The 72089-nt window shown below is 46.0% G+C and overlaps 1 protein-coding gene across 1 annotated transcript; it reads right to left on the bottom strand.

Annotated features, from left to right (window-relative positions):
* Positions 1–13710: 13710 nt before the first annotated feature.
* LOC101778924 (filament-like plant protein 4) lies at positions 13711–21910 on the bottom strand. The gene is made up of 6 exons (XM_004983274.4): positions 20405–21910; positions 18811–18913; positions 17621–17816; positions 15044–17378; positions 14868–14922; positions 13711–14603 (listed from the first exon to the last, which is right to left on the bottom strand). The coding sequence occupies exons 2-6, from the start codon at positions 18898–18900 to the stop codon at positions 14163–14165; spliced, it is 3117 nt and encodes a 1038-aa protein (XP_004983331.1). The 5' UTR covers positions 18901–18913; positions 20405–21910; the 3' UTR covers positions 13711–14162.
* Positions 21911–72089: the final 50179 nt, after the last annotated feature.

Consider the following 72089-nt stretch of genomic DNA (forward strand, 5'->3'; position numbering starts at 1 on the left):
TCCAAAAATGCATGGCCATGCTACGTACGGTTAAGAGTTAACCTACAAAGGGATTCCGAATCACAGGATCGAGAAAGAGCGGTCGGCTTGAAGCTAGACCAAATATCATGAGGCAAAGGGAATAGCATGTATATAATGTTGTGATGGTTCGTTTAATATGATCTTCGTGTGCATATAGGAGTTGGCACGTCTTGCTAGAGGCCGCTACCGACTATTGGACCGAGTAGGAGTACTCGGGCCATATCTATACGTATCCGAACCCATAGGGTCACACACTTAAGGGGCTGGAAGCCCAATTCGGATGTGATCCGAGTTGGATTAGGTTTAGAAGTACTAATGGGCCTTGGACCCAGAGGCCCGTTAGGAACCTCTATAAATAGAGGGGTGGGGTGCCCTAGGGTTGTCACCTTTTTGGCGAAACACATCTCCCGCGCCTCCCACGCCCTCGCCTGTTGCAACTCACGGATCTAGCAGTCCGGCTTGCGACGCTTCCTCCCTGCACGTGTGGATACCTTGGAGGTGTTGCGCCTGCAGCACTTGGACGAGCCGCCGACGAGCCACGATGAGCTGCTGACGAGCCCCGACGAGCCGCAGACAAGCCACGACGAGCCGACGACGAGCCGCAGCACGAGGGCAATCTTGCTGCACGTGGATGAGCTGCTGAGGAGCTGCTGGACGTTGACATGATCGACTACGTACGACTACGTTGATCGACTTTGCTGCATCGACATGAATCTACATCTTCCGCACCAGTGCATCGAGTGGTAATCTCGTGATCCTTATACGGCAGTTTTCCTGGTTTACGCGGTAGAAAATTTTCATTTGTGCTAGTGTAGCCTACCTCGTATCCTAACAGCAGGGGCGTAGCCTGAAACTCACATTGCAGATCGCCAGACGTGGGGTTCCATGTGGGGGTGCATCCCTGGGTTCAAGTAGTCATATTTCCAATCGTTGGGTACATCTAATCGAAAGGTACGATGTGCAACCCGGACAGTTGTACATTGCTGGTGGTCGGATATCTCCTGCAGGATGTAAAACAGTCCGGATCGCCGCAATTCTCGGATATGAATGCACTTGATCATTGCTTGAGCATCGTAGTGTAACAAAGAGAAGGGAACCGTTTGCTTTGAATAAATATGTTGTATGACTTAGTTCCATCTGGTTGCTAAAATATTTTTCAACATCTAGACTGGTCAGGTAACAAACTCAATCTGAAATAAAAGATAAAACTAAGGTTTCACTTATAGTAAGCTCTTTCTGCAAAATGTGAGTCAGCCAATACACCATAAAGCTATCATACAGTATACAGGAAGTATTTATATTGGTTAGACGGGTCAGACTTGCTGAGTACTTCATACTCAAGGGATCCTTTGTTGTTGCTTTCAGAAACCCAGCAGGGACCCACCGAGGAGGAAGCTCCGAAGAACTAGGGTATCTTATGAGTCTCATGATACCCTAGAATAAACTTAGATGTTTAATTACTTACCCCGGACTGTTTTATATTTTAAACTCTTAGCAATGGTTTAACTTGCACTATTAAGTTTCTTCAATCTATGGTTTGTAATAAATCATACCTCTGTTATGTATGTAAAAATGTAATGTTTGTTGATGCTATCCCATCGCGGAAGTAATCCTGATGTATGGCTATGGAACACACCGTGGAGGTTTTCAAGGAGTTCTGGGAATAGAACCCTTGACGGACTACCGGACTTACACTGTTTTATGTGCGTTTTGGATAATTGTGGTTCTGACAGCAATAAGACGCACTTAAGCCAGTTTAAGTTGGGCGGTTCCGCCACGGTATTGCAGAGGACGAGTGTACTCAAAAGAGCATAGCGTGTCCCACAGAATAGAGGGAAAGCCCTCCCATTGCAGGCACTCGGAGTGCATAGTGCTATTCATATCAATCGTGACATAAACGGGATCAGCCATCTGGAAAACATGGGAACAATAAGTGAGAATGGAAGCAATACATAGAAATCAAAAACAGATTTCTAGTAAGTTACAGAAAAGCTCCTAATTGAGCAAGTATTCATCCAAAAATTCCTAAATTTTACTAGATGGTTCTTTAGGTAACGTGTGACAAGTTTGGTATGCAAAGGTTGTGCTGAAACAGATTCTATGAAGGTGGTATACTCAGGTTTTTACCAGGGGGTGTATCCTGGAATTTTCAGAAACAGTGCCATGCAAAACTGAACATAACTCCCAAACCAGTGATCCAATTCAGCTGAAATTTTACCACAAAGTTCTATATTCAGTCTTTAACAACTTTGGTTTAAAGGTGCCTAAAAGAAAAAGTCCTTAAGCTGGTCAGAAAAAAATTAAAACTCCAACAGGTGTGAAAACCGTTTTCTCAGCAAAACATAACTCACAACCTACTTGGTCAATTTTTACCAAAATCTACCAGCCTATTGGTTAGGAAATTTTAGACAACTTTCTTATAACAAGTTTCTGGAGCAAGCCTAAGGAAACAACTCAAAATATTTTATCAAATTCGAACAACGGAGAAAGGCAGCTAGAAAATCCTTATCGCGCACAAGATTTTTAGATGAATACATGCGCAAGTCTGGTTTTCATCTTTTAAGTTGCGATTTTTATTCATGATGCATGCATGTCCTATTCGACCTCACAACCGAAAATAATTGCTAAAAAGCTTTGGACTTACGTGGTTAGTGCCGGTGGCAAGGCAACATTTACGGCTCTCACTATAATAACTAGCTGAATTTTTCTACTCACTATTACTTACTGAATCGCGGTTAGTGTACCTGCAGAAAATTTCCAACCTGAACTTTTCGTGCCAGCACGTCACGAAAGCATCCACATTCATTACTGTCCACTATAAGAACAACACCTGTACGATTATCGTTGCACGGGCAACGTTCATATGCTTGGAAGTGTATTCACATTTATCCAACCATTATGTGCCGCCCTCATATTTGCATATGAGGCCGGGGGCATGTTACGGAATCGCCATACCCCTACGTCCAACCATTATGTGCTGCCATAATACTTTTGTATGATGCCGAGGGTATGTTAAGGAGTCACCATACCCCTGCATATGTCCTGGGAGTTAGTATAAGTAACCAATAGTTAATTAGTCACCTAAAAACAACCCCAAAATTCTCCTAGGGTTCTCGTACTAAGTTCATCCTTAACGAATTTCTAAATTTTTCAAACTAATTTCTTGCAAGTTTTATTTAGAAAAAGGTGTTTATGGTCTGTTGTTATCCGTGATATGCTTTTTAGCTCGGATGCCAGCTTTTACCAGCGATAGCATCAGAAGCCAGCTCTGATACTAGCTATGCGGAACCGTCCCGAATTAACCTAGCTAAAGTGTATTTAACTTCACCTAACATGCGAACTTATACTTTAATCAAGCTAACTCAGCAATCCATCGGGTTATACCTGATAAACCACTTAATTCCGGATCAAACAAAGCATGCTCACACGAAGGTGAGGGTCCCAGATATTACAACAGTCCAACCAGATTAAACATGATTCAATAATTTATTACATCATAAGATTAAAATTCAAACAAGTTTGCAGCGTTTTCAAATAGCGGAAAAGTAAAATCAAGAGGAAGCTAAACATTGATACAGGATATCATATCGAAGCCAAACATAATATCAATAACCCCTATCCTCGCCGTTCGAGGAGGGATTCCACTCGACTGTCCAACCCGGAGGGAGCTAGGTAGGCCAAGTAAAGCTAGCAGCCATTTCATTAAAATCAACACAACCTGAAAAGTAAGCCCCAAGCAAGGCTGAGCAACTAATACTCAGCAAGACTGACTCGACAGGTGATTACTACTTCACCAACTTCTAGACATGCAGGCTTTTTGGTTGTGGGTTTGTTTTAGCCAAAAGCGACTATTAGTTGATCCTTATTTTCAAGTTTTAGTATCAGGTTCTATATTCATTTACCATTCTAAGTAAGCACCTAGTCTAGTCAAGCAAGGTGATCAAACAATTAAGTTCAAGCATCAAGATTATCATCATTTTGTTCCATTTCTTACTCAGTGCAGCATAGCGATCAAGTAGTCCCAAACTGTAAGAGGTAGATGATTCGAATCGAATTTATTAACCATACATGGCAAACCTAACCTCACGACATCCGTGGACCACACTGGGTTCACTTCATCTGTCAGCCGTCCCCATCAATCCCAAAGAACGTGTCAGGGCTAAACTTCCCTTGGGCTACAAGGATCCACAGTCCCAGATGACACCGTACTATGACCGCACTTGCACCCACATGATGCACCAGGGGAACTACATTCCAAAGATAATAGGAGTATAAGCCATAACTAGTTCAATCAGGTACTAGGCTTCCCCATCCCATACTAGGTATGAGATTAGTACTTTCAAACACTTGATCATGAACACCGACACGGTTCGACCTTAGCATTTTTCATTTAGACAAACGGGACAAACCACCAAGTACCGAACAATAAGCCCGGCCCCGTCCGTCGTACTTATGGTTGTAACATAAGTAAACCAAACAACTCCTATAGCTCGCGAGTGACAGGCAATCACTCAACTTTTACCGTGTCCTATTAAGCATGGCATCTATTCGGCCTATCATGCTAGTGTTTAGATCAAAGGTACTAAGATTATGCAGCTAAGTTTTCAAGCAACGCCTACCAACTTAAATGCATGAACATAATCAACATAATTCATTGCAGAAGTTTAGAAAACCAGGATATGTTCTGGGGCTTGCCTTCGATCTCAGAGGGAGTTAGTAAGTCTTCTAGAGCTTGGTCTTGCGCGGGTTCAACCTCCATGTGATTCAGGTCCACCGGGGGTTCATCTTTTTGCATGGGGTGAAGCTCGTAAGTCCCGTCGGCGAGATTCACTTCTACATGTGATGCATTTGCAGATAAATCAATGCTTCATATTTAGCGTTACATAGGTGCAACAGAGTCTTTGGTGAATTGTTTAGGATTTTTGGTGAAGGACATCTATTTTCCATATTTATCTATTATTTAATCTTGCGTAAACAGAAAAGCATGTTTCAATAGATTTCATCCGGTGCTCAATAATTTTCATAGCTAGTATGTTTCACAGGTAAATTAACCCAAGTGGTTTCACATTTTTGTCAGCCCTATTCCATTACTTATGCAAAAAGGAAGATTCCTAGCTAGATTTCAAGGACAAAACTAAAACAGTGGCATAAACTTCTATACTAGGGTCCTAGGTAATTTTCCTAGCACCATCTCACTGAAACAAAACCTATCAGAAGTGGTTTTGCTATTTTACCATTTTTCTATGATTTACTATGCATTTAATGGCATGAACAAGATTTAAATCCTACAGAACAATACACAATAGTGACATGAGCAAAAGTATTTTTCTGTGAAACTTCACTACTAACTGATCCTAGCAAAAGTAGTTTGACATTTGTTTGATTTTTCTATATTTAGTTATGCATTTCCAAAGTTCAGCTCATTTAAATCAGAAAAGCTCTAGCATATTTACACGCGGCCCCTACAAGTTTTCAAATACTCACAGATAAGTCCTCAAAATATTACACTAAGGCCCCTAGACAAAACTCAATCCTCACAGCCATGCCCTCGCAGCGGCCGGCGGTGAGCTCGGTGAAATCCCGGCGAACTACGGCGTAAACGAGAGGAACAAGTGCTCAGGCGCATGCGTGTGCTCACCTCGAGCAAGGTTGGTGAAGGCCAGGGTGGCAGTGGAGGCTTGCCGGCGGTGAACGGCTTGAGGATGAAAAGAGGGCGGCGGCGGTAGGGAACTTGCTGTTCTAGCGAGCTTCGCGGCGGGATGTCCTCGGTGACAGCTCAGGAGGCAACAGCAAGGTGCGGGAGGCTCATTGGTGGCTTGGGAAGGCCGCGACACTGAGTGGAGTGGGGGGCTCCACAGCGAGCTAGCACGGCGGCGTGTGTGCAGAGCTTGGGTGCTCGGGAGCGAGGAGCTTTGGTGAGGCATTGGTGCCTTTTATAGGGTCGGGGAGTTGCGAGGGAGTGAGGCAGAGCCAGCGAGCGTGAGAGACGTGGCAGGAGGGGAGCGGGGGAGGAAAGCTGAGCAGCGCCATTGGCCGGTGGCCATGGTTGGCGGGTGGAGGCATGCGGAGCTTCGGGGGATCTCTCGGCGATTGGGTAGGCCAGATAGGGAGCCGCAAGCGCGGTTTTGCCTCGCCTGGGCATTGGGCAAGCTTCGGGCGTCGTTGGGTCGCGTGTTGCCAGGGATAGGGCGGAGGGGCGCGCCAGTGCACAACGGTGTCGTGGCGTGCGGAGGCATCCGTGGGCACGCGCGGTAGTAAAGGCGATAGGGTGGCGGGGATGGCGTGCAGAGGGGGATTTGAGCTCAGGCGGTCACTGGGCAGCGAGGGCGTCGATGGGTGGTGTCGTGGCTGCGGGTTGGCTGATGGCGGCTCGCTAGTGAGGCGGCACCACAGGGCGGACAGCGATGGGCCAGGCGCGATGCATGATTCTGGGGTATATGGCCGCACGAAGAGCCGGGGTTTGAGCGGATTTTATTGAAAAATTTTCAAATAAAGTTGCAAATCTCCAAATAGCAAACTTGTAGTTCGAACTACCCTCGGAAAAATCTAGAAAGAAACTAGGTACAAATTCAGGCCAAAATGAAAGTTATTTAAGCTCAAAGTTCTTGGGAATGCCAGCTTTGCAGCCTTAGCTGAAATTCGATTTGAGGCTGATTTGAAGATTTTGGCCGACTTTGGATCCATTTTTGAAAAGGTTCTGCTGAGTTTTAGGCCTAGGTCAAATAAGTGGAGTTGTAGTAGACTTTTAGTACTCAAACTTTTGTAAAGGGTCTAGCACAAGTTCAGTTTAAAATTTGTGAGCAATCTTTATGCCAAGTTGCATACCTTCACTGGTTCAGACTTAGAGCTGTCTTTGCTGTTTTTGAATTTGTCACAGACTTTAGCCTAGTGTTCGAGAAATTTCTAGGGTGATTTAGTCCCGGTTCATGTTGCCAAACTTGTTCTTCAAGGTTTACTCTAAAAATTTTGTAAAAGCTCCAACTCAAGAATAGATCTAGAATTGGAAATAACATAAGTTTAAATACTCTACTCAGCTATGTTTCAGGACTTTGTGTTTTTGAGTTTGAGTTGATTTGCCTCTGAATTTAAATCTAGTTTTTGACCCTCTTCCTCTCCAAATCATTCAAAGTTCTAATAAGAAAAGTTGTTTGAAATGTAAAGTTATACAACTCTTAGATTGATAAAAACTCAAGTTGCTATATAAAATTTCAAGTTTTAAATTGACCCCAAATTTAAGCTTCTAAAGGGCAATTTAGACCTTTCATGTGCTAATTGAGTGCCTAATCTCCCTATTCAAGCTTAATCGAAGCCAAATTAGCTAGGGTTGTCACATCGGCCTTGACACACTCAGCCTTGTTGGAGATTACCCTTCCACCTTGATCAAGGGCGTCGGGGGCGGTAGCATAGTGAGCCCACATGTAGGCTGACTTGAGAGTTCTGCCGAACTGCTCCATGCCAGGGAACTTTTCCTTGATCAAAAGACCAAGGACACCGTTCACATGGCATGTGTGATCACCCCCACCGACCTTCCTTCAACCCCTACCCAAGTGATTAAGATAAATTATTAGTTTCTATTGTAATTTTGAACATATCAAACGAAAAATTAGTGATAACATCTAAAGTTACTTACCGATCTCCATCGGGTCGAATCAGCGGGCGTCTTTCAGGAGGTATTGGTCACCTCGGGAGGGTTGAGGGACCTCGCAACCACACACGTGACGAGGTATAGGAAGAGGTACCCCCTGCCTCCTCCTCCACCCCTGCCTCCTCCTCCACCTGTACCTCCTCCTCCTCAGAGGATGAGTGAGTGAAAGGTACCTCCTCAGACCCAGACATCGATGAAGGTATAGGCGACTCTGGCCTCGTCCTGCCTCCACCCTTCCCTCGACCCCTGCCTCCACCCCTGGGTCTACCCCGAGGTCTCTTCCCGGACCCTTCAGCTGCATCAGACCCTGTACGCGTTAAAGTGACACTAACCTCCTCATACCACCCACCATAGTTCAATCACCTACTATTAAAAAGAGTAAACCAATTAGCACATATACTACATCGAAATAGATGCAAAATAAACAAAACATACATAGAAAATAACATGGTATGACAAACAATAAATCAATTAGTATGGATCATACATGTATTAGAAAAAATCATTATCATCGGGATTAGCTGGATCATAAGTCTCATCATCACTATCACACATGTCGATATAATCATCCCCGTGCTTCGAAGGAGGAATGTCGTCATCACTGTCATTGCTTAAATGTAATTGCTGAAGTAATTCTAAATCCTTCACATTCTGAACCTCGTCTCCGGCATCCTCGTCAGCACCACTTTCATTATCTACTTTCATACCCTGAGCTTTGGTTAAGTCTATCTCAAAATTCCCTTCGAGCCCATTTTCTTGAAAGAACTCTTCATCCTATGTGTTGGGGTCTATGTTGTAATCTTCATTGTTTGGGACAGATAGTTTCCCGTGTGACGATACCTTGTACACTAGATCCCAAACCTTAAGACAGTCGATAGTTTGGCACGGGTATGAGAGACAATAAACTTGCATGGCCTGTTGAGCCACAATATAGACATCATCTCGTAAGATGGATGATTGTCGAATTTCAACTAGCCTAAGATTAGGGGTCTGTCTCACTAGTTCAGGATCAAACCAATGGCATTTGAATATAACGGGATTAAGAGGTTTGCAACCATGAAACATGAGTTCGTCTATTTCTTCAATTCTTTTGTAATACTCAACCCCATCTAAGCCTGGCGTAAAAACTCTAGCATTTGCGGTTCTTCGATTGGGCCAACTCTGCTCGTGGCTTGTTGTGTGAAAGCAATATCCATTCACGTCATAACCAGTAAATGACCTAACCGTATAGGCACAACCATCGGCAACCTGTCTCAACTCGGCACTCATAGACGCATCGGTTTGTCCCTACCAGTTCAAGCAGGGTAGTTCGTTATATTAGTCGCACGTACGAGCAACTTGTAATGTCAAACTAAGTATGAGCCAAATTGGACAGTACCTTCTGTTTGAACCAAGAAATAAAATCGGGCATTCCATTTCTCACACCATCTCTAAGAAGGGTCGAAGCTTCCTGTAGGGTAGGTTCCCTTGATTCACGCCAAAATTGTTCATGAAATTCCCTGTACCAACGAGAAACAAGGGAGTTGGACACAAAATTGTGACTACTTGAGAAATAGTTTGTTGAGAACTTACAGCATGTACGGCTCCACTTCGGATAGGTTGGTCAACACATATAGCATAATAGTGCGCCAGTCTTCATGTTTCAAGGTCTTGTTAGTCGCACCACTTGCACTTCCTAGTTGCCCTCTGAAAATGCTAAGGTTCGATTCATCTTCTGTGTCACCAGCATTGTAACGAGGGGGTGGACTATGCATGCTAGGAAGGTTGTCGGCATAGTATTTTGTTGTGAAGTTTGACACCTCCTCCAGAATGTATGCCTCTGCTATGGATGCCTCTGCTATGGATGCTTCAATTTTGCATTTATTTTTACATTTAGTTCGAAGAACCTTTTGAAATCTCTAAATTGAATAGCACCAACAGCCCTGCACAGGCCCCCCCTTCCCATTCGTGCCTCATACGGGAGGTGCAAAATCAAATGCTGCATCGGATTGAAGAAGCTGGGTGGAAAGATCTTCTCCAACTTACAGAGCAACACAGGCGCCACTATTTCCATGTCTGCAACTACGGTATGAGATAACTCCTTAGCACAAACCTGGTGGAAGAAATTTCTCAACTCCGCCAGCACTATCCAGACATGCTCAGGGACATAGCCTCGAACCATCACCGGTAGTAGCCGCTCAAGCCATATGTGGTAGTCATGATTCTTGAGCCCGTTGATTCGCAAAGTAGCTAAGTTCACTCCCCTCTTCAGATTCGTTGATTCGCAAAGTAGCTAAGTTCACTCCCCTCTTCAGATTCGCTCCATACCCATCAGGGAACATTAACATTTGGAACCATTCTAGTACTTCCCTCCTTTGGGTCCTCGTCAGAACGAAATCAGCCTTAGGCTTTCTCTATGACTTCCAGCCTCCATGAGGCGCCATGTCTAGCTTTGGTCTATTACATAACCTCGCTTGATCCACTCTAGCCTTAACATTATCCTTTGTCTTATCAGGAATGTCCATGATTGTACCAAAAATTGCCTCGGTGATATTTTTTTAGTGTGCATTACATCAATCTTATGTCGAAGAAGAAGGTCATCAAAATAGGGGAGGTTCCACAAGCACGACTTGTTAGTCCAGGAATGTTGCTCACCATATCCCAGAAAACCATCTCCTTGGTCATTGACCTCGAGAGCGTCTAACTGAGCACGAACCGCGGCACCAATCATCATCTGGGGTGCAAGGCCTTCAACTACTACATCTTTCGTAAAATTCTTCATGTCTTGTCTGAATGTATGGTCAAGACAGAGGAATTGTCAATGTTTGTCAAATGAAGAATACTTGCCACCCTTCGTGAACCAAATGAACATCAGACACGCCTTGCATACTGGGCATGGGAACTTCTCATGAACACACGAGCCGCAGAATATCCCATACACCGGAAAGTCATGCAAGGAGTACTGGTACCAAACATGCATTTTGAAGTTTGTCTTTGTAGCTCGGTCATATGTCCATACCCCTTCCTCCTAAGCACGGAGCAAATCATCAATCAAAGACTCCATGTACATACTCATATTATTCCTCGGGTGTTTAGGAATTATCAACGACAAGAATATGTTCTATCCATGAAAGAGGACGCTAGGGGGTCGATTGAGGGGGATAACGAATATGGGCCAATAACTGTATGAGGCAACAACCATTCCATAAGAATTGAACCCATCTGTTGCCAGCGTAATACGTACATTATGAGCCTCTAGAGCTTTCTCACGATGAATCATATCAAACCTTATCCATGCTTCACCATCGGATGTACCAGCTTCTTAGGATTGTATCGACATTCGTATTTGTGTCATGTCATCTGTTTCGCGGATTCCACATTCATATAAAGCCATTGGATCCTCGATATGAATGGAAGGTAACGTAGGGTCTTCATGGGGATTGCCAGCTGCCTCTTCTGACCATCACCAGAGTCTACCTCTAGGAACCTAGAGGATTTACACTTCACACGGTACTTTGATTCAGCATGTTCTTTCCTAAATAAGATGCATCCCTTCGGACAAGCATGTATATGCTCATATGGCATCTTAAGTGCATGAAGGACTTTCTTTTCCTCGTACATGCTCTTTGGCAAAATGTGACCATCCGGTAGCAGGCTACCAAAAACTGTCAGCGTAACATCCTCGGGATCAGAGTATAGCATGGAAACTAACCCCATATACACATCCTCAGGCTGTCCAAAAAATGTGGACAATTCGAAACAGATATGGTTATAGATATGCAAAGATTTGCATATTTCCAACCGTATCTCTTTCGAACGGGAGACGCCTAGCTAGGGTACGTGATATACAAACATCCTATATTTCACATCATACGGAAAGAGGGGTGTAGGATGCCTCACCTTGCTGTAGGGAAAAGTGATGAGTCGAGGATGGTGGGGAAGGATGTTTGCAATAGCCTCTCCTGCAATAAAGGAACATAATAGTGTCAATTATAAATTTTGGCAGCACCTTCCCTGCACGGTAAGTGTCGGGGATACATCCCCAGTATCCGCAAGGAAGGAAGAAGTCAGACTCCTACTAGGATTCCCCTATAATCCGACTAGGACTAATCCCGTGTACTCCTACTAGGACTCCTCCTTGTAATCCGACTAGTACTCTGTCCCCTGGAGTATATAAAGGAGGGCAGTGGTACCTAGCTCGGCAGGTCACACCTCAACACCCAAGCCCAGGACACAAGAACAACTCCAGTTCATCAATCCCCAAGATCAATACAAACCAACACACAGGACGTAGGGTATTACGTGATCTAGCGGCCCGAACCTGTCTAAATCGTGTTCCTTGCGTCACCATTGATTTCTTGATTCTCGACGACCCTTACCGCATAAAAGACCACCTAGGGTACCCCCTAGGGGGGTTGCCGGTCTAAAACACCGACAGTGAGGTAACCACAACTTGCAACAAACCAACGGCACAATGGCCGACAACAATATACACAGCTTATACACAACATACACGGCACGGAGCGGCAGACGGCAATGGGAGGGCGTGGTGAACGGCAGCGCGGGCCGACGGCGGTAGGAGGACAATGGCGGGATGGCGGGGCGGCGCCGGGTGCAGGTGAGGAGCGCAGGGCATCAAATGCGGGTGCGGGTGAGTGGCGGCGGTTGAAGAAAACGCTAAGGACTGTATACCTAATACTACGGTTTGCCGAGTGTTGGATCGTAGACACTCGGCAAAGCTGGGTTTGCTAAGTGTCAGATCACGGCACTCAAAAAACCCATCTTTGCCGAGTGCCCCAAACCCTAGACACCCGGCAAATATACTAGTTATTATTTCATTTCCTTCTTTTCCGTAACGTGTTTTTCTTTTTTCCGATATACTTTGAAAATACCTTGTCAAATTGACTCAACAATATATATATATATATGATTTTTCTACGAATATTACTCCATTATCTTATGCAGTTACAACGCAAATTTAATTTATATCAATTAAAATTCTATAATTGCACTTAATAAATTAAAATTATCAAATGGAGCCAAAAATTTACCAAAATTTTAAAGTCAAACCTCAATTCGACCATCACTTTAACTCCAAATCTTACCGATTCTTTCTCAACCCTACGATTCTTTTTCTGAGATGCTTCGATTTGTAAATATTGTATATCGTACGTAACAAATTATGCGAAACCTTCTCAATTTTTTACCACAGCCTCCGTGTATGATATCATCACATGACAAATCTCATAATTTACAAACTTCATTTGTTTTTTTTAGAATTTAAAAAACAATTAGCCACATGTTTGTGGTCTTGTTTTCCGAACAAGATGTTCGAAATTTCTTTTCATTTCACAAGTGAAGCCTAGCACTGGACTCAATAACATGAATATCATTTTTCTACTCATTTTATTCTATTATTGGAAACACTTAAAATTCAAATTTGACTTATACTAAAAAATTCTAGAAATGCAATAAATTAATTAAATATAGCAAACAGATCTAGAAATATACCAAATTTTAACATAAAATACCACATGTTGTATGTTGAGAGTAGAAAAAGTTTCAAGATTAGAAGAGAAAAAAATGAAATTATTTGCCGAGTGCCACAGATTTACACTCGGCAAACATAATAATGGATGGACACGTGGCACGTTCTTTGCCGAGTGTTTTTTCTTTTTACTTTTGCCGAGTACCTTCCTTTGCCGAGTGTTTTGTCCCTCTTTTGCTGAGTGTTTTTGTGTCAGCACTTGGCAAATTGATTCTTTGCCGAGTGCCCGATACAATGCTCTCAGCAAACATTTTAGCACTCGTCAAACACCCAGTTTCCGGTAGTGACTTTAATTTTAGTAATTATATTTATGGTTAAAATATTCACATCGACAGAACAAAAACAAGCAAAGTTAGTTGATACCCTCAAAAGTACAAGGCTGAACAGATGGGTCCAAAGAACCTGACTCTTAAATGGCAAATTCATTGCGGTTCATTTCAGAAAACAGTAATCAAAAGAAAATGAACCAAGTCACAACAGCAGTAATAAAATGTTGGACACTACAGAGAAAACACAGTATACTTCAAAAACTTAGCAATTAGCACACAGGGTCTTTAAGCCAAAAGGCTGGATAACAACTGTTCAAGCAGCTTACATATGTAGGTTAACTGTACATCAATGATCTAACACATGTATGGCACAACACAAAGCTTAATTCATCCTCAAGTAGGGATATCTAACTCACAAGATGCGACATCTTCAATCTTCACAAATGTAAGCAAATTTACAGTGAGGTTCTACTGAGGTATATGTAAATCCAACCCCAAAAGCTATAGGCAAAGCTACCGGCTAAAACTATGGCACACTGAAATCTGGATATAAGTCAACCTCAAGCAAATACTAATCCGTAGGTCAAGGCACCATTTGCATGGTACAAAAACGGGTATACAGCTGTTGTTGCCAAAAACTAGACTTGCAGCACTCACCTGACAGGAAAATAAACCAAAAAATCTGTGTAGGTTGTGGAAGCTAGCGGTCACTCTTGCCTTTTGAGAATAACCGACTGAATACTCGACCATGTTTCTCTGGTAACTGGTTAGAAAATGAGGAAGATGACGATCTAGATCTGTGCTTGGGACGCTTAGAACTGCCTGGCGAGGTAAGATAAGGGCTGCCAGCAGCATTAGAGGGGCTTTTGTGTCGATTATATCCACTCAGGGGGGACACGTTTCCTGTTCCTGGAGCACTTGAGAATGTATAATCTGCATCAAATTGACCTGAAGGCTTCTTAGAATGTACACTTCGAGCTGGTCCTGCATCTTCTGGAAATTGCCCCACCGGTTGTGTGTTCAGTGCAGAACTCAATGATTCCAATGGAGGAGGGCGCAGAGTTTGCAGCTGCCGACCAAGGAGCAATATTGTCTCCTGGCACTCTGCAAGTTTCTCTGCTGCAGCAGCTATTTCTTTCTCCTGTTATCAATTAAAATAGAGTTATTCAACATCTAGCATTTGAAGAAAAACATGCAGCAATTTTATATTCACAAACACCAACTCAGACAAATAAAGATTACAGGGGTGCAGTATTTGTACACCATGTCTTTGGCCTTTGGTCTAACAAAATATAGGGAATGGATCAATCAGAGCTGGGCCATAGATAATACCACCTTGGAAGCATATGCAATCATTACATGAACAGGAAAATGGAAGTTCAAGATCTGGGACTTATCAGTGTACCTTCTTCAGTTCAATATCTGAATTCTCTGCTACAAATAAGGAACTCTTCTCATACCTTGATAGCATAAAAGGAAAAATATCAGTGGAGAAACTAACTTGTATAATAAATGATAAATAGATTTCAGAAACCAAGACTGCTATGACTTGAAAGAAAGTCTAGAGCACAGAAATTTGACCTTTCCATCTTCTCCTTGAGGTCTCTATACTTGGCTATGTCCTCCTGATGGCTTCGTCTTTCTTCAGCAAGGTCAGCTGATAAAGTATCTATCTTTGTCTGTAAAACTCTTATTTCTTCTTCTAGTTTCACCTTCTGGGTTTCGAGTGTTTTGTATGATTCAGCCATACACTTTAACTGTGTTTCAGCCAAGCTATTTGAATTCTCACACGCTGCCAACTTCAATGTAAGGTCTTCAAGGTTTTTCTCCATCACACTAAACTTGAGATTTGTAGTTTCGATCATTTCATTGCACTTCATTAATTCAATATCTAAATTTCTCTTTTGCAATTTCAGTTTTTCACATTCCTCTGGTGTGCATATCCGCACTGTAGTTTTAACATCAAATGCACCCCCAGAGCTGGGACCCCCAAAATCAGGGTCAGAAGATGAATGTGGGATAAGGGAAGAAGCACCAGACATGCTATCTTGCGATGGTTCATGATGAGCTTTGTTTTCCAATAGTGTCGATTTATCAACACAATCTAGATTATTAGTTTCTGCCTCATTAGCACTCTCCCTCAACAATGTGAGTTTAAACTCCCCACTTTCTAGCAATATTTCAGATAATGCAATCACAATCTCATTTAAGCCATTGCCATCAGACAGAACTTCATCAACTAATCTGGAGAACTGTTCTATTTTCTGAGATACAACATTATAGTAAGAACTTCCTTGTAACTCAGATGTTTGTCTTATGAATAACTTGACAAACTCATGAATATTCAAAATGGCATTTGTCAGCCTATGATCCATAAGGCCCAAGGGTTTGGCTTCCTTTGTTGAAGATCCATTACCAGTAACTTCAAACGTGTCTTCCTGCTGAAGTTTGGTTACGTTCACAGATTCTACCTCGTGTTCAATATCACGTAGGATGTTCCTGATACCATCCAGCACCTTCACAACATTATTCTGTGGTGATTGAGAGCTCAACAAAGCGGAAATTCTCAATTGCAGTTTGGAAAGTGAAGGGCTGGCGATCAGATGATCACTACTAAACGGAGAACCTGGTAACTGCAAAGCTGGCGATGAATTTTTTTCACTCTCTTTTTCAGTGACAGGGGAGAGAGTCGCCCCAATTTTACCAACCTTTTCTTTGACAATGCCCTCACATTCCTGAGCTTCAGAAGACAGACATGCCAATCTCTCCATCTCCAGGAAGTCATCCATGAGGCCCATCTGATTGGAGTTTTCAGTCAAATTGTGCTTGTTTCCTTTATCTTTCTTGATGTGTAAGAGCTCAGACACCAAAGTATTGGCCCAAGATTCCTCACAACTTCTTGTATCATCAACACCATCTTCAGACATGGAAGTCAAGCTCGGTGGGTTGCTTCCTTTCTGACTTGATGCAGAGGTATCAATGTATGAATTTGTTGGGCTCTTATATAGGTTAGCACTAGACATGTGCAGTTCCAAGCTACGGAGCTTACCTGAAGTCTTAGCACATATGTTTTTTGATGCCTGTAGCTCGTGGTTGCATTTTGACAATGCCTCTTTTAACATCTTGGTTTCTTCATCCATTGACAACAAACGTGCCATCAAAAGTTCATTCTCTTTCTGCATGTTTTCCAAGTTTTCACGAGCATAATCAGGAGATGGAGACATAGGATACTGGAGTGTAGAACTCCTTGAAGGCGAACGCCGCAATCTGTTGTCTCCTGTATCTCTACCCCAGCTATCAACTTCCATCTTCATTTGAGCTAATGCAGCAGGCCCAGGCAACTTTTTGCGGACAAGGCCACGTAATCTTTGGCATTCTGCTTCTAGTTTTGATATTTTCTTGACGTCCTCCATATGTTGTTTAGTTGCAACATCAGCTGAACGCACACTCATGTTCTTCTCTTCATTGCGAATGTCAAGCTCTTTAGAGACAACATGTAGTTCATACTTTAATGAATTTATCTCCTTTTCACCTGACTGGATAGTGCTCTTCAATACTTCGATCTGGGCTTCTGCTTGAGCCTTCTCCTCGTTAACTTTCAAAAGCAAGTTTGCCCGTTCTTCAAGAGATCTTGATAGTGCATCATTCTCAGCACCTGCTCTAATCAGATCCTGTTCATAATCGACTAACTTTGCTTCTAGTTCGGCAATTATGTTCTCCCAGTGTTTGGTCTTTGCAAACACTACATCATGCAGCTTCTGCTGACCTTCTTCCTTCACAGTCCGCACTTGCTTCATGCATTCTTTTAGAGCACCATCCAGATGGGCAGCTCGTTCCTCAGCTGCTAGCTTGGATAGAGTTACAGTTTCCAATTGAAGTTTCAGTGCCGAGGCCTCTGCTTCAGCTTGCTCCCAACCTGACATTAAATAAACGTATTAGTACAATGGATTATGGGATAACTAACTTAACTCCAAAATAACAATTGCAAGGTGATGTAGGATTACTATAGCATATGTTCCATCCATACAGAATGCTACCATGTGCACTCCCATCAATTTGAGTTCAATGGAAATTGCAAACTCATCAACATTTCATCATTGATTATAATTTCCTTTCATCAAAACAACGAAAGTAAAGAATGATTGCAGTCAGGTTCACCTGATACAGCTTCTTCAGCCACTTTAGCATGCTGCTTTACCAGGGCATCTTTGGTGTTCATCTCACTTTGTGCAGCAGATACTTTTTCATTCAGGACCTTTATCTTCGCATTCAGTATTTCGATTTGTTGTATTGATTCAAGAAGATGTGAATATCTTTCTGGTGAGATCTGCACATATTTTGGAACTTTCTCATCCTGCAAAAAGAAAGAAAGTAGTTCAAGCAGGGAACCCTCAATAAAGAAAGGTACATCATGCTGGTTTGACGAGACATAACTGATAATCATGAACAGTCGATGAACAAATCAGTAATCTGCCTTAGCATTACTGACTAAATGTAATAGTTCTACCAAGACCAACAACAGTCTTGATAAAAAAAGGATCTATTATCGACATCCAACAAAATAACATGCTATCTGCTGCACAACATGAGTTAAGGACCTTAAGATCCATTGGCTTAAACTTTATTTCAAAAGTTGGTCCAAGAAAATTTATAGGCGCATTGAAGGCTATAGTGGCTGGTGAGCATCTCATGGTCAAAATTACTACATGCTCACAGTGATGCTTTGGTACTATATCAAAGACGTAAATATTGTTCTAGAAATAGCCTGCAAATACACACAAAGGCGACCGTGTTGTAAACAAACCAAAGGTACAATTCTTTTGAGTTCATTACTAGGAGGTTTTAATGTACAATGTCTCAGTACTTCTGCTAATAAAGTTGGAGAACTGAAAGCATTAAGTAGGCATGTATGTAGACCACATATGATTGAGTCTTCTGCCATGAGAGATTCATACCATGTTAAGGTACTAAAAACGAAGAACAGAATATAAGAGTACAGGTTTCATCCTTCACAACTACTACACGACCAGAGTTATCTAGCCACATCTTCCAGTACAGCTACCATGTTACTGGCTAAAATGACGAGGGCAGGTGGGCGAAGGGGGAAAAAAGGAAAAATGAATGGCTAATAGTTAAGGCCTTTCTATAGCCATCAGATGTCCAGATTGCAAGAGATGAAGTAAAGTGATGACGCTTCTCAATCATTTTTCAGATCTAGAAAATACTTCAAACAAATAAACCAAATAAAGAACATAGTACAAATGGGGCATAAAATTAATACATGGGCAAATTGCATGCTGACAATATTGGCTCACCAAAATTATAACTAAGCAAAGAGTGACAGAAACCTGTTCTGCTTGATTGGAACTCTGTAATGCATCGGTGTTCGATGATTTTTCAGAAGATTTCTTCTTCCAAGGCCAGCTCCGTCGATCCATACTGATTGTTTATCTAATCAAAAGAAAGAAAATCCAAATTTATCATGTATTCTAGGAATGCCATTGTGAATGTCTGAAAAACCAAAAGTAAATAAAATTAAGCTATCTAGCAATCAAGTCTGAAGAAAACAGATCTTAAATGAAAATCCAAAACATCAGCAAATGAACCTGTACAAGCAAACACAATTTCAGGCAATAAGCCTCTACAGCAGGCACTGCTGGCAGGAAGCTAGTTCTTATATACAAGTTGGGGTGTTTGTTGGATAAGTATTGCACACACTTCAGTAATGCTCATCCAAGGACAGAGAATAATCTACTCAACAACTTCTGCCTCGTTTACAGGAGTGAACCTCAAGCCACAGCAGAGAGGAACTCTGAACTTGTGCAGGAAGCAGTGCACACATCAAAGAACTTTCATTTTAGATAGTAGGACAACAATCCCAACATTCAAGAACAAGCAACACAGAAAAAGGTAATAGTTTTGACGCATTATACATACAAGCCTGCAACATCAGTAGCACATAACAACAATTAGGTGTCCTGGTAGCACAGTACTCCACAAAACACATACTTAAATAAAGCAAGAAATAATGTAGTTGAATTACAAGTACACCCAATTGCCGTAGTTAACACCTTTTTCGGACTAAAAGGGTTGTGTCATGTGTGTGTGTGGATATTTTGATGTGAGTAGTCCAACCATCATATGAAATTTGCGTGCTAAGTTTGGGAATCCTTTCATGATTAAAGATTAGCAAATTTTCCTTCCAACAGGAGAACTAAATAAAACAGGTTGTTACTCAACAGGGGCTCCTTAATAAATTCTTAATAGAACATCAAGTGCATCATGCGTTGACCAGATGACAACCATAGAAGATGACACGGAAACGTGTTTATCAATTCACCCAACGAGACGTACCTTGTTCTGAACATATTGTGATTGTGCCACGACAAGAACAGGCTGTAGACCGCAAGGAACTAAACACCCTAATCCTACCACACTGCCGGACTCGCCGCACAACAAAGACCGTAGAAAGTGAACATGTGGAATGTGACTGCCTCACGTTCTATTCCGTTCAATCTTTGACCTTCATGTTCCCGCATTAACAACTGTACTAGCACCTACCAGTTGGTGATTGCTCTGGAGGGCAGGTGCAGGAGCAATGCGTAAAATTGGAGCAAAACCCCGCGACCTACCCGGATAACCCCGCGCTTACGGCCATCAGCAAGATTAACGGCGTGATGGATCTGTGCATTCAATCCGTGTCACCAGAAAAGCTCAAGAAACGAAGAGAAAGTAAAATTCTCACGGCAACACAGAACCACCAAATCCACAATCATGGAGCTAACAGAGCACCCAAAATCCGCGCAATGTGCAGTTAGAATTCCCTTCCCAAGAACACGAACACGCAACGCGGCGGACGCAGCGCAAGAAACCATTCAATCCATCACCAAGGAACCACAGCAACAACTGAGAAGAGCGGAGAAAGCAGCGTAGACGGCTCACCTAGCGCGGCCGGCAAGGGGAAAGTCTCCGGCGGGTAGGCGGGCGGCGCCTCCGACCGGTGCCGATCCGATCGGCGGGGAGGCCCTCCGCTCTGCTCTGCTGTGGTGGCCTCGCCTCCGGCTTTGCGTCGCGCGCACTCTTCCTCGGCTGCTCCCAATCTGGCACGGAATGGACTGGACTGGATTGGATTCCCCCCTCACTCCCCCATCACTGCCTTTACTCCTCCGGCCCCCGCCTTGCCCTTTTTGTCTGCCCGGTGACTGCCCAGCTGTCCTCCGCAACCTTTTTTTCTCTCCTCCACCCCCCTGCAATGCTACCAGTCTGCCCGCTAATCAGCCATCAGCACCGCAATTGGCAACGCACACCTTGACCCTCTCGTCCCTGTGCCTCGGGGTCGAGCCAGGGAGGGAGCCGTGTAGGTGTCGGTCGGTCAAGGGAAAGGGGCTGGGAGTTTGAGCCTTGAGGTGGATGGCAGACGGTTGAGAGAGGAGAGAGAGTGGAAAAGGATTAGACTGCACTCTGCTCTGCTGGAAGAGAGTGTGGTGAATTGGTGATGACTGATGACGATGGGTGGAACAGCTGGGTGCCTGCCTGCCTGGGTCAATGAGTTCTGCCACTTTGTTAACTGACTATGCTGTCATGCTGATTAATAATTGACTTATGAACTAATAACTCGTATATGGTCTTTTCCGCAAAACTGGTAAGGAGGATATGCTTCTCTCTCTATGTTTTTTTTACTTCAACTCATAAAAAATTGCAAATCATTTTTTACTTGACATGATCCACAATGTAACAAATTAAAAAGAACGGCGCGCTCCGCCGCGCCCGTATAAGCAGCACCCGGTGGCGGAGAAGGCAGGCGCGGCGCGGCCACCTCGGCCTCGGCCCTGACGTCGGAGGAGGTAGGCACGGCGCGGCCAGGTCGGCCCCGACCCTGGCCCCGGCGGCGGAGGCGGCCGGCGTGGCTCCCTTGACCGGCGCGACCTCGACGGAGCAAGACGGTGGCACCAAGCGGCGCGGGTGGCCGGCTGGCTCCACCACGGCGGCAAGGCCGACCGGCCCCGACCCCAGCGGCGTGGGTGGGCCCGACCCCGGCGGAGGCCTACCGGCGCGGTACCGGCGGCGCGGGCCGCCACGGCTCCCTTGACCGGCACGACCCTGGTGGAGCAAGCCGGCGGTCCCAGCGGCGCGGGTGGCCGGCCGGCTCCACCCCGACGGCCAGGCCGACCGGCCCTAACCCCGGCGGCGGATCCGGTGGCGCGGCGGCCCCAACCCCGGCGGCGGCCTAGGGACGCGGTCCCAGTCGGCGGAGGGAGGGAGGCAGGGAGGAGAACCCGGCGTGGTCCGCCAACAGAAGGAGGTGGAGGGCGGCGCGTCCCGTAGGAGGAGGGAGCAGGGGCGGGCCCAGGATTTGGAGCATTGGTATTCAAAATGATAAAGGGGTAAAAAGAATTTGAACAGTCCTAATCCTAGTTTATGGCATACCTCGGTCCAATAAAGAACTAAAATCAGTTGTGAATCTTTCTTCCTTCCTGTTCATGTATTATATTAAAATAAAATTACTTAAGTTTCAGAATACTATTTCATGTAATGATCACCGCATCACAGTCACTGCCAGACACAAATTCATAGACATTTCTAAATGAGTAAATTGCATCCACGGGACAACAACTTGTCAGGTGGGTGCAAATTGGTCCAACAACTTATAGAATGCTCAATCTAATACAATAGCTTGACAGGTGAGTATAGATTGGTCCAACAACTTGTAAAATGCTCTATCTAATACAATATCTTGATAGATGGGTGCAAATTGGCCCAACAACTTGTAAAAATGTTCAATTTAGTGCAATAACTTGATAAATTGGTGCATCCGCAGTCCAAATGTTATAATAAGCAACATATTTTATAATGCTAAGTCAGGTATATAGTCGCATCGGAATTGAGCACTATTTGAACATGGATACTAACGTCGCAATGGCAATGTATTTGGCTAAAATTAAAACTTTCAGTGTTCAGGAAATTAATGCTATATCTTTGTGTTAATTATTTTTATACAATGCTATAATTTTAATTAGGAATATTTAATTCCATATTCAATAGTTATAAGTTCACCTCATTTTTTAAATATTTGACTATATGCATGGTTCAACTACATAAAAACTAATATATTAATACATACTAACAATACTGTTTCGGAGTTTGGTATAGATATTTTTAAAGCTGCATGTAGTTGTTTAGAAAGGGAAAATGAGCTAAAAGAACAGAGATGAACATGCTTGTTATGCAAACATTGAATACATGAACAGAATCGCAGAAAAAAACATAAGGTCACAGGATTCCTATTTTAGACTTTAGTAATACCAATGGCGTAATTCTAAAATATTATTCAATTCTAAGTCATGAAAAAAAATAAGTTATCTACATAGTCGAAAAAAAGTCACGCTAACAACTTTTATTGGCAAAAGTTAAGAATGATTGACTGGAAGAACATTCACATATCAAGTTATAAGGTTAGGATTGTAAATGCACTAATCTGCGAAGTTTTTGCCCTAAATTAAATATTTTATAAGTTGTTGGACCAACATGTACCTACCTATCAAGTTATTCTACCAAATTGAACATTTTACAAGTTGTTAGACCGATCTGCACCCACCTGATCAGTTGTTGTATGGTGGGTGCAATTTACTCTTTCTAAATTGCAGCCACTACCATGTTGAAATAAGATGTCAATTTAGCAAAATTAACTTACAAATTCACAACTCAGTTAATGGGAGTCCTACAAAATGACCGGCTTGCTGCTGCCATGCTGGAGGATGAGAGAATGGGATAAGGAGTTGCTTGATGCCGTGCTGAGTTGCCTCGATGCGGGTCGCTTGCCGGCCTGCCGCGCACTGCCTTAGCGGCCGGTGCCCCCACGCCCGGCGCCCTCAGCCCTTCGCAGCTCCGGCGCTCCGCCATGGTGCTCGTCACCTCCAGCCGCTGGCCTACTCAATCTGCCCTCCGCAGCACCGCTTGATCCTGCTACCGCCAGCCGTCTAGGTGTAGGGTTCACCAGTTCGGGATTTGGGGAGTAGGACTGTCGGGGACGAACAACCGAATGACAGGGAGTCGGGACTCAGAAGGATTGGAGGATGCCGCGACTCGACGAATGGGGGAGGTGCTGAGCGAGGCCTCTGAGCTAAATTTGGGCCACGATTGGGCCTTTAGGAGGGACTGGAAGTGGGCTAGGAAGCTCCATGAGATCTAATATGTATTTTTAGAATTTTATATATACATGTTATACATTATATATACAAATGTTTGTACAAAAATAATGACAACTGAATACCCTTGAATACATGTAGGCCCACCCCTGGGAGGGAGGGGAGGCTCACCGGCTAAGGAAGAGAGTTGAAGTGTCCCCACATAAGTAGAGACTAAATGTGATACAAACATCAGTCCTAGGAGGCTGATAACAAAAATACTCGACAAGTCTAACCCCATCCACGGAGGGGGATACAATCAAGAATATGCACAGGATATATCAATGACAAGGCTAAGGTTTATTTGCAATAAAGCTAGATTTTCAATACATGCAAGGGTTCCTTCCCAAAAGAGTTTTCGCAAAAGCATTTCTTTAGTAACCGAATCATTAAGTGGGGTTTATCCTACACAAAGGACCCAAGTTTTAATGCTACCGGACTCCCCGTCCGCAATAGCTCATGGCACAACTGCCGTACACTTCCAAACTTCAACACACATCATGAAAATCATCCATCTCCCAAACACTAGTCATGTAACCATGCCGTAACATGTCCAATGCAATGGACACGGCTACCCGGATAGATTTTAATTCTGCAGAGGTTGCACACTTTACCCACAAGTAGGGTACCAAAGCACGATCACCTTAGTGTTGGTGCAGATCCTATCAAAGCCATTACCCACCTTAGCTAAGACAGACTAGCCAACACGGGAGCAATCAAGGAGTTAATGACCTACCAACGAGGTCTTAACCGGACTTAAGTCACAAAGATCTTACCCCTCCTCCATGGTCTCTTGTTGCTCACCAGCTCTTCTGATGACTAATAGACTAACTAGTGGGATTTATGCTAAGTCGTTGCCGCATACAACGGTTGAGTGGTTGCACGATAAATTGGGTTAGGTAAGGTAACACATCAACTCGGTCCTTAATTATGACAGGATGGATATCTCCCAACCTTGCTCAACCACAAAGGTACGAGCCAACTTATTGGTATTTCACACAAGAAACACCCATCCATCTCATCTAATCATTTATTTCCTTTATTTCCCAAAAACCCATTTCTCTCATTTAAAAACACTCACACCTTTATCCTTTGATAAAACACATTTAATCATAATTGAATTTTAGTAACAAGGTCCTAAGCATTCTAACGGTAATTATCATCCAAATAGATCAAATCATATTTAGAGATAATTATGGGACATCAAGGAATAATCATAACAATCAAGAGGTGGCTATCCAACCGTGTTTCAGCAGTAAAACCATATGCAATTTTTGGTGAAATAGGCCAATAGGTTGTAGTTGAAAAATTAGGATAAATATGCATCAAAGGGTGGGATTGGACTTGCCGTCCTCAAAACCTTCCGCAAGTTCCTGCTCGCGGTACGGGTCTTCGGGCTCTAGCTCATGGTACTGGGCTTCAAGATCCTCTTTGGGCTCTTCTGCAATCACTGCACAATCTACGGCACACACAAGTAAGCGCATAATAAGTAAAAGAAAATAAAGTTTTACCCGTCGAGCTGGAAGGGAGGGAGTGAACTAAAAATATGAAATGAGGAGTATTTTCTGGGATTTTGTAGATGACTCGACGGAAATATATTTAAGAATGATTTGGTAGAATTTGGGGTTCATTGGAGGAAATTTGGCGCATAAAATGATGTGGCAAAGGTGTTCTCGGGGCTAAAATAGAGGATCAGGGGCTTATTTGTAAGGAGGCAGGGACTTGTTGGTAATTATTTTTGGAGGTGGAAGGGTTTCTCAAGAAAATGGCAAGGAGAGAGATGGGAGGGTCAAGATGTGAAAAAGAATAAACAGAGGGGCAAAAATGCAAAACCACCCTTTCTTCTTCCGTGAGACATAAACATCACGGGAAGAAATAGAAGGAGGTGGCCGGTTGGGGAGAGGTGGCATCAGGGCATGGCGACGGCCAGGAAGAGGGTGAAAATGGAGAGGGGCTGAGGTGGTTCCATTCCTCTCCTTACCTTGGGCTGAGGTAGTTTGTGGAGGCGGCTCCACGGTGGCGGGCGGGAGATGGCAGGAGCGGCATTGGAAGCACGGGAGCGAGGGAGAGTTGGCCGGGAATCTCGGTGGTGGAGTGAAGAGCGGATTGGAGGCCCTTTTATAGGCTGGAGGCGAGAGGGAGGGGGCTGGCAACGGGCGGCGCACAGGAACAGGCGGGCGGCCTGGATGCTCGGGCACATGAGGCTCACAGGATGGTGGCGTGGTGAGGTGGAGCTCTGCGTGCACGGTGTGGTGGGGCCAGGCTCGCGCGGCGAGGCGAACAGGGACGCAGTGGCATGCCCGAGCGGTGGTGCGCGTGGATGGCATGGCCGAGGCCAGGCGCGGCAAGCGCGGTGAGCGGCAGCTGCGCGGGGTGGCCGGAGCGCAGTGTCGCGCTGGAGGCAGCGGCGGGGCATGGGCGTAGCATTGGAGGCAACGGCGGGCGGCAACGCGGCGCGCGCTGGAAGGAGCGGCGGGTAGTGTCGCGGCGCTGGTGGGCCAGGGGGTGCGGGCCAGGCGGCGTTGGGGAAAGCACGCGGGGCTGGGCAGCGTTGGGGCGCGTTCTGGCGCGGGGAGTACGTGGCCATGGGCGTGCGTGGTGGCGTGGTGGGAGCGCGCAGGGCCAGAAGGGGGCCGGGGCACTGGGGCGCAGCGGGAGCAGCGCATGGCGCCGGCGCAGGAGCAAGGCCGGCGCGTGCGTGTGCGTGGGCAGGGGAGGTGAGTGCTGGTAGGCTAGTGGGGCCAAGAGGCAGGCGCAGAAAGCTAGGCGCCAAGCACTAGGAAATGGATGTTGCGCTTGGCTAGGAAAAAGAAGGAAGAATGGAAGAAAAAGAAAGAGAAGAAAAAGAGAGAAAAAGAGGAAGGAAAAGAGAAGAAAAACAGAGAGACGGCGACGACTGCGGGAACAATCATGAGCATGCATGGCGGTCTTCTGTCTGGCACGCGGCGTGACTCACGGAGAGGAAAAGGAAAAAGGAACGGACGGTGGTCAACTTCAGTGCTGGGATGGCGAATTCGCCAGGCAGGGAAATTTTTGAGAGCTCAAACGGTGAAAGATTTTGAAAACAAATTTTAGCGAGTGTTTTTGATTTGTTAATTTTATAGGCATTACAAACCTACCCCACTTAAATTGAATCTCGTCCTCGAGATTTGGCTGAATCCTAAAAAGGTGGGGAAACTCTTTCTTCAACGCATCTTCGCATTCCCAAGTAGCTTCTCTTTCACCATGCCTACTCCATTGAACTCTGCAGATCCGAACTACTGAATTCCTTGTCCTCTTGGAGACAGTATCTAGGATTTTGATAGGCACCTATTGATACTGAAGATCCTTCTGCAAATCTATTGTTTCCACTGGTACTTGCTCTTCAGGAACTCTCAAGCATTTCCCTAGCTGTGAGACATGAAACACTGGGTGTATATTTGACATTTATTTAGGCAACTGAATACGGTATGCCACATCTCCAACTTTCTTTACCACCTGGTACGGTCCAATATACCGAGGGGCTAATTTTCCTTGAACTTGAAACCTTTAAGTCCCTCGAATCGGTGAGACCTTGAGGTAGACAAAATCTCCATAATTGAAACTCAACTCTCGTCTCCTCTTGTCTGAGTAGCTTTTCTATCTGGACTGTGCTGCCTTCAACTTCTCTCTGATTTCGACCACTCGTTCCTCTGCTTCTCATATAAAGGTAGGTCTATCTAAAGTGCGTTCTCCCACTTCTGACCACATCAAAGGGATTTTGCACTTTCTTCTGTAGAGAGCCTCAAATGGTGACATGCCTAAACTAGCCTAATAACTATTGTTGTATGAGAACTCTGCATACGGTAAACTCTGTTCTTTATCCTTGCCATAGGTAAGGACACAGGCTCTCAACATATCCTCCATAATTTGATTTACTCTCTCCGTTTGGCCATCGGTCTATGGGTGATAAGCTAAACTAAAACCCAACTTGGTGCCCATGGCTTTATGTAGACTTCTTCAGAATCTAGAGGTAAATTGGGTTCCTCTATCTGAAATAATTCTGCTAGGCACACCATGCAGCTTTACTATGTTGTCCACATAGAGCCGAGCCAGTCTTTCTCCACCATAAGTGGTCCGTATAGGTAAGTAGTGAGCAACCTTGGTGAGTTGGTCCACTATTATCAATATGGAGTCATTTTCTTTCTGAGTCTTGGGTAAACCAACCACAAAATCCATACCAATCTCATCCCATTTCCAAACTTGGATGGGTAGTGATTGTAATAAACCCACTGGCTTCTGATGCTCGGCTTTGACTCTTTGGCAAGTATCACAATAGGAGACGAATTGGGCAATGTCCGCCTTTATCCCATTCCACCAGTACTTCTGCTTTAAATCCATATACATTTTGGTGGCTCCTGGGTGGATGGAGTATGCCGAGTTATGGGCTTCATCCATAATGATCTGCCAAAAATCCCCTTCCTTGGGTACGCAAATTCTATTTTTATACCACAAGGTTCCTTTGTCATCCACTCTGAAATCCGGGACCTTATTCTCTCTAGTTTGCTTGCGGATTTTCATTAAATCATGATCTGAATCCTGGGTTTCTTTGATTTTATCCTCCAAAGTGGGCTGAACACTTAGTTTGTGGCTCGTATTTTGGGGAACAATGTGCACATTTAACCGTGTCATTTCTTCTTGCAGATGGGTAACCTTGGGTCTGAGCTGCCCATAAGATTTTCTGTTTAAGACATCAACTACTACATTAGCTTTGCCAAGGTGGTAATGGATTTCCAAATTATAATCCTTAACCAATTCTAACCATCTTCACTACCTCAAGTTCAAATCTGGTTGGGTGAAGATATACTTCAAATTCTTGTGGTCAGTGTAGATCTCACACTTATTCCCAATCAGATAATGCCTCCAAATCCTGAGGGCATGCACTACGGTTGCAAACTCCAAATCATGGGTTGGGTAATTCTGCTCATGAGACTTGAGCTGGTGGGAAGCATATGCCACTACTTTTCCATCCTGCATAAGGACACATCCTAATCCTTGTCGAGATGCATCACAATAAATGAAGAAGTCCCGCTGCATATCCGGCAGGGTTAACACTGGGGCGGTTCTCAATCTTTTCTTCAGTTCTTGGAAACTTCTCTCACATGACTCTATCTAGGTGAATTTCTTATCCTTCCTGAGTAGTTACGTCATGAGCCGGGCTATCTTGGAAAATTCTTCAATAAATCTCCGATAATACCTAGCCAAACCAAGAAATCTTCTGATTTTACTAACATTGGTTGGCTGCTACCAATTGGAAATGGCCTCAACTTTCTCGGGGTCAACCACTACTTCCGCGGTCAAAATATGGCCAAGGAATGCCACTTTCTCAAGCCAAAATTCACATTTGCTGAATTTAGCATAGAGTCTGTATGCTCTCAATTTTTCTAGCACCACGCGTAGATGCTACTCATGCTCTTGGACACTTTTGGAGTAAATAAGTATGTCATCGATAAAGACTACAACAAACTTATCCAACTCATCCATAAACACCATGTTCATGAGATTCATGTGTTGGAGGTATGCCCTAGAGGCAATCATAGAAATGATGATATTCCATTTGTATCCATGATTTATATTGTGTTCCTTGAATATCCATTAAAGGCTACTTGAATTGATTTGCAATTATGTGAATTGTGTGTCAAACTCTTTACTTGTATGGTTATTCTAAAGTTGTCCCTAGTCGGAGTTCATGTGAGGACACACATGAATATTAGACTAGCACATGTATTAGTTGATGACTATGTTTCACAAGTCATGGACATGGAGATGTTGAACTAATAATGTCGGCACATGTGGAGACATGTGCTAGGACTGACCCAACACGAGAAGTAGTTCTCTCTTTAAACAACATATACGCTTTGTCCTTAGACCTGAGATTGTCGCATGTATTCAAGATGTGGATCGAATTACTTAGGGGCTATCAAACGCTACGCCGTAACAGGGTAGTTATAAAGGTAGCTTTCGGGTTTGTCAAGAAGCATCCTATGAGACATGGTCAATCAAGATGGGATTTGCCCCTCTCTGATTGAGAGTGATATCTCTGGGCCCCTCGAGTAATCGGATCCGAAAATGCATGGCCATGCTACGTACGGTTAAGAGTTAACCTACAAAGGGATTCCGAATCACAGGATCGAGAAAGAGCGGTCGGCTTGAAGCTAGACCAAATATCGTGAGGCAAAGGGAATAGCATGTATATAATGTTGTGATGGTTCATCTGATATGATCTTCGTGTGCATATAGGAGTTGGCACATCTTGCTAGAGGCCGCTACCGACTATTGGGCTGAGTAGGAGTACTCGGGACATGTCTATACGTATCCGAACCCATAGGGTCGCACACTTAAGGGGTTGGAAGCCCAATTTGGATGTGATCCGAGTTGGATTAGGTTTAGAAGTACTAATGGGCCTAGGACCCAAAGGCCCATTAGGAACCTCTATAAATAGAGGGGTGGGGGTTCCCTAGGGTTTACACCTTTTGGCGAAACACATCTGCCGCGCCTCCCACGCCCTCGCCTGTTGCAACTCACGGATCTAGCAGTCCGGCTTGCGACGCTTCCTCCCTACACGTGTGGATACCTTAGAGGTGTTGCGCCTGCAGCACTTGGACGAGCCGCCGCCGAGCCACGACGAACCACAACGAGTCGACGACGTGCCGCGGCACGAGGGAGATCTTGCTGCACGTGGACGAGCTGCTGAGGAGCTGCTGGATGTCGACGTGATCGACTACGTATGACTATGTTGATCGACTTCGCTGCATCGACGCGAATCTACATCTTCCGCACTAGTAGTGCGTCGAGTGGTAATCCCGTGATCCTTATACGGCAGTTTTCCTGGTTTACGCGGTAGAAATTTTTGATTTGCGCTAGTGTAGCCTACCTGGTATCCCAACAGTGGTATCGGAGCCGTAGCTATTTAGTTTTGGATTCGGGATGTGTGCATATGGAGATATGCAAGTTTTCAATTTGATCGATGTCCTTGTTTCGTGTTCTTGCTGCAATGGTAGTGTAACGACATACTCCTACCGGTCGGGTTTCCGCCATCGGAGTTAAGTGATACACGTAATTCCAGTTGCAGTGAGCGAAGATCAATGTGATTGGTCGAATCGAAATCCAGGTTCATACGCCAGGCGCATGAGATGTGCAATAGTAGATGGGATCTACTGCCGAGGTCAGGATTTTGCCGTGTGCGTATGCTTCGGTAAATCAGCCGTAACTTTTCGGTACGATCTCGGATCAGGGCGAATTTTATATGAAAATTGATCTACAGAAAAAGCTACACATGAAATTCAACTGCTTCGGCATTTTCGATGAAATTAGATTTCCCAAATTCGGCTTGGAAGATGGAGTTTCGGGCCTCCGAAGTTTGGAATGTTAGGATGCTTAACTTTGTTTTGCAGGATGTATGTATCTTGTGATCAGTATGGCCCCTTTGTGTATGTGATGCATGTGTGTAACTCATTCGTGACCTGCGTGTTGCGTGTACGGTAACACGGTAGGAGCTAGATGTGTTGCCACTTTAATGTATTTAATGGTCTGCGTACCAATCTGTGATGATCCAAGCAACTATGTAATCTTCATTACTAGCTTTTTACTAGCTATTAGGCGTAATAGCATGTTCTAGTTTTTGGAGGACTCATCACCAGGAGGATGGCGCACATGGAACATGGAGATGGAGATCACCATGGTGAACAGGTTCTATGGAGATGGAGATCACCATAAGAAAACGGGCCATACTGTGTCACAACTGTGTGAATGCTATTCTGTTTATGTTTTACTTTCTGCATGTTGTGATGTTAGAAGTAGAATGATCCCTCATAAAGTTTAAGTTAGTATACCCTCCCAACTAAAACTTGCACCATCCCATGTCTTGTACAATTAGTGGTGGGTCTATGAAATTAGGGTGCCACTAGTTTTCCTTGATTAGACGGGTTTGTGTCGGACACTTACATGCATAAGGGTTGGTTTGCTTAACAAGGTTATCTTAACGGTTAAGGACCTTGGGGCATAAAGGTTGGGCGCCGAGACATGGAGATGTCACCCAACAACAAGAGTCATATGTGATATGATTAGCAAAAGTTGCTTACCGATCTACCTTGTTTGCTAGCGGTGATGCTAAAGCTCACTAGTAGACTTGTTAGTTGTTGATCCTGAATCACTAAGTATCAATAGAGGGATATTGATTTTAGTGGGAGTAGATTCTGTTAAAATAGTTTAATGTGATTTGCTCTATCATGGATACGTTTGTCTTAGTGTATTTTGCATTACTTTTGTTGTAGATTAAATGGCACCTAGCAGCACTACACCGTTTGCTTTGCGTTCGGTCCTTGAGAAGGACAAGTTGAATGGAACAAATTACTCGGATTGTATCCGTAACCTGAGAATTGTTCTTAGGGCTGAGAAAAAGGAAGATGTTCTAGACAACCCACTACCAGAAGAACCTGCTGATGATGCACCTGCTGCTGCTAAGAATGCTTACAAGAAACCATGTGATGCTAACCTCGAAGTAAGCTACCTTATGCTTGCTTGCATGGAACCCGAGCTGCGGATGCAGTTCGAAACAAACCATGAGGCGCACGATATGATCATGGCACTTAGAGACCTGTTCCAAACACAGGCCAGGACTGAAAGGTTCAATGTGTCTAAGGCCTTTGTGGAGAGCAAGCTAGCAGAAGGCGCAGCAGTAGGACCACACGTAATCAAGATGGTTGGTTACACTCAACGGTTGGAGAAGCTGGGCTTCCCACTGGGCCAAGAGTTGGCCACTGATTTCATTCTTTCATCTCTTCCGCCTAGCTATGGGAACTTCATCTCGAACTACCATATGCATGGGACGGAGAAGGGTCTGAATGAGCTGTGTGGCATGCTTAAAACAGCAGAGGCTGACATCAAGAAAAGCGCTAGTAGCAGCCATGTGATGGCTATACAGAACAAGTCTAGTGTGACACCTGATATTTTAGCCATCAAAACCAATTCAGAAGAATTAAAGGCAAATTATGAAGAAAAAAGAGAACAAATTGTCTAAAAGTCAAATTCGAGTCAAATTTGACCAAAATTTGAATTTTGAATTCGTAATTTAGAAAAATTTGGCAAAAATATGGAATGGAAGGATAAAAGTGTTTAGAACTTGGAGATCAAGATTGGAGACGAAATCTGGTCCTAAACATCTCAAGAAAACCAAAGGAAAAATCAAAATAGAAGTGTACTGTTCACCGTCCGAAAATAGGATTTTAGAAAAACAGCACAAGTGTCCATTTTGGAAATTGTTTTCTGCCAAATTTTCCAAATAAGTGGACCAAGGCAACTATACAATATTGAAGTATAGACTTTGGACAAGTATATTCGGGTGTTGTTGATCAGGAACGGTGAAGGGATCAAATTCAAATTTTAGCTCAAAGTCAGCACTTTGCCACGGTAGACTGAATTGCTGAAACTGTCTAAGTCTGAAACAGCAATAAGTAGCTGAGTTTCGAGCCAATTTTAGAAGAATGTAGAGCAAAAGGTATAAGTGTTTATGAGCAAAATGGAATCTTTGAAAGTTGTAGAACACAAATGGGAAGTAGTTGGACTAAGAGGAGTGAGATTGGGCCACTGAAATTAAATTAACAGAAGTGCAAATGACCATGTTGAAGGTCTGACGAACTGAATGAGGTGTCAAAGGGGATTCACTTAATTGAGGGAAAGAATTCGAAAATTTCCAACAATTGGATGTTTATCTCGGGTAGGAGTTTAAATATGAATTAAAGAGCTCAAGTTTATCTCCAACTTTGCTTAAGGGGCTCTTGGACCCTTGGATGCAAAATCGACCGTGGCTGAGCTTTGAACTTCGGGTGTCAGGGAAACAAAGAGGGGGGGGGGGGCGACAGAAGCAGGGCACGACGTGTCGTCGCTGGCATCTTCGGTCATCCGCCAGCACAGCAGCTAGGCCACCTCCGCGCCACACAGGTCTATGGCTAGGCCACGGTGTCGACCATGCGCATGGTGAAACTTCATATATCTACCGCTCCCGCCGTCGTGTTACTGTCTGCCTTTTTACCACCGCCGCCCTCTCTGTCAAGCCACCGCCGCCGACCAAAATTCCACTGCCACAACTCATCTCCCGTCGATTCCTCTCACCCACTCCTCCGCAGATACCTCACCTACAGCCTAGCTAACTTGTTTACCAACCTCTCCGCCGGGGTGCCCGTAACCGTCGTCGTTCTCGTCCGCCACCGCCGCACCTCCCGCTCACGGTGAGCACCTCCTTGCCGTCGTTCTCTTTCCTTGTGGACAGTCGTAGGTGAGTCCTTGGGGTGCTAGAAAGCTGTAGGGGTAGTCGACGAGGTAAGTTGCGCTGTCGTTGTACGTAGTCACGGCCGGCTGTTAGTGCCGCCGCCCGCCGCCGTGGAGAGGATGGCTCCGGCCACCTCCCGGGTAGCTATCACTGCGCACAGGTGCGCTAGGGCATGGGGATGCTTCCCCGGCCTGGCCCCGTCGCCGGTGGGGTGCTGGCCAGCGAACCGCACCGCCCCCTGCCGCGCTCGGATTTTGGCGCGAGAAAGAAGAAGGCCCTGGTGACTGCAGGCCCATGCATCAGAGGAGAAAGGGGAAGAAGGAGGCTAGCCGGGCGAAGGCGTCGGATGGGCCGGAGTCCCGTAGGCCCAGGAGCCGGTGCGAGGTCATCGGGCCATCTTGGAAGGTCGGAGGTCTATAAGGTCCGGCAGGCCGGTAGGCCAGTGAGGCGGGCCGGAAGCTGCGCAAAAGAAAGAAAGGAGGGAGTGGAGTTGCTGGGCCGAATCAGGAAAAGGAAAGAGGAGAGGAGAAGGAAATCGGCCCAGTAGGGCCTGGCCAAGGAGGAATGGCCGGCGGGTAGAGTGAATAGGAGAAGGGGGGTGGGTCCGAGCCCCGGGCCTAGCGTGAGAGAGAGGGGGTAGGAAGGGGGTGCGTGAGAAAAGTAGGCCGGGGTTTTTTTCAGGAAAATTTAGATTTCCTTTTGTAGAATAATAGATTAAATCCGGTTATCACCATTTAAATCACAGAAATTTCTAGGGGTGTCCAAAATTAGTGAAACCAATTTTGTTAGGATTTTTTTATTTTCCTTTATGCATTAAAATTTTTATATCCTAGGAAAAATAATAAAAATTTAGGTATTTATTTAATGTCTTTTCTTTAAGGTATTTGAATAAATACTTAATCTTTATTAAATGCATAAAATATGGAATAACATTTTCATAATCACAAATTACTGTTAACTCATAGGAAATTAGGTTTCAAGACTAGAAAATAATTATAACATTTTCTAAAAATAAAAGAAAGAGCCTTAGGTAAGGTTAGTAAAGGAAATAAAAATGGTGGGTTAATCTTTTTGGGTTTTTGTGTGTTGGCTTGCAACTTTATCATGAAGGAAAGTTGTATAGTCTTGTATTCAAAAAGTTGCATCACTAACTGTTGGAGGTATGCCCTAGAGGCAATCATAGAGATGATGATATTCCATTTGTATCCATGATTTGTATATTGTGTTCATTGAATATCCATTAAAGGCTACTTGAATTGATTTGCAATTATGTGAATTGTATGTGAAACTCTTTACTTGTATGGTTATTCTAAAGTTGTCCCTAGTCGGAGTTCATGTGAGGACACACATGAATATTAGACTAGCACATGTATTAGTTGATGACTATGTTTCACAAGTCATGGACATGGAGATGTTGAACTAATAATGTGGACACATGTGGAGACATGTGTTAGGACTGACCCAACATGAGAAGTAGTTCTCTCTTTAAACAACATATACGCTTTGTCCTTAGACCTGAGATTGTCGCATGTATTCTAGATGTGGATCGACCTACTTAGGGGCTATCAAACGCTACGCCGTAACAGGGTAGTTATAAAGGTAGCTTTCGGGTTTGTCAAGAAGCATCCTATGAGACATGGTCAATCAAGATGGGATTTGCCCCTCTCTGATTGAGAGTGATATCTCTGGGCCCCTCGAGTGATCGGATCCGAAAATGCATGGCCATGCTACGTACGGTTAAGAGTTAACCTATAAAGGGATTCCGAATCACAGGATCGAGAAAGAGCGGTCGGCTTGAAGCTAGACCAAATATCGTGAGGCAAAGGGAATAGCATGTATATTATGTTGTGATGGTTCGTCTGATATGATCTTCGTATGCGTATAGGAGTTGGCACGTCTTGCTAGAGGCCGCTACCGACTATTGGGCCGAGTAGGAGTACTCGGGCCATGTCTATACGTATCCGAACCCATAGGGTCACACACTTAAGGGGCTGGAAGCCCAATTCGGATCTGATCCGAGTTGGATTAGGTTTAGGAGTACTAATGGGCCTCGGATCCAGAGGCCCATCAGGAACCTCTATAAATAGAGGGGTGGGGGCGCCCTAGGGTTTACACCTTTTTGGCGAAACACACCTGCCGCGCCTCCCACGCCCTCGCCTGTTGCAACTCGCGGATCTAGCAATCCGGCTTGCGACGCTTCCTCCCTGCACGTGTGGATACCTTGGAGGTGTTGCGCCTGCAGCACTTGGACGAGCCATCGACGAGCCGCCGACGAGCCACGACGAGCCGACGACGAGCCGCGGCACCGGAGGCGATCTTGCTGCACGTGGACGAGCTGCTGAGGAGCTGCTAGACGTGATCGACTACGTACGACTACGTGATCGTCTTCACTGCACCGACGCATATCTACATCTTCCGCACCAGTAGTGCGTCGAGTGGTAATCCCGTGATTCTTATACGGCAGTTCTTCCTGGTTATACGCGGTAGAAATTTTGATTTGCGCTAGCGTAGCCTACCTCGTATCCCTACACTAACCCTGCATATGCTTTATTTTAGACACCGAAGCACCGGAAGAGGATTTCTCAGAATTTTCATAATGATCTCCGGAGTTCGAAGAGATCATTGAGTTGGTCCCCTGCGAGGCCAATCCTTCAGACAGTGCTAACTTTTTTATTGAACAAGGCAAGCCCCGGTGCATTATACCTATGTATTTTGGAGTCATTATTTCATGTGTCCAATTATCGGTTATTTGCTATATGAATGCACTAAGTCTAGGAGTTGATTGAAACCCATTCTTGTGAATTATCATACCTTGTTTTAAGGACATCTTTGCCACTTGTTCAAACTTTTAGTAAGAAACCCAAGTCTAGAAATGCTTAGTTGCTTAAGTAATTTATTTACCGAACCTTAAGGTGAAATGTTGGGTCATACAGGCTAATTATGGAAAGGTAGCTTGAAAGTTAAGAGGCGGATAGAAGCTAAGGATGTAGTTCTGTCTGCTAGATTAATTTGGTTAAGGCCCGGTCGTTGTCTTGACCTTTGATCAAGTGAATGACACCTGATTACTTACTGGGTATGGGACCAGTAAAGCCCAGTAGGTTAGTAAACCCTCTGATCGGGAATACTTCGTACCCGTGCTTGACGTGCTGGAGATTGGTAGGGGCGTGGCCTGAAACTCACATGGAGATCAGGCCAGACGTGGGGGGGATGTGGGGGTGCGTCCCTGGGTCCGAGTAGTCTTATTCCCAATCCTTGGATTTGCTAATCGAAAGGTCGTTACGTACGACCTGGACAGTCGTGCATAACTGGTAATCAAGGTACTCTCCTGCAGGATGCAATTTGATCCGGATCGCCGCAATTCTCGGTTATGAATGCACTTGATCACTGTCGAGCATCGTAGTATAAATTCATGAATGCAATATCTTTCCACTAATGATTGGTGTATGACTTAATATCTTGATGCTTGTGATATATTTATTTTTGTCATCATTTAGAATGGTTAGGTAATAACTTAATTAGAATAAAAGATAAAGTTAAGGATGCACTTATAGTAAGCTCTTTTGGGCAAAAAGTGTGTCAGCCAGTACACCAAAAAGCTATCATATAGTTCCAGGAAAAACTATTATATTGGTTAGTCGGATAAGCCTTGCTGAGTACCCCGTACTCAGGGTTATCCCTTGTGGCTGTTTTCAGAGGCACCGCAGGAGTCCACCAAGGAGGAAGCCCCGAAAAGTTAGGGTATTGCTACGAGTCTCGCAATACCCTTAGAAGAAATCTTTAAATTCTCATCTCCCACCTGAACCCGTTTATGTTTAATTCCTAGAATCTCTATCTGATCTGCACTATTAAGTTTACTTCAAACTACGTCTTGTAATAACTCGTACCTCGTGTATGTATGTAAAAATGTAATATTTGTTGATGCTTTCCCATCGTGGAAACAATCCTGGTGTATGGATATGAGATGTGACGTGGATCATTCGAGGAGTCCTAGGGACACTCGACGGATGACCGGGCTTATACTGTTTTAAGTGCGTTTCGAATAATTGTTGTTCCGACAGCGATTAGGCGCATTTAAACCAGTTTAAGTTGGGCGGTTCCGCCACATCTAGCTTTAAGAAGAAGGGCAATTCTTGGAAGAAGAAGGGCAAGGCTGGAACGTCCAAGCCAAACCCAGCGCCCAAGGTTAAAGCTGGACCTGGACCTGCTCCAGACAAAGAGTGCTTTTACTGTCATGAACTTGGTCACTGGAAGAGAAATTGCAAGCAATACCTAGCCTCGTTGAAGAATGGCGGAAGTAAGAGTACTTCCACCTCAGGTACGCTTGTTATTAATGTTATAGACAATATATTTCTCGCTGATAGAATTATTAATTCTTGGGTATTTGATACCGGATCGGTTGCTCATATTTGCAATTCGATGCAGGGAATGATAAGAAGTAGAAGCGTGGAAAGAGGAGAAGTTGGTTTCCGCGTGGGCAATAATGCAAGAGTTGCTGCGTTGACCGTCGGGACGATGCAACTCCACTTCCCGTCAGGATTTATTATGGAGTTGAATAATTGTTATTTCGTTCCTAGTTTAAGTCGAAACATCTTGTCTCCTTCATGCTTGATGAAGGATCGTTATTCATTTGCGAGTGAAAACAATGGTTGTGTGATCTCTAAGAATGATATGTTTATGGCTTTTGCACCCATTATGAATGGATTATTTGTTTTAAATCTTGATGGTTCACCTGTCTATAACGTAAGTGCTAAAAGGCCTCGGCCTAATGATTTGAGTCCTACCTACTTGTGGCGTTGTCGTTTGGGTCATATAAGTGAAAAGTGCATGAAGAAGCTCCATTCTGATGGGCTTCTAACTTCGTTTGATTTTGAATCATACGAGACATGTGAGGCTTGCTTGGTAGGCAAGATGACCAAGACGCCTTTCACAGGATTTCCTGAGAGAGCAGTAGACTTGTTGGAACTCGTACATAGTGATGTATGCGGACCAATGAGCACGACGGCTAGAGGAGGATTCCAATACTTCATAACTTTCACTGATGATTTTAGTAGATATGGCTATGTCTACTTGATGAGGCACAAGTCTGAAACCTTTGAAAAGTTCAAGGAATTTCATAATGAAGTTGAAAATCAGCGTGGCAAGAAAATTAAAGCCTTACGATCTGATTGTGGAGGCGAGTATTTGAGCCACGAGTTTAGCAATTATCTAAAGAGTTGCGGAATTGTTCCACAACTTACGCCGCCTGGAACACCTCAGAGAAATGGTGTATCCAAGCGACGTAATCGAACTTTGTTAGATATGATTCGATCAATGATGAGCTAGTCGGACCTACCATTGTCATTTTGGGGATACGCTCTAGAAACAACAGCTTTCACACTTAATAGGGTACCATCTAAATTCGTAGTTAAGACACCATATGAGATGTGGACTGGAAAGGTTCCCAGTTTGTCTTTTCTAAAGATTGGTGGATGTGAAGTGTTTGTCAAGCGACTTCAGTCGGACAAGATCACACCCAAGTCGGATAAGTGCATTTTCGTAGGATATCCAAAGGAAACTTTGGGATATTATTTCTACAACCGGTCAGAGGGCAAAGTGTTTGTTGCTCGGAATGGGGTTTTCCTAGTGAAAGAGTTTCTCAAAGGAGAAAAGAGCGAAAAGACAGTGCATCTTGAAGAAGTTCAAGATGAGCCGATCGGGCAAGAATCAATGAGTGATGCTAACGTAGTAGAACAAGTTGAGATACCCATGGCAAGAGAAGCACCGCCACAACCACGAAGGTTGGCAAGGCTCCGCGAAATGCGGGAAATATTATTGTTGGACAATGATGAGTCTGCGACATATGTAGAAGCAATGATGGACCCAGACTCTGAAAAATGGCAGAGTGCCATGCAATCCGAAATAGAGTTCATGGGAGACAATCAAGTTTGGAACTTGGTTGACCCACCTGATGGTGTTAAAGCCATAGAGTGCAAGTGGATCTATAAGAAGAAAAAGGACATGGATGGAAATGTTCACATCTATAAAGCACGACTTGTCGCAAAAGGCTTTCGACAAGTTCAAGGAGTTGACTACGACGAGACTTTCTCGCCCGTAGTGATGCTTAAGTCCATTCGGATTATTCTAGCTATAGCTGCATATTTCGATTATGAGATATGACAGATGGATGTCAAGACAGCTTTCCTGAATGGAAACCTAGCTGAGGACGTGTATATGATACAGCCTGAGGGTTTTGTCGATCCGAAAAATGCTAGAAAGGTATGCAAGCTTCAAAGATCCTTTTATGGATTGAAGGAAGCATCTAGGAGTTGGAACATTCGTTTTGATGAAGTGGTCAAAGGGTTTGACTTCACCAAAAATGAAAAAGAGTCTTGTGTTTACAAGAAGGTTAGTGGGAGCTCTGTAGTATTTCTAATCTTATATGTGGATGACATATTACTGATTGGAAATAACATTCCTATGCTTGAGTCCGTAAAGACTTCACTGAAAAATAGTTTTTCGATGAAGGACTTAGGGGAAGTGGCATATATTCTGGGCATTAAGATCTATAGAGATAGATCGAGAAGTCTTATAGGTTTAAGCCAAGATACTTACATTGACAAAGTGTTGAAGCGATTTAGCATGGAAGAGGCAAAGAAAGGGTTCTTGCCTATGTCACATGGCATACATCTCAGCAAGACTCAGTGTCCTTTGACTGCTGATGAGCGGGATCGCATGAGTAGAGTGCTATATGCCTCGACTATTGGATCTATCATGTATGCAATGATAAGTACTCACCCAGATGTTTCATATGCGCTAAGTATGACAAGTAGACACCAATCTGATCCAGGTGAGAGTCACTGGACAGCGGTGAAAAACATTCTTAAGTACTTGAGAAGGACCAAAGATATGTTCCTCGTCTATGGAGGTGAGGAGGAGCTCGTTGTAACAGGTTACACCGATGCTAGTTTCCAAACCGACAGAGATGATTCAAAGTCACAATTAGGATTTGTGTTCACGCTAAATGGTGGTGCTGTTAGTTGGAAGAGTTCCAAGCAGGAGACGGTGGCCGATTCTACGACAGAAGCCGAGTACATCGCGGCTTCGGAAGCCGCGAAGGAGGGTGTTTGGATAAGGAATTTCCTCATTGAGCTTGGTGTGTTCCCGAATGCGTCCAGACCATTGAATCTCTACTGTGATAACAATGGGGCAATTGCGCAAGCAAAGGAGCCAAGGAACCACCAGAAGAACAAACACGTAATGCGACGATTTCATCTCATTCGAGACTTCGTTAACCGGGGTGAGATAAAGATATGCAAAATTCACACAGATCTGAACATTTCTGATCCGTTGAAAAAACCACTCCCGCAGGCTAAGCATGATGCGCATGTAAGAGCTATGGGTATTAGGTACCTTCTAGATTGACTCTAGTGCAAGTGGGAGACTGTTGGAGGTATGCCCTAGAGGCAATCATAGAGATAATGATATTCCATTTGTATCCATGATTTATATTGTGTTCCTTGAATATCCATTAAAGGCTACTTGAATTGATTTGCAATTATGTGAATTGTGTGTGAAACTCTTTACTTGTATGGTTATTCTAAAGTTGTCCCTAGTCGAAGTTCATGTGAGGACACACATGAATATTAGACTAGCACATGTATTAGTTGATGACTATATTTTACAAGTCATGGACATGGAGATGTTGAACTAATAATGTGGGCACATGTGATGACATGTGCTAGGACTGACCCAACACGAGAAGTAGTTCTCTCTTTAAACAACATATACGCTGTGTCCTTAGACCTGAGATTGTCGCATGTATTCAAGATGTGGATCGACCTACTTAGGGGCTATCAAACGCTACGCCGTAACAGGGTAGTTATAAAGGTAGCTTTCAGGTTTGTCAAGAAGCATGCTGTGAGACATGGTCAATCAAGATGGGATTTGCCCCTCTCTGATTGAGAGTGATATCTCTGGGCCCCTCGAGTGATCGGATCCGAAAATGCATGGCCATGCTACGTACGATTAAGAGTTAACCTACAAAGGGATTCCGAATCACAGGATCGAGAAAGAGTGGTCGGCTTGAAGCTAGACCAAATATCATGAGGCTAAGGGAATAGCATGTATATAATGTTGTGATGGTTCGTCTGATATGATCTTCGTGTGCGTATAGGAGTTGGCATGTCTTGCTAGAGGTCGCTACCGACTATTGGGCCGAGTAGGAGTACTCGAGCCATGTCTATACATATCCGAACCCATAGGGTCGCACACTTAAGGGGCTGGAAGCCCAATTCGGATGTGATCCAAGTTGGATTAGGTTTAGAAGTACTAATGGGCCTCGGACCCAGAGGCCCGTTAGGAACCTCTATAAATAGAGGGGTGGGGGCGCCCTAGGGTTTACACCTTTTTTGGCAAAACTCATCTACCGCGCCTCCCACGCCCTCGCCTGTTGCAACTCACGGATCTAGCAGTCCGGCTTGCGACGCTTCCTCCCTGCACGTGTGGATACCTTGGAGGTGTTGCGCCTGCAGCACTTGGACGAGCCATGACGAGCCGACGACGAGCCGCAGCACGAGGGAGATCTTGCTGCACGTGGACAAGCTGCTGAGGAGCTGCTGGACGTCGACGTGATCGACTACGTACGACTAGATTGATCAACTTTGCTGCATCGACGTGAATCTACATCTTACGCACCAGTAGTGCGTTGAGTGGTAATCCCGTGATCATTATACGGCAGTTTTCCTGGTTTACGCGGTAGAATTTTTTGATTTGCGCTAGTGTAGCCTACCTCGTATCCCAACAAAAGGAGAACGGCTTAGAGGTCGACACACAGATGGCACATAGCGGTGGCAATCAGTGACACACGGGCTCGGGATAGCGTCCCGACCGTAGCATGGCGCGCAAGCCCGTGGGCGACGTTGTACGCGTGTGCGCGGTGACCGCGCCCATGCCGCGCGTCTTCCTGGCGGCGGCGGCGTCTTAGCCTAGGCTACGGCGCTATGGAATGTAAAGGGCGCAGAGATGGGCGATGAGGCTCACTGGCAGCATGTGGCAGCGGCTAGATGGCATGGATGGCATGGCAAGATGGAGAGATCCGAGGTGCAGTGTGGTGAGACGTGGCGCGGATGGCTAGCCATGTTCTTCTTCTCCCCATGGAGGCTCTCTTCTCCCTCTTTCCCCTCTCCTCCTGCTCCGGCACCCTTCCTTCCCCCTATCCCTTCCAAAACCAGCGGTGGGGAAAACTCCAATTCTTGTGGCAGCTTCGATAGAGGTGCGGCCAGTGCGGAGGCTTTATAGGTGGTGGCTAGGGCATGGGCGTGGAACAGATGGCGGCGGATGAAGGCGGGCGGCATGGCGAGCATCGAAGCTTACTAACGCAGTGGTAGTGGTGCATAACGGTGGTGGTGAGGTAGGCGCGACACTATCTAGGCTCACGCACGGCGCGTGTGCGACGCCCAGGGAAGAAGAACAATGCCCCCGGGACGGCGAACGTGTGGGCCAAGCGTGGCAGCGGCTGCGACACAGTGCGGATGGGTGAAGCTGGCCGGCGTGAGGAGTCCTGGGTCATAGCTTGGGCTGGCCTGGTGAGGGGTGGAGCAAGGGAAGGCGGAGCAGGCTGGAGGGTTGGGCAAGTGCGGAGGTGGGCTAGCGGCGTGGTGGCTTTTGTGGTTGGGATGGGCCGGCTGTGAGATTTCGGCCCAAGGCCGGTTAGGGTAGTTAGAGTAGTTAGTTTTAATTAAAATTTGAATCCACTCAAATCAAAATCGAAATACAATCCAAATGGCACACTATCATTTAATCATTCTATATTTTCAAATTTAATTCAAATTATTCTAGAAATTCAGGTGAGATCAATGAAGACACTCTTATGATTTGGAAATTTTCAGACCACTACAATAAAAATTTAAAAATTCACTTTTTCACACACATTAACATCACGTAAAAATACAGGATGTTACAGATCGCCTCAAGGGCGTGCTTGGTCGGCTAAAGGAGCTATTGAAGGACATTGCGGTAGGTGCGTCAAGAATGTCTTAGCCGTGTTGAAGACACACTTCCCGCGGGTTTCCTTGGAGCGCGCTGGTGTAGGGTCGCGGCCAACTTCAATGCAGAGGAGCTTCAAGAACTAGCCAACCAGTTTACTGATGTAGAAGAAAACATTGTTAATGATCTGGACCTGTAAAATGAAACTTGTGGTGTATCAAACTGTATGATAAAACATGTGATGTATTGACTTGATGTATGCAAGAATAGAGGGGCTCCATCCCTCCCTTGGTGTATACGACAGGACAGCGTGTAGCTGAGGCCTGTAGCCGCTAAGCGCCTAGCCTTGCTTGACCAGCGTCCTGCTGAGAACGGATCTCAAGCTTGTAGGAGGGGTGTGTGGGATATGTGTACCCTTTGGGTCCCTATCGACTAGGATACTGGCCGGACCTGACAAGTGTTGGGATACGAGGTATGCTACGCTAGCACAAAACAAAAATTTTACCGTGTAAACGAGGAATAACTGTTGTTATAGATCACATGATTACCACTCGACGCATAGGTGCAGAAGTTGTAGAAACGCGTTGGGGCAGCAAAGTCGATCACGCGTCGACGTCGAGCGGCTCCTCAGCAGCTCGTCCACGTGTAGCTGTGTTCTCCTCATGCGCCGGCTCGTCAGGTTCCTCGTCGCCTCATCAAGTTCCTCGTCGGCTCGTCAGGTTCCTCGTCGGAGCTCTCGTGCGGCAGCTCATCCAAGTGCTATAGATGCAACACCTCCAAGGTATCCACACGTGTGGGGAGGAAGTGTCACAAGCCGAACTGCTAGGTCCGCGAGTTGCAACAAAGGCGAGGGCGTGGGAGGGGGCGTAGCTATGGTTCGGCCAAAGGGTTTTCACCCTATGATGCCCCCCACCCCTCAATATATAGGGATAAATTCCATCTTGACTGACCATGCCTCACAACATGCTTCTTAACAAATCTGAAAGCTATCTTTATAACTACCCAGTTACGGTGTAGCGTTTGACAGCCCCTAAGTAAGTCGATCCACATCCTGAGTACATGCGACAATCTCAGGTCTAAGGACAAAGCGTACTCGTTGTGTAAAGAGAGAACTACGTCTCATGTTGGGTCAGTCCTAGAGCATGTCTTTACACGTGCCTACATTATTAGTTTGACATCTCCATGTGTCGGTGTTTTAGACCGGCAACCCGCCTAGGGAGTACCCTAGGTGGTCTTTTATGCGGTGAGGGTCGTCGAGAATCAAGGAATCAATGGTGATGCAAGGAACACGATTTAGACAGGTTTGGGCCGCTAGATCGCGTAATACCGTACATCCTGTGTGTTGGTTTGTATTGATGTATGTTCTAGTCTTGAGGACGATGTGTTGAGGGGGGTCCCTGCCCGGCCTTATATACACGGAAGGGCAGGGTTACAAGTCTGAGTCCTAGTCAGGTACTCGGTATTGGCCCGAGTAGTTTTTCCATAAACATACAAGACTAATCCGAGAGGGATACACCCATCCTCGTTCTGATCTTGTCCGAGTACGTCCCTTGGTTGGCCGTCCAAGGCCTACTCATGGACCTGGGGAGTATGCCCGACAAGCCCCCGAGTACTTTGTAGTCGTGCGCCACAGTTTTGGGCACTGCGGGCACTATCCGAGTAGTTTAGTCGTAGAGGTTGTAGACTGAAGTGCCCGAGTACTGTCGTGTGGCTGGAAGGTACTCTTTCTGCTCCTTGTTTCTGTCACGAGTAATTTTATATGGTGGTGCAATGTCAATCGCACTCCATATGGAGTAGCCCCCGAGCCTTAGGTTGAGTCGAAGAGTCAGGCTTAGGGTCAAACCAGCTTTGGTCCATTTTACCCTTGGAGATCTTGGGAAAAGAAAAAACTGACCAACGGGCATGGTACCCGCAGCCCCCGAGCACTGAGGCGATCTTTGTCGTTGAAGTGGTCAGCAACCCGTTGAATAGAGTAGCCGTTGGGTGTTTAAGGAGATTAATACGCCATTAATCTGTCTGTTGCGCAACTGACGCGTGGAAACCGGAGCTGGCAGAGATAAAACTAGAAGGCCCCCTTTCGGTTGCTGTTACGCCGTACGGTAATCAGATCCCTTTTTCCTCCTCCTTTGTGCCTCCGCTCGGCATTTCGCCGCCGCCAGTGCCGCCGCCTCCGCCATTGCCGCTTTTTGAGAAAGATGCGAGTGTGAACCCCTTCCCACTTGAGGTTGACTCCGTTGAATGCACACCAAGAAAATAGGCAAGAAACCCGAGAAGATCCAGGGCAAGGCTCTGGCGACGGGCAAGGTCAAATCCAAGAAGGGGAAGGAGTTGGTGGTGCTGGCGCCGAAGGTGGGGCCGACGAACCAAACTGCGCCGCCGCTGCCTGGGGCAACTTGGCAACACTCGGTGATGAAGGAGGAAGCTGTCCAACTGCTAGTCGATGCAAAGCCCCTTCAGCCGAATGAGATTCTTGATTGGCGCCCCGCGTTTCCCAATGCATGGCAGTTTGAGGAACATCCTGCCGAGACGGTGATGCTTGCTCATTTTGTGGAAAGGGGGTTGGCGGTGCCAACCTTCGACTTCTTCAGAGGTATTCTCGAGTATTATAAACTTCAGCTCGTCCATTTGAATCCCAATGGTGTACTGCACATGTCTATTTTCGTACACCTTTGCGAAGTTTATCTAGGAGTACCTCCAAGTCTCGAGGTGTTTAGGAAACTGTTCCGTTGTAAGCCTCAGCCGAGTGCCCAGCGGACGGAAGTCTTTGCAGACGCCGGGTTCCAACTCAGGAACTCGGGCGCGTATATTGAGTACAACCTGACCGACTCTCATGGGGAGTGGAAGAAAAGGTGGTTCTATATCGGTAACCGTGAACCCCGCTTGCCTGTGGTGACTGGTCAGACGCCCAAGCATGCAGAGAACTGGGTGAGCGAGCCCAAGGACACCCCTGAGCTCAATCACCTAATGCAGTAGATCACCGAGTTGAAGGCACTCGGTTTGACTGGGATCAATGTGGCAGCCAACTTCCTGAAGAGAAGGGTCCAGCCACTTCAAAAATGTGCTCACTCAGGAAGTGAGTACGCAGGTCTGAAGGATCCATCGCGTATGTCTGATGAGGACATATCTGATGATGACGTAGAGGCCTGCTGGCTAAGTTTTTTAGGAACTATCAGGGAGTACCAGTAATCCCTGCAGCCCTTCGTCAGTATGACGCCTGGTACGAGCCAGAAGTGGTAAGTGTTTGCTCCTAACTTGTTCTTCTTTGACTTGCGATTCTTGTTGCTGATACCGATTTGTTGTTTGAAGTCTCGAGTTCTTGCCGGGTACTTGGCGCAGTCGGAAGAGGAGTCGGAGGCTGTCGTTGAGGAATCGGAGGACGAGCCTTTCCCTCCTGTTAAGAGATGCAGAGTAGTCCGCAAGATGTCTACGGCTAAGTCTGCTTCAACCCCTGAGAAGTCTTGGGGTACCAAGGTATGTAGTCGGTAACTTGTCTGTTACTGATGGATTTGAACTCACTATTGATGTGGCGAATCTTGTTTTGGTTTGTGAAGGCTGTAGATATGGTGCTTGGTGAAGATACGGCTGTTTCTGAAGAAATGGCTGTGACCGTCCTAGAAGTCGGTGATGTGGCTGTTGACATGGTGCTGGAGAGGGTACCATCAACAGAGACTGGGGTAGCCCCCGAGTTAACCGCGTCAACTCCATCGGACACCATGCTGCCTATTGCTGACCAGGCGGTCCTGGGGCTGCCTGCTGGAGTAGCGGGTATAGCGAAGGAGGTGCCGCCAGTACTCGCTACTGGTACCTTGCTGTCCAATGTGATCGCCAGTGGTAAGCGTTGTCCCTTCCGATTGTATTCGTTTGAGTAGTACTGTAGTCTTAACTCCAGTTTTGTAGGTCTTGGCGAGAAGACAGCGCCCGTCGGTATTCCTGCGGCGCCTAGTACTCGGCCGCCTGTCGCCGAGAAGAAGCGTGTGCGACTACCGCCACGTTCAACCCGGTGAGCTTCCTTGTCTTTTTGAATGACGTTGGATTGTCTTGAAATCATATAGTGACACTTTTTTTTGGTGCAGAGATGCAGAGGAGACTATCCCTGTAGAGACAGGGATAGTGCCGGATCCCTCGACTACAACATCTGTTCCTTTTGGAGGACTTGACTGTTGAAGAAGTACCCGATGTTGACGCCGGCCGTCTTGGAGCTACTATGTCGATGCTTCAAGACGTGATTCACCCGGTGGAGGGTCCCGCTGCTGCATCAGGCTCGAGGAGTGCTGGCCTTTTATCATCTTCTGGCGGAGCGCTGGCCGTAGTTGAAAAAGCCAAACAGGCGACTGCTCCAGGTAGGTGCCTGTAGTCTTTTTATTGTAGTCGTAGTCAGTAGCTGACATGATAAATGTTGTAGGTGCTACTATGGGTACGATTCCTCATCTTGTGGAGAGTACCCAAAGGCCAGTACTTAGCCTGCCTTCTGACGTGGAGTTCCAGAGGGCCATCGATGTTTTCCAAGGCTTCCAGGTAGATGTCCTTGTTGATTTTGTTGCATGACCCGAGTAGCTGTGAGGCTTGAAACTCACCATACCGTACTTGGATGTTTTCAGGAAAGAAGCCATCAGTTGGAGCAGGAATGTGCCCGACTGACAAAAGCTCTTCGGGTTAATGAAGTCGGGGCGAAGTCCTTTGCCGTGGAACGCGCGGATCACGCGGTTCTGCAGGAAAAACTGGAGAGCCGCTACAAGTCCTTGAACAAGAAGTATCAAGGTAAGCATTTCGACTACTCTGGGTGTGTCCAACTGTAGTTGGCTGTGGCCTGAGTTCTTTGCTTTGTAGAGCTCAAGAAGTAGGAAGCGGCTGCAAGGAGCCAAGTCATCGACTGGAGAAACGCTCATGACCGAGTGGCAGATGAAGCCGAACATCTTTGGGCCGCGCTCACGGAAGCACAGGCTGCTTGCGAGCATCAGCGGGACTGAAAGATGCAGAATGGCGTGATGCTTACCATGGCTATGGTGGCATGCAGAGATCATGCCCAGACTTTGGGAAGACTTCGGGGCAAACTCCGAGAGCTGTCTGGAGCGGCCGAAGACTTAATGAATGCCATAGCCCCTGTGGAGGAAGGCGTAGGGCCGCAATCGCTAGTCAAGCGACTGAGAGCTGCTCCGGGTAAAGTAGCGGGACTTTGCAAGACTATTTGCAAACAGGTTCTTGCAGTAGTGAAGTCTTACTACCCGAGGGCAGACTTGGCGGCAGCTGGTGATGGCGTGGCTCGCAACTGCACAGAGGAAGCATATGCGTAGTACCTCGAGGAGGCGGAGCCTATTGCATCAAAGATGTCAGAGTTTGTCTCCTTAGAAGAGCTTTGAGCTTTTTGTGTACTCTTGTATTTGTGTCGAGTACATTGATACTTTTAAATATCAAGCCTTTGGATTTGTTGCTTGTCGTTGTCTTGCGAAGAGTAGTTTTACTCCATTTTGTTGAATCCCGAAGTGCTGGAGTCGGCTGGGCCCGACCCTCTAGGGAGGAGATTCGTCTCGCCCAACCTTGAGTCTTGGGGTCGGCTAAGCCTGACCCCTTCGAGGGTGAAAACTCCGCCTCGCCCGACCCTGGGTCCTGGGGTCAGAGTAGTCGAAGCCCCCGAGATGTAGGCCATGCTTGGCTTGTAATAGTCCCGAGTGTCGAGTAGTCGTAATGCTATTTGAGTACTCGTCTTTTGAGGGACACGGGTGTACTGTACTCCTTTGTCCTTTGTGGATGCACGGGTGTACTGCACTATTTTGTCAGTTGTGGCATAAGTGCGATCACATGGGCAGAGTCAGGAGTCGTTAGACTCATTGATCACGGGTGCATAGTAACTCTTGAGCAGGTGGTAGTTGTGGCTTTCAGCTATAAACAGGGCCACCTGGTGAGCGAACCAACTCAAGCTCCTGAGTAGCGATGGATTGCCTTCGGTTGCTTCTATTTGAGTGTAGAGAGCCATCAAAGAGTGCGCCAGTGCTAGAAGATTCCTCGTAGACTGAGGCCACCTTCCCTCCACAGACTCCTGCGCTCGTAGGGATAGCCACGATGCTAGAAGAATCCTCGTAGGAGGTTTCATCGCACGCCTCATCTTGCAGCTCATGATCCAGTGGGGTACGCGCTGGAACTCGCGAGTGATGGGTGATGAGTGCCGCAGTCTTTATCCCACTCTGAGAGAGGTGGCGGTGCGGTCGTAGAGTAGATGGGCTCCACAAGGCTAGCAAAAGAGCAGCCTTGGTTCCCTCTAGGCGCGTCGTGCCGGATTTGGCGTTGCCACTGTCAAGGCAGTGGAGATGCTGGAGTTACTGGCATTGCCTTGGGTAGGGTACCTGGGCATGGCTACATTTTGGGCAGCTTCCTTGCGTGTGGGCCCTTCTTGTGGTCGGAAGACCTGAGTGGCCTTGTGATATAGTAAAAGCCTGAGGCTTAAATGCAGCTCGCCAGTAGGCAGTTGCTTGTAGTCTTCGTGTATTCCAAGTACTTGTACTCGTATGTAACTTGATGTACTCTTGTTTCAGTAAAGATTGATACGAAGATTTTGTATCAGGGCAATGATCCTTGTTGTGCTTGAAAGCTCATGTCAAAGCTGAGATATCTTAAAGTCGATAGTCAGGCAGTTGGCCCGAGTAGTTGCCTTGAAGCGATTACTCGGGTGCTGCTATGGGTAGTAGCGACAGAGATGTTCGATATTCCAGGAGTTTGGCAATTGTTCTCCTGAGAGCTCCTGGAGTCTGTAAGATCCGGGTCCCGTAACCTTTGATACGATGTAAGGACCTTCCCATGGTGAATTGAGTTTATGCAATCCTGACGTGTCTCGGATACGCTTAAGGACCATATCGCCCGAGTTGAAGGATCTTTCCTTGACGTTGCGGTCGTGATAACGCCTTAAATCGTCAAGGTATCTGGCAGATTGTACTAGTGCTGCGCATCTTGTTTCTTCTAAACTATCTATATCTGTTCACCGTGTTTCTGTTGCAAGTTCTTCGTCGTATTGTTCAACGGATGGTGATTGCCACATGATGTCGGCGGGTAGTATGGCTTCTGAGCCATATACTAGAAAATAGGGTGATAGCCCCGTAGTCTTGCATGGTTGGGTACGTAGGCCCCACAAGGCATTGGGTAACTCTTTGAGCCATCTGCCTCCTTTGGTGTTGCCAACGTCATGTAGTCGTTGTCGGTGTTTTAGACCGGCAACCCGCCTAGGGGTACCCTAGGTGGTCTTTTATGCGGTAAGGGTCGTCAAGAATCAAGGAATCAATGGTGACGCAAGGAACACGATTTAGACAGGTTCGGGCTGCTAGATCGCATAATACCCTACGTCTTGTGTGTTGGTTTGTATTGATCTTGGGGATTGATGAGTTGGAGTTGTCCTGAGGGGGGTCGCTGCCTGGCCTTATATACGCAGGAGGGCAGGGTTACAAGTCTGAGTCCTAGTCGGGTACTATTATAGAGTTCTACTCGGTATTGGCCTGAGTAGTTTTCCATAAACATACAAGACTAGTCCGAGAAGGATACGCCTATCCTTGTTCTGATCTTGTCCGAGTACGTCCCTTAGTGGGCCGTCCAAGGCCTACTCGTGGGCCTGGGGAGTATGCCCGACAAGCCCCCGAGTACTTTGTAGTTGTGCACCATAGTCCTGGGCACTGCAGGCACTAGCCGAGTAGTTTTGCAGACTGAAGTGCTCGAGTACTGTCACGTGGCTGGAAGGTACTCTTTCTGCAGCTTCGAGTTGTCTCTGTTCCTGAGTAATTTTATATGGTAGTGCGATGTCAATCGCAGTCCATATGGAGTAGCCCCCGAGCCTTAGGTTGAGTCGAAGAGTCAGGCTTAGGGTCAAACCAGCTTTTGTCCATTTTACCCTTGGAGATCTTGAGAAAAGAAAAAACTGATCAACGGATACGGTACCCGCAGCCCCCGAGCACTTAGGCGATTTCTGTCGTTGAAGTGGTCAGCAGTCCGTTGAATAGAGTAGCCGTTGGGTGTTTAAGGTGATTAATACGCGATTAATCTGTCTGTTGCGCAACTGACGCGTGGAAACCGGAGCTGGAGGAGATAAAACTGGAAGGTCCTCTTTTGGTTGTTGTTATGCCGTACGGTAATCAGATCCCTTTTTCCTCCTCCTCTGCGCCTTCGCTCGGTGTTTTGCCGCCGCCAGTGCTGCCGTCTCCGCCATTGCCGCTTTTTGAGATAGATCTGAGTGGGAGCCCCTTCTTAACTTGAGGCTGAATCCATCGAATGCGCACCAAGAAGATGGGCAAGAAACCCGAGAAGATCCAAGGCAAGGCTCCGGCGATGGGCAAGGTCAAATCCAAGAAGGGGAAGGAGTTGGTGCTGCCGGCGCCGAAGGTGGGGCCGACGAACCAAACTGCACCGCCGCCACCTGGGGTAAGTTGGCAACACTCGGTGATGAAGGAGGAAGCTGTCCAAGCGCTAGTTGATGCCAAGCTGCTTCACCGAAGGAGATCCTTGAGTGGCGCCCCGTGTTTCCCAATGCGTGGCAGTTTGAGGAACATCCTGCCGAGATGGTGATGGTTGCTCATTTTGTGGAAAGGGGACTGGCGGTGCCCACCTCCGACTTCTTTAGAGGTATTCTCGAGTACTACAAACTTCAGCTCGTCCATTTGAATCCCAATGGTGTACTGCACATGTCTATATTTGTACATCTGTGCGAAGTTTATCTGGGAGTACCTCCAAGTCTCAAGTTGTTTAGGAAGCTGTTCCGTTGCAAGCCTCAGCCAAGCGCCCAGCGGACGGAAGTCTTTGGAGGTGTCGAGTTCCAACTCAGGAACTCGGGCGTGTATATTGAGTACAACATGACCGACTCTCATGGGGAGTGGAAGAAAAGGTGGTTCTATATCGGTAACCATGAACCCCGCTTGCCTGTGGTGACTGGTCACACGCCCAAGCATGCAGAGAACTGGGTGAGCGAGCCCGAGGACATCCCTGAGCTCGATCACCTAATGCAGCAGATCACCGAGTTGAAGGTACTCGGTTTGACTGGGATCAACGTGGCAGCCAGCTTCCTGAAGAGAAGGGTCCAACCACTTCAAAAACATGCTCACTCGGGAAGTGAGTACGCAGGTCTGAAGGATCCATCGCGTATGTCTGATGAGGACATATCTGATGGTGTCGTAGAGGCACTGCTGGCTAAGTTTTTTAGGAACTATCAGGGAGTGCCAGTAATCCCTGTAGCCCTTCGTCAGTATGACGCCTGGTACGAGCCAGAAGTGGTAAGTATTTTCCTCCTGACTTGTTCTTCTTTGACTTTTGATTCTTGTTGCTGATACCGATTTGTTGTTTGAAGTCCCAAGTTCTTGCCGGCTACTTGGCGTAGTCGGAAGAAGAGTCGGAAGCTGTCGTCAAGGAGTCGGAGGACGAGCCTTCCCCTCCTGTTAGGAGACGTAGAGTAGTCCGCAAGATGTCTGCGGCTAAGTCTGCTTCAACCCCTGAGAAGTCTCGGGGTACCAAGGTATGTAGTCGGTAACTTGTGTATTACTGATGAACTTGAAATTCATTATTGATGTGGTGAATCTTGTTTTTGGTTCGTAAAGGCTGTAGATACAGTGCTTGGTGAAAATGAGGCTGTTTCTGAAGAAATGGTCGTGTCCGACCCAGAAGTTGGTGATGCGGCTGTTGACACGGTGCCGGAGAGGGTGCCATCAACAGAAACTGTGGTAGCCCCCGAGTTAACCGCGCCAACTCCATCGGCTGCCATGCCGCCCATTGCTGACCAGGCGGTCCTGGGGCTGCTTGCTGGAGTAGCGGGTACAGCGAAGGAGGTGTCACCGGTACTTGCTACTGGTACCTTGCTGTCTAATGTGATCGCCAGTGGTAAGCGTTGTCCCTTCCGATTGTATTCATTTGAGTAGTACTGTAGTCTTGACTTCAGTTTTGTAGGTCTTGGTGAGAAGACGGTGCCGGCGGCTGTTCCCGCGGCTCCTGGTACTCGGCCGCCTGTCGCCGAGAAGAAGCGTGTGCGACTGCCGCCACGTTCAACCCGGTGAGCTTTCTTGTCTGTTTAAAAGACGTTGGGTTGTCTTAAAATTATGTAATGATGCTTTTTGGTGCAGAGATGCAGAGGAGATTATTCCTGTAGAGACAGGGGTAGTGCCGGATCCCTCAGCTACAATATCTGTTCCCTTGGAAGATTTGACTGTTGAAGAGGTATCCGAGATTGATGCCGGTCGTCTTGGAGCTACTATGTTGATGCTTCAAGACGTAATTCGTTCGGTGGAGGTTCCCGCCGTTGCGTCGGGTTCAGGAGGCGCTGCTTTACCATCATCTACTGGCGGATCGCTGGCCATAGTAGATGTTGGAAAAGCCAAACAAGCGACTGCTCCAGGTAAGTGCCTGTAGTCTGTTTATTGTAGTCGTAGTCGATAGCTGACATGGTAAATGTTGTAGGTGCTGCTCTGGGTACGATTCCTCATCTTGTGGAGAGTACCCAAAAACCAGTACTTAGCCTGCCTTCTGACTTGGAGTTCCAGAGGGCCATCGATGTTTTCTTGGGCTTCCAGGTAGATTTCCCTGTTGATGTTGTTACATGACCCGAGTTGTTGTGAGGCTTAAAACTCACCATACCCTACTTGGATGTTTTCAGGAAAGAAGCCATCAGTTGGAGCAGGAATGTGCCCAACTGACAGAAGCTCTTCGGGTGCATGAAGTCGGGGCGAAGTCCTTTGCCATGGAACGCGCGGATCACGCGGTTCTGCATGAAAAACTGGAGAGCCGCTACAAGTCCTTGAACAAGAAGTATCAAGGTAAGCATTACGACTACTTTGGGTGTGTCCAACTGTAGTTGGCTGTGGCCTGAGTTCTTTGCTTTGTAGAGCTCAAGAAGTAGGAAGCGGCTGCAAGGAGCCAAGTTATCGATTGGAGGAACGCTCATGATCGAGTGGCAGATGAAGTCGAACATCTTCGGGCCGCGCTCACTGAAGCACAAGCTGCTTGTGAGCATCAGCAGGACCGAAAGATGCAGAATGGCGTGATGCTTGCCATGGCCATGGAGGCATGCAGAGATCATGCCCAGACCTTGGGAACACTTCGGGGCGAACTCTGAGAGCTGTCTGGAGCGGCCGAAGACTTGGTGAATGCCATAGCTCCCGTGGAGGAAAGCGCAGGACCGCAATCGCTAGTAAAGTGGCGGGACTTTGCAAGACTGTTTGCAAACAGGTTCTTGCGGTTGTGAAGTCCTACTACCCGAGGGCAGACTTGGCGGCAGCTGGTGATGGCGTGCCTCGCAACTGCACAGAGGAGGCTTATGCGCAGTACCTTGAGGAGGCGGAGCCTATTGCATCCAAGATGTCGGAGTTTGTCTCCTTAGAAGAGCTTTGAGCTGTTTGTGTACTCTTGTATTCGAATACATTAATATTTTGAAATGCCAAGCCTATGAATTTGTTGTGTCATTGTCTTGCGAAGAGTAGTTTTTACTCCATTTTGTCAAATCCCGAAGTATTGCAACTCGGCTGGGCCCGTCCCTCCGGGGAGGGGATTCGTCTCGCTCGACCATGAGTTTTGGGGTCGGCTAAGCTTGACCCCTTCGAGGGTGAAAACTCCACCTCGCCCGACCTTGAGTTTTGGGGTCGGCTAAGCCTGACCTCGTCGAGGGTGAAAACTCCGCCTCGCCCGACCTTGAGTTTTGGGGTCGGCTAAGCCTGACCTCGTCGAGGGTGAAAACTCCGCCTCGCCCAACCCTGAGGTCGGAGTAGTCGAAGCCCCTGACATGTAGGCCATGCTTGGCTTGTAGTAGTCCCGAGTATCGAGTAGTCGTAATGCTGTTTGAGTACTCGTCTTTTGAGGGACAGGTATATTGTACTCCTTTGTCCTTTGTGGATGCACGGGTGTACTGCATTCTTTTGTTTGTTGGGGCATGAGTGCGGTCACGTGGGCAGTCAGGAGTTGTCAGACTTATTGATCACGGGTGCACAGTAACTCTTGGGTCGGTGGTAGTTGGGGCTTTCGGCTATAAATAGGGCCATCTGGTGGGCGAACCAACTCAAGTTCCTGAGTAGCGATGGACTGCCTTCGGTTGCTTCTGTTTGAGTGTAGAGAGCCATCAAAGAGTGCACCGGTGCTAGAAGATTCCTCGTAGGTTGAGGCCACCTTCGCTCCATAGACTCTTGCGCTCGTAGGGATAGCCACAATGCTAGAAGAATCCTCGTAGGAGGTTTCGTCACATGCCTCATCTTGCAGCTCGTGATCCAGTGGAGTACGCGCTGGAACTTGCGAGTGATGGGTGAGGAGTGCCGCGGTCTTTATCCCGCTCTGAAAGAGGTGGAGGTGCGGCTGTAGAGTAGATTGGCTCCGCAAGGCTAGCAAAAGAGCAGCCTTGGTTCCCTCTAGGCGCGGCTTGGCAGATTTGGCGTTGCTGCTGTCAAGGCGGTGGTGGTGATGGAGTACCTGGCATTGCCTTGGGTAGGGTACCTGGGCGTTGCTGCAATTTGAGCAGCTTCCTTGCGTGTGGGCCCTTCCTGCGGTCAGCAGACCTGAGTGGCCTTGTGATGTAGTAAAAGCCTGAGGCTTAAATGCAGCCCGCCACTAGGCAGTTGCTTGTAGCCTTCGTGTAAGCCGAGTCCTTGTACTCGTATGTAACATGATGTACTCTTGTTTCAGTAGAGATTAATATGAAGAGATTGTACCGGGGCGATGTGTTGGAGGTATGCCCTAGAGGCAATCATAGAGATGATGATATTCCATTTGTATCCATGATTTGTATATTGTGTTCATTGAATATTCATTAAAGGCTACTTGAATTGATTTGCAATTATGTGAATTGTATGTGAAACTCTTTACTTGTATGGTTATTCTAAAGTTGTCCCTAGTCGGAGTTCATGTGAGGACACACATGAATATTAGACTAGCACATGTATTAGTTGATGACTATGTTTCACAAGTCATGGACATGGAGATGTTGAACTAATAATGTGGACACATGTTGAGACATGTGTTAGGACTGACCCAACACGAGAAGTAGTTCTCTCTTTAAACAACATATACGCTTTGTCCTTAGACCTGAGATTGTCGCATGTTTTCTAGATGTGGATCGACCTACTTAGGGGCTATCAAACGCTACGCCGTAACAGGGTAGTTATAAAGGTAGCTTTCGGGTTTGTCAAGAAGCATGCTATGAGACATGGTCAATCAAGATGGGATTTGCCCCTCTCTGATTGAGAGTGATATCTCTGGGCCCCTCGAGTGATCGGATCCGAAAATGCATGGCCATGCTACGTACGGTTAAGAGTTAACCTACAAAGGGATTCCGAATCACAGGATCGAGAAAGAGCGGTCGGCTTGAAGCTAGACCAAATATCGTGAGGCAAAGGGAATAGCATGTATATTATGTTGTGATGGTTCGTCAGATATGATCTTCGTATGCGTATAGGAGTTGGCACGTCTTGCTAGAGGCCGCTACCGACTATTGGGCCGAGTAGGAGTACTCGGGCCATGTCTATACGTATCCGAACCCATAGGGTCACACACTTAAGGGGCTGGAAGCCCAATTCGGATCTGATCCGAGTTGGATTAGGTTTAGGAGTACTAATGGGCCTCGGATCCAGAGGCCCATCAGGAACCCCTATAAATAGAGGGGTGGGGGCGCCCTAGGGTTTTACACCTTTTGGCTGAACACACTTGCCGCGCCTCCCACGCCCTCGCTTGTTGCAACTCGCGGATCTAGCAGTCCGGCTTGCGACGCTTCCTCCCTGCACGTGTGGATACCTTGGAGGTGTTGCGCCTGCAGCACTTGGACGAGCCATCGACGAGCCGCCGACGAGCCACGACGAGCCGACGACGAGCCGCGGCACCGGAGGCGATCTTGTTGTGCACGTGGACGAGCTGCTGAGGAGCTGCTGGACGTGATCGACTACGTACGACTACGTTGATCGACTACGTACGACTACGTGATCGTCTTCACTGCACCGACGCATATCTACATCTTCCGCACCAGTAGTGCGTCGAGTGGTAATCCCGTGATCCTTATACGGCAGTTCTTCCTAGTTATACGCGGTAGAAAATTTTGATTTGCGCTAGCGTAGCCTACCTCGTATCCCTACACGATGATCCTTGTGGTAGAGAACTCATGTTGAAGCTATCTTGAAGTTAGTAGTCGGGCAGTTGGCCCGAGTAGCGGCCTTGAAGCGACTACTCGGGTGCTGCTATGGGTAGTAGCGACAGAGATGTTCGATATTCCAAGAATTTGGCACTTGTTCTCCTGAGAGCTCCTGGAGCCTGTAAGATCCAGGTCCTGTAACCTTTGATATGATGTAAGGACCTTCCCATGGTGAATTGAGTTTATGTAATCCTGACATATCTTGAATATGTTTAAGGACCATATCGCCCGAGTTGAAAGATCTTTCCTTGACGTTGCGGTCGTGATAACGCCTTAAACCGTCAAGGTATCTGGCAGATTGCACTAGTGCTGCGCATCTTATTTCTTCCAAACTGTCTATATCCGTTCACCACATTTCTATTGCAAGTTCTTCGTCGTAGTGCTCAACGGATGGTGATTGCCAAATTATGTCAGCGGGTAATATGGCTTCCGAGCCATATACCAGAAAATAGGGGGATAGTCCCATAGTCTTGCATGGTTGGGTACGTAGGCCCCACAAGGCATTGGGTAACTCTTTGAGCCATCGGCTGCCTTTGGTGTTGCCGACGTCATGTAGTCGTTTCTTCAGAGCATCGAGTATCATGCCATTAGCACGCTCGACTTGACCGTTGGCTCACGGATGAGCAACCGAGACATAGCGGACGTCGATGCCGCTATTCTCGCAATATTCCCAAAAGTCGTGATTATTGAAGTTTGACCCAAGATCTATGATAATCCTGTTGGGAAAACCATAGCGGTGTACGATTTCATCCAAGAAGTCGAGGACTCGGTCTGCCTTGGGGCAAGTGACCGGTTTGACCTCGATCCATTTGGTGAACTTTTCGATTGCCACAAGTACTCTGTTGAATCCTCCTGGCGCAGTTGGTAATGGGCCAATCATGTCAAGCCCCCAGCAGGCAAATGGCCATGTTGGAGGTATTGTGACTAGCTTGTAGGCCGGCACGTGTTGCTGTTTTGTGAAGAATTGACAACCTTTGCATTTCTGAACCAGTTGTTTGGCGTCGGCCAAAGCCATTGGCCAGTAGAAGCCCGCTCTGAAAGCCTTGCCAACTAGTGTCCTTGAAGATGCGTGGTTGCCGTAGATTCCTCTGTGAATCTCTTCTATGATTTCTTGGCCATCTTCTCTGGTGATGCACTTCATGAGTACTCCAAATGATGCACCTTTCCTGTAGACCTTGTCTCCGACTAGAACGTAATTCTTTACGCGTCGGGAGATTTGCTCAGCTTTATTCCTGTCGGATGGTAGCTGGTGATCTTTGATGTAGTCGATGAAGGGTGTCCTCCAGTCGACCTCTATCATCATGATTTCTCGGGAGACGTCACTAGTCGGGACTACTGGCGGTGTGACCTGTTCAGGTATGGACGTCTTGCGTAGTTCGTGTATGAAAATTCCTGCTGGAACTTCTGCAAGAGTTGAGCCCATTTTGGATAAAACGTTGTTGTCGCGGACGATGTGATGGAACTCCAAGCCGGAGAATTTGTTTTCTAGTTTACGAACTTCTTTGCAATAAGCATCCATGTTGTCCTTGTTTCGGTCCCACTCATCATTGACTTGGTTTATGACGACGAGGGAGTCACCGTACACCAGTAGTCGTTTGATGCGGAGGGAGATTGCGAGGCGAACGCCGTGTAGCAGTGCTTCGTCCTCGGCTTCGTTATTAGATGCTTCCCAGAATATCTGCAGCATGTACTTGAGTTGGTCTCCCTTGGGGGAGATGATTATGACGCCTGCGCCGGCTCCTTCAAGTTTGAGGGATCCGTCGAAGTACATTACCCAATGTTCTGGTCGTTCGACTGGAGTTGGAACTTGATTTTCGGTCTACTTAGCTATGAAGTCGACCAAAGCCTAAGACTTGATGGTTGTCCTTCGCTTGAAGTTCAAAGTGAGAGCACCGAGTTCAACTGCCCATTTGGAGATTCTACCCGTGGCATCTCTGTTATGGAGAATTTCGCCGAGCGGGAAGTCGGAGATGACTGTGATGTTGTGCTCTTGGAAATAATGGCGCAGCTTCCGGGAGGTGAGCAGAATAGCGTATAATAGCTTTTGTATCGGTGAATACCGAGTTTTGGAGTCCGAGAGTACTTCGCTGACGAAGTAGACAGGTCGTTGGACCTTGTAAGCGTGGCCCAGTTCAGACCATTCGACTACTATTGCCGTGCTGACGACATGAGTAGTAGCGGAGATGTATAGGAGCAAGTCTTCGTTTGGCGAGGGAGCGGTGAGTACAGGAGGCTTTGACAGAAAGTCTTTGAGTTGTGTTAATGCCTTATCTGCCTCTTCCGTCCATTTGAACTTGTCCTGGCGTTTGAGAAGCTTGAAGAAGGGTAGTCCCCGTTCTCCAAGTCTCGAGATGAACCGGTTGAGAGCGGCCATGCAGCCTGTGAGTTTCTGCACATCCTTAATGCTGGCTGGTGCCTGCATGTTTGTGATGGCAGATATCTTCTCTGGGTTGGCCTCAATGCCGCGATGGCTAATGATGAACCCGAGTAGTTTGCCAACCCTTGGGCTGGACCAGATAATGATATCTCTGGTGAGTAGGATGAGTCGGAGTCAACATCTTCATGCCCGAGGTTGACTCAGGTTTGAGCAAGAAAACTTTGGACTTTGGTTGCGTTGCGGAGTCCGTGAGGGAACCGCGTTGAAGTTGAAACCGATTTGGATGCTGACTGGGACCATCGAAGCCGAGGCGAGTCCGACCCTAAATCCTGGGGTCGGCGGAGCCCGACCCTTTGGAAGAGTAGCTCCACCTCGCCTGACCCCGAGTGAGGCTCCGCTTCGCCCGACCCTGAGTCCTGGGGTCGGCGGAGCCCGACCCTTTGGAAGAGTAGCTCCGCCTCGCCCAACCCCGAGTGAGGCTCCGCTTTGCCCGACCCTGAGTCCTGGGGTCGGCGGAGCCCGACCCTTTGGAAGGGTAGCTCCGCCTCGCCGACCTCGAGTGAAGCTCCGCTTCGCCCGATGCTGAGTCCTGGGGTCGACGTAGCCCAACCCTTTGGAAGGGTAGCTCCACCTCGCCCGACCCCGAGTGAAGCTCCGCTTCGCCCGACCCTGAGTCCTGGGGTCAGCTACGCTCGACCCCTGAGCGGGGAATCGGAGTAGTCCGAGGGGAAGTCAGATCCGACGCGTAGTCGAACTCGAACTCGTTGACTTTGAAATCTTGATTTTTTCTGGTCAAATCTTCTGGTTTCTTCTCGTGAATGTTGACGATCTGGCGCCGAAACGATCCCGAGCCTTCGACGACGCAAAGCCAGGATCCAAAAACAAAGGTGGCGCCAGCTTCGATGAAGAAGACGGACCTAATGATGACTTTCGCCATTGAGTTCACGCTGAGAAACTCGACGAGCTCCCCTACCTGGCGCGCCAGCTGTCGGTGTTTTAGACCGGCAACCCGCCTAGGGGTACCTAGGTGGTCTTTTATGCGGTAAGGGTCGTCGAGAATCAAGGAATCAATGGTGACGCAAGGAACACGATTTAGACAGGTTCGGGCCGCTAGATCGCGTAATACCCTACATCCTGTGTGTTGGTTTGTATTGATCTTGGGGATTGATGAGTTGGAGTTGTCCTGAGGGGGGTCGCTGCCCGGCCTGATATACGTAGGAGGGTAGGGTTACAAGTCTGAGTCCTAGTCGGGTACTATTACAGAGTTCGACTCGGTATTGGCCCGAGTAGTTTTCCATAAACATACAAGACTAGTCCGAGAAGGATACGCCTATCCTTGTTCTGATCTTGTCCGAGTACGTCCCTTAGTGGGCCATCCAAGGCCTACTCGTGGGCCTGGGGAGTATGCCTGACAGTCGTTTCTTCAAAGCGTCGAGTATCATGCCATTAGCACGCTCGACTTGTCCGTTGGCTCGCGGATGAGCAACCGAGACATAGCGGACGTCGATGCCACTGTTCTCGCAATATTCCCAAAAGTCGTGATTATTGAAGTTTGACCCAAGGTCTGTGATGATCCTATTGGGAAAACCATAGCGGTGTACGATTTCATCCAAGAAGTCGAGGACTCGGTCTGCCTTGGGGCAAGTGACCGGTTTGACCTCGATCCATTTGGTGAATTTGTCGATTGCCACGAGTACTCTGTTGAATCCTCCTGGCGCAGTTGGTAACGGACCTATCATGTCGAGCCCCCAATAGGAAAATGGCCATGTTGGAGGTATTGTGACTAGCTTGTAGGCTGGCACACAGTCACAGACCGAGTGACAGGGCATGGAGGGGCGGGTGGCGATGATGCCCGACTAGTCAAAGAGCGCACTGGTCAGGTCGGGATACTCGCCTGGATGATCGGGGTGCTCGCCAGTACGGTTGGGGCGCTGGCCCGACCGGTCGGAGCGCGTGCCGGTGCGATCGGGTCACTCGCCCAACCGGTAGAAGCGTGCTCTGGTGAAGGAGAGAGCGGCGTCTCGCCCGCAGATGGAGCAGGTTACATGGTTGGAGCGGGGTACACGGTCGGAGTGGGGTACACAGTCGGGTGCACGCCCGCGCGTGCCGCGGTCGGAGTCGGAGTAGTCGAGGACGCTGTGGTCACGGTCAGGGCTGCCCCCGCGCGTGGAGCGATCATGGTCGGAGCAGTCGAGAGCGCAGTGGAGAGTTTTGACCCACTCGCAGATGGAGCGGGGTACAGAGGAGTCGGCAGAGGACATGGCGCACGACAGGGAGGGGGGACGCCAGATAGGGAGGTGCCGCGGAGGGTGGGTGGCGGCGGCGAAGTAGGGGGCGCCGTCTAGGTTTGTGTGGATCAGGGGAAAGGCATAGGAAGGAGAGAGGAGGTCCACGATTTAATCTCGTGATACCATGTAGAGAAGTAGATGGGAAAACATCGCACACCCTAATGAGGCCCACGATCTAATCTCGAATTGGTCCACCGCCCTCATTGTGACTTGGTTTGGCACTACTGTCATGATGAGATGAGGTGCGTCGAATCGAGTGTATGGGGATCCGCTGATCGAGTTGTTCGTACGCACGCTCTATCAGCTGAGCTAGTTGCCTAGTGTACTTATCTTGTGGTATTGCCCGGTTAATCAGGTCAATGGAAGTGATGGTCGCGAGAAGAGCATGGTGTTGACGCAATTGAACCACTTCAAATGTGTGGTCCAAGTTCATGATGGGTAAGTCAGATGCAAGGCGGTGGTGACGATCTACTCATGCTACGTTTCTTGCTCGCTGTCAATTCCTTTGACTTTCAGTTTCTTCTCCTTCTACGTTGGTGGTGAGCTCATCCACCAATACATCGTCTGGATGGTGCTCTCGTCGCCGATGCCTTTCTGGTGGTTCTTCACCTTCACCATCTTGTGGAGCGACAATGGCAAGGAGTTCTCGCTCTGGAGAGAAACTATCCAAACTTGACGTGATGACCTCTGTGGAGCTGTTTTCTTCATAGATAGGTGACAGAGGGGTTCCCTCCTAATATGGGAGATTATCAAGGTAGGTGACAAGGCGTGACTCATCATCCTTGGCGAGAGCAGGTGGCTTCATGTTGGCTAGTAGACGAACCTACATTGTAGAGTAGACGTGATAACCAGGCCCTGTTGTGGACCTGATAAAGGAGTCTCCTCATCTAGATCCGAGTAGTAGTCGGGTTCTCAATCAAATCCGAGTTGAATTGTGATCTTGACAGGTTGTCTTGGTAGACAGCACCTGAGTTTCAGAGTCAAAACAGGAATCGAATTGTATTGTAGATCGATTCGCACAATGGCTTAAGTGCCAGCTCATGGGAACCGGTCCGACTGGTGGGAGAAGTCGAGTTGTTTTTGGATTCATCCCTTGAGCCTCGGAAGAGGTTGAAAATTTTGTTGAATTTTTCAACGAAATCATCTAAAGCTTGGCAATGGAGGTTGATGTCGTAGTGCTTCTCCTTCGGGGCCGGCGCAATGTGACGGTGGAAATCCCCGACACCGTCTACGATGCAAAGCCAAGAGCTGAAGACGAACGTCGCGTCTGCTTCAAACACGACTGTGGGCTTGATGATGACTTGAGTCATCGAGTTCAACAGTGGATTTTTAGCGAGAACCCCTACCTAGCGCACCAGCTATCGGTGTTTAGAACTGGAAACCTACCGAGGGGGTACCCGAGGTAGTGTTTTATGCGTGGGGCTCGCCAAGATCAGGAACTCGATGGTGAACTCGAACACACAATTTTGATAGGTTCGGGCTGCTTATGTCGTGTAATACCCTACGTCAAGTGTGTTGGTTGTGTTGTATTGATTGAAGTCGTTTGGAGGGGGTCCCTGCCTTGCCTTATATTGTCGAGGGCAGGGTTACAGTTGCTTTACAAGAGTACTAGTCGGATTCAACTAGAGAGTCCTACTCTAATTGCTATGAGTAGTTTCCTAATCCTCGACTAGTTCTTATCATGCACGTAGATCACGTCATCCTGCACCGTAATCTCTATGTCTGACACGTCTTGATGTACAACCCCATATTGTAGGACTATCCAAACCATCTGGTGGGCCCATAGATGTATGGCCGATAAGTACTAGGTGGAGGCTTCACCCGATACTAATGGGTCACCTTTAGTACCGGGTGAAGAAGATTTCATCTAGTACTAAAGTACCTTAGGCCGATTATTACCGGGTAGAGGTGGTAGCCAATTTGGTAAACTGGCCTCGGCCATGTGCGACATGGCAGTCAATTTAGTACCGTTGGCGTTATAACCTGGTACCAAGTGCCCCCCTTTAGTACTGGGTGACCCGGTACTAAAGGGCCACCTTTAGTACCGACTTGGCAGTACCGATTGAACTACATGTACTAGAGGTGAGTTTGAGACTGGTACTGATGGTCAATTCCCAACAGTGGTAATAAAACTCTAAGATACATGTCTGTTTGTAGATTGATTTGACTCAATAAGTACCACCTCTAGATGTAGAGTAACTCCAAAAACACCCTTAAATTACCCCTAATAAGGCCTTAATTAGGGAGAAACAAACATAAAAAATAGCCTCCAATCCCGCAAACATGCGGCGACTCTATCGCAGCTTCCTGGCTCCGCATATTTCCACCAGCTCTCGGCACTCCCAATCTGCGATTTTTTTCTGCAAGAGGCGATGTGGCACGTCATTATTTTTCTCCCGGTGAAAAAGTCGATCATTTTCTTTTTCTCCGCACAAAAAACGTCGCTAGTTTTATTCTCCCACACGAATATCCTTTTTTGACGGAAAAAAAGTCATTGGTTTTCCTTTCACACGGTGGAGAGTGCCCCCACAAATGGATAATGTGTAGCACTTAAAATTTTTACGGAGCTACTAGCGCCCGGACGTCCGTTTTGGGCGCAAAAATCGGACGCACTCTCCACCGTCGGATTAAAGACGTGTCAGCCATTAGATGAAACACAAGGAGATCAGGACAAGTCCGCACCAAACACAGAAGCGCACCCTGGCGTCAACTTCTTCACGCGGGTCGGGATAGGAGCGAAGCTCCCAGCTTCGCGCCGCCGCCTAGATCCGCCAGCGCTTAGTGAAGATGGCGCATATCCTTCAAAAAATAGAACTCCCCCCTCCAGATCAACCACATGGCGGCCACCCGCCCCCCATTGTTGCTCGTAACCCCTCAGATCTACAGATGATTGACCTCAACACGCTACCAGGTATGCCGACCATCCACCCCTCCTAAATGTTGCATTGAATTCTTCGAGCAAGCGTGATAATTCACTTTAGCACCCGCCCCCAGGTCTTTCGAGCAGCGTCCATGGGGGATTGGCATCCCAATCGAGTCTCCAAAAAATGGCATGTATGATTTCGTTTGAAACACTAGATGTGACAGAATCTTATACAGTTTTGCAACATCTAATGATAGCATGTGGCACATTGAAAAATAGTTATTGTAACATCTCAAAATGCTCATGGGTTAACTGAATGTTACATATACATGTTGCAACATCTAATGATAGCATATGCCACATTGAAAATCAGTTATTGAAACATCAAAAATTGTATGTGCTAACTGAATGTTACATCTTACTTCCATGTACAGTTTTTGCAACATCTGAACATTAATTTCGCTAGTAACACTAACTGCAACATTTATTTGCAAGGGGATGGAGCATTGGTTCCTGTTGCGAGCATATCAACACACTCAAGTGAATATGTTTCAGTACAAGTTGGTGCAAATGAAGAGGTCTACCATGAGGATGAAGACGTCGTATGCTCACAGCCTATTGTGCCAAAAGTTGGGATGGAATTTGACACGATACAGGAAGCAAGGCAGGTTTACAATGAGTATGCCATGAAGTTGGGTTTCAGCATGAGAGTGGCTTCTTCAAGAAATAGCAACGTCACAAAGGAGCTGATCAGAAAGGAGTGGGAGTGTTCTCATGCTAGGAAGTCAACTCTTGATAGAGAAGATGAGGGAGAGGAAAACACATCAACGAGTACATCAACAAATGACACTGCAACACTAGTGGGATCGAAAAAAAGAGCAGCAACAGCTGTGCTTACCACGGCAACAAGGAAGCGCAACACTATCAAAAATTTGGACTGCAAAGCTCATATGGCGATTGGCTTGAGAAATGCAAGGTGGAGAGTGATTGTAATGCAACCTGACCATACTCATCCCATGGTGAAGGCGATTAGGGTTAGGAAACACTTGAGGTCCCACCGAAGCATCTCGTGGACTGATTATGAGCTGCTGAAAACACTACACCATAGAAATATTAGCACAACACAGATCATGGGGGTGCTTGCTGATTTCCATGGGGGGCTTGGCAACCTTACTTTCAGCAGCAAGGATGTTTCAAACATGAGGACACACTTGAGAGGAGGTCTCACCTACAGGGATATGGATGCAACATTAGAGTATTTTCAAAAGCAACAAGCTGAAAGTCCTTCCTTCTATTATGCAACGATGATAGATGATAATAATGTTGTTAGAGGATTGTTTTGGGTAGATGGGAGGACTAGAGAGCTGTACAAGAGTTTTGAAAATTGTATTTTCTTTGACACAACATATTGCACCAACAGATACGATATGCCATTTGCACCAATTGTTGGGATAAATAACCATTTGCATAGCATACTGCTTGGGTGTGCAATGTTGCCAGATGAGACAATGGAAACATTTGTTTGGGTGCTAGAAAGGTTGAAGGGAGCGATGGGTGGGTGTGAACCAACCAACATAATGACAGACCAGGATAAAGCAATGAAAGCAGCAATAGCAATAGTGTTCCCTAACGTAACACACAGATGTTGCAAGTGGCATGTCCTGAGCAAGGCTAATGATAAGCTTGCTTAGCTTATTAGTGAGGAAGAAGACTTTGCAAAGGAGTTTGACTACTGTGTGAACAGGACTGAAACACCAGAAGAATTCGAGATGTTGTGGGCAAGCATAAAGGACAAATACCACTTGCACGAAAATGAATTCTTTCAAAGTATGTATGGTACAAGGAGGATGTGGGCACCTGCGTACTTCAGAAAGTAATTCTTCCTCTTCACAGGCACAACAGGAAGATCGAAAAGCATGAATTCATTGTTCAAGAAAGTTGTTCACCCTCAGGACTCAATGTTGCAATTTATAACACAATATGATTACATCATGGACACCAGGGCAGAAAGAGAAAATAAGGAGCGTTGCAAGGGGGAGATTTCAGATCCACCACTATGGGGAAGGTATGCTTTGGAGAAGCAAGCTGTTGCATTCTACACTAGTGAAGTCTTTGGTAAATTTCAAGAGTTATTGCGTGATTCTACAAGATACAAGGTAGGGGCTATTGAAAGTGATGACCAGGGTTGGTCCATTCAAATTGTGCACCCAAATTCAACTAGAGTCCGCATGGTCACCATTGATAAAGATGCAACGTCATATACATGCTCCTGCAACATGTTTGACCGTGATGGCCTCTTGTGTCCTCACATACTAAAAGTATTCACAAACAGGGATGTCAAAAAAATTCTAGAGAAGTATCTACTTAGAAGATGGTCAAAGGAAGTGACTACAATGATACCAGAACGCCTCTTGGGTACAGAACCAGCATTTGGTGTCCCAACCGCAAACAAACTAAGGTACAATGCATTGTGCAGAAAAATGATGTCACTAGCAGTTGAAGCTTGTTTGGGTCCTGAAAAGTACATTGTAGCTTCAGCTGGGATAGATACATTGGTACAAGCAGTCAGGATAGCAAGGGGGTCACAAGAAATGCAACAAGATGACGCGTCCAATGTTGCAACAGGTCAACAGTCCAAAACTCGTGCTGTCATGGTAAAGAATCCAACAAGAACAAAAAGTAAAGGGAGACCAAAGGAGAAGGTGGAAAGGTTCAAGTCAATAGTGGCACAAGCTAAGGAAAAAGCAATGAAAAAGAAGGCAAAAGGAAAGAAGACGGCCCAAAAAATCCCACCATGCTCATATTGCTTTGAAGATGGTCATAGTGTACAGACTTGCGCGTACATGGCCAAGGCAGAGGCACTTGCAAAGGATCTCAAAGAAACGGAGCAAAAGCTCTGAATTTTTAATTATTGCTCTGAATTTTTAATTATTTTTTTATTAGAATGAGCTGAAGCATGTATTAGAAAGTATTGCAACATTTCATTTTATGAACTACAACATTGTGTCTGATTTATACTAAAAAAATGTGTTGATGATGTTGTTATGCCTGTGTATGATATAGAGCCTTGTGGTATTGGTATTTGACCATGCGCTGGAGATGAATTAAACTGCATGTTGTGTGGCATCAAAAAAAAGATGTGATGTATCATTGCAACAGTTGATGTTGCAAGTTCAGTAGTTTGGTGTTTAAAATGTTGTGAACACTTGTTGCAAAATAGAAATGGCGCGACAACATTATTGCCACATGGTTCAGTAGAGTTTGCAACATTAAAATTATAGTACAGCAACATTGATAACAACAATATTGTACTACACCATATGAAGATATAAAACAAGGAAGAAGGTATGAAAAAAAAGATTTATAGTATATGTTGCAAAAGTAAGTTAATGATGTTTCATCAGTTATCCATGCATGATGCAGACAAGAAAATAAAAGCCAACATTTCTGCAATATAGTAAAGCAGAATTTGCAACATATAAAGTGCACTACGGCAACATATAAAAAAACTAAGCTGTGGTAAAATAATTGTTGACCACATTTGCACAAAGAAATAGATTTAATAAACTGATATATGAAGCCAAACGATTGCAACACTTGAATGCACTGTTTGAGACAAAGGACATACAAATATCTCAATGTTGTATCCCAGAATCCTGAATACTCGATACATCCACATTTCTAAGATGATTGTTACATTGTCAATCATATAAAAATGCTAGCTATATACAGAGACCTAAACTCCTATATTGCACAACGAAACATGATGTCACTATTTCTGGTTGCAATACTTTTCAACAAACTCGCTTGTCAGGATATCATTTTTTGGAGAAAGTAGGAGAATGCCTGCAGCCTATTTCCTATAGTTTGCAATCATGTACTAAAAAAGGGAAAAAGAAAATAGAATTAGGTACAAAAAAATTGCAGAAGTAACATCATGTATTTGGGTAAAAGAATTAGGTAGCCACATTGCAAAAAGACATACTGGCTCAAATGTGGTGTCCATCTTCTTCCCATTCCAAGACTTCATATATAGCATTGTGTATAACCCACAATCATGCCAAAAACAAAAAGAATTGGGTTAACAAAAGAAACATGGTGAGAAAAGATGAAAAAACTGCATGAATAATTCTTTATGTAAGCACATGAATGATGAAAAACTTACAAAGATTTTTGATGCGGGTAGTCTGTGGGATATTTCCAATCAAACAGAGAGATGTCTTTGTTTAGCACCCCAACTTGTATACATGCTTTTGAAAAATTGGTGACCTAACAATAGAACCAAATAGTACGTTATATATATTTGTTTGCAACATCTTTTCATCTTATACTATTGAAACATTTCAAATCAGCAGCTGCCACAATGATAATTAACTATTGAAACATCACAAAATTAAAAGGTTAATTGTCTGTTACAATCTACAACCTCTATAGTTCTGCAACATTGCAAATCATCAGGTGCAACATTGATTTTCAATTATTGACACACCATAAAATGAAAAAGCATCCAGTAATAGAGGCTATTAATAAATAAAAAAGAGATGCAAGTTTGAGAGTACTGACCACATTCTTAACAGAAACAAAACATTTTGTATCACGAGATCCCCCAAGAGAATTGAACCAGCAAATTTCCTTTAGAAACATGTTGACACTGACAAGTACCCAATGCCCTTCTTCAACAATAGGGAAAAACAACTACAAAAAAAAAGTAGATAAGAAAAAAAGAACGGGAAATGAAAGGCAACTTAATTGTGCAACACAGTACCAAATCTATTTTTTAGAGATCCCAAGACTTGTTCAACTTTGTCAAAGCCGTGTTGTAGCTGTCTTGTATGAAATTATCAGGTTTAATTTTTAGATTGTCCTTGAAAAAAAGTTAGAAACTATAAAAATGAATGCAGGGGCACATATGATGGTAATAAAAAATTGCAAAATAGAATTCAAATCTCACAGTGAGAACAGTAGATAAAGCAAATTTCTTAACGATGTTATTGTCCTTCTCACGCAATTCAGCTTCTTCAATGTTGAATTCATAGGACCATAAAATCATCACGTGGTTATTAATTTCCCCCCTTTGCTTCAAGGATCCATAGAATTCATCATAAGTAACATGGAAGCCATCAATTCGAACAAATGGTGGGCTGGGATAAAAAAACTAAATTAGGATTTGAAACATTTAACTACACGTACTAAAACATGTGAAACATACAGAAGGAACATTGGGGGGAAAAATGTACTGCTATAACATGAGTACTACATACTTGAAACATCTAACTACACCTACTGAAACATGTGAAACATACAGAAGGAACATTGGGGAAAAAATGAACTGCTGTAACATGAGTACTACATACTTGAAACATCTAACTACTCCTAATGAAACATGTGAAACATACATAAGGAACATTGGGAAAAAATTGAACTGCTGTAACATGAGTACAACATACTTGAAACATCTAACTAGACCTACTGAAACATGTGAAACATACAGAAGAAACATCGAGAAAGACATAAAGAGTTGATCACGGTTGTTCTTGTTCATCATTATTCGCATTTGGATTGATTGGCACTTTCTTCATTATCCTCTTGTTGAGATACTTGTTATATGCAGTAACAATTTCATCATCTAACTTAATTCTCTTCAATTTCTTTCCTTGGTTCAGATGGATGGCAGCCCTCTTCCTCCTATTTTTCTTGTCAAATGTACTTGACCCAGGCTTGTTAACAATAGTCTCATCAATGGTGAGATCAACTGCAAACACAAGAATAACAAAATACTCAAATATGTGTAAGAAAACAGGATTGAAAATGGAGACAAAAAAAGGTAAAAAAAAGTGACCCAAAGTAGATGCTGCTGCCGCTGGGGTCAAACAATCTGTTTCAATTCCTTGGCTTGACAAGAGATCAAATGAAGGGATGTCATCAAGATAACTTGAATCGTTGCTTCTCTTGTCAACAGGTGAACCAGCAGCACTGGTGAGGGCTCCTAAAGTGCTAGTTGATGCATCTGTTGTGGCAGCAGCATTGGAAGTTTGCCCATCTGAACCACCACACATGGAAGGAGCTGCTGCATCAACATTAGAGGTGGAAACCCCTGCTTCAACACCATCATTCCTCGCCATGTTAGCTAGATCTGTCATCTTGCCCAACATTTCAATGTGACGCCTCCTCCACATAGCCATGACCTTATCTTTAATTTGTGCACTGATGGTTGTAGAGATAGCATCGGCAAGTTGGAGAATATCTTGCTCCACAAGTTTAGAGTAATGAGAAGCAATATTCTGATACTCGAGAGGGATCTATTATATAGAATTATAAAGTAAATAAAAGAGTATTAGCAAGAAGTGTATTGGGACATTGCAACATGATGGGATGAAACTAAAAATATGAAAAACACAGAAAGTTAACATGCAACACCATAAGAATGTGTACTGAAACATTGGTGAAAACATGCTGAAACATATCATATTTTGTGAAACATATGTATTTTTTGCAACACCTATTTGTTGATTCTGAAACATTAAAGAACTACTACAACAACACAAATTTAA

This window comes from Setaria italica, chromosome IX (genome assembly GCF_000263155.2).
Source record: "Setaria italica strain Yugu1 chromosome IX, Setaria_italica_v2.0, whole genome shotgun sequence".
Lineage (NCBI taxonomy): Eukaryota > Viridiplantae > Streptophyta > Magnoliopsida > Poales > Poaceae > Setaria > Setaria italica.

Excerpts from the sequence above, each read along its gene's own strand:
- LOC101778924 (XM_004983274.4), bottom strand. The coding sequence starts at position 18,900 with ATGGATCGACGGAGCTGGCCTTGGAAGAAGAAATCTTCTGAAAAATCA. Across the intron at positions 17,379-17,620 it reads GGCTGAAGAAGCTGTATCAG|GTTGGGAGCAAGCTGAAGCA; the intron begins GTGAACCTGACT and ends ATTTAATGTCAG. Across the intron at positions 14,604-14,867 it reads CAGATATTGAACTGAAGAAG|GAGAAAGAAATAGCTGCTGC; the intron begins GTACACTGATAA and ends AATTGATAACAG.